This window comes from Diadema antillarum, unplaced genomic scaffold (assembly GCF_040938485.1).
Source record: "Diadema antillarum isolate AM-2024a unplaced genomic scaffold, OU_Dant_1.0 seq00001334_RagTag, whole genome shotgun sequence".
NCBI classification, from domain to species: Eukaryota; Metazoa; Echinodermata; class Echinoidea; order Diadematoida; family Diadematidae; genus Diadema; species Diadema antillarum.
The window spans coordinates 617,028-689,116 of NW_027272104.1; the positions used below are offsets into that span (position 1 = coordinate 617,028).

General features: G+C 38.9%; 2 protein-coding genes across 2 annotated transcripts in view; one reads left to right on the forward strand and one right to left on the reverse strand.

Annotated features, from left to right (window-relative positions):
• The first annotated feature begins 3,985 nt into the window (after positions 1 to 3,985).
• On the forward strand, positions 3,986 to 54,285 carry LOC139708426 (arylsulfatase A-like). The gene is made up of 5 exons (XM_071620376.1): positions 3,986 to 4,576; positions 26,993 to 27,210; positions 51,597 to 52,002; positions 52,369 to 52,618; positions 52,795 to 54,285. Exons 1-5 carry the CDS (start codon positions 4,341 to 4,343, stop codon positions 54,283 to 54,285), a joined length of 2,601 nt encoding a protein of 866 aa, XP_071476477.1. The 5' UTR covers positions 3,986 to 4,340.
• A 16,791-nt stretch (positions 54,286 to 71,076) lies between these two features.
• The window catches only part of LOC139708408 (arylsulfatase A-like), a 10,954-nt gene continuing 9,941 nt past the window's right edge, over positions 71,077 to 72,089 (reverse strand). The window contains exons 5-6 of the mRNA XM_071620360.1: positions 71,919 to 72,089; positions 71,077 to 71,336 (exon numbers count right to left, since the gene is read on the reverse strand). The exon at positions 71,919 to 72,089 is cut by the window's right edge and continues 93 nt beyond it. Coding sequence (XP_071476461.1) covers positions 71,106 to 71,336; positions 71,919 to 72,089 — 402 coding nt within the window. The 3' untranslated portion in view covers positions 71,077 to 71,105. The remainder of the gene's footprint in view (positions 71,337 to 71,918) is intronic.

The following is a 72,089-nucleotide window of genomic DNA, read 5'->3' on the forward strand; positions in this document are numbered from 1 at the left end:
CTCTCTCTCTCTCTCCCTCTCTCTCCGAGTTTATCTCTTTCTCTCTTTCTCTTTTCTTCATTCTTCAATCGATATAATCTTGGAATATCAATCATAAAGATAATGGTGATATAGATGTCATGATGATAAGAATAAGAATGAATATAAAATTGACATGATATACTTTTTTCTGTTTATCGTCTTCTTTTCCCCTCTTTTTCTCATTATCACAGTACAGTGACTGGTATAATAAGATCATTTATCAAGGTATCAACAGCATAAACACTGAAATGTTTGAGATTGACGAGGAAACAATTTTTTTTAAATCATTTATGCCGTAATGGTTCCATACTATTTTGATAACCGCCTTAAACACATCCGAAAAAGCAACAAACAAACAATCAAACAAACTCCAGACATTCACGATAACGAATTCCTACAAGATCTCCTACAACTCACTGAGAGTAGGTTCTACGTGGTACATCCTTGTCGTAACTGAAAAGAGTTGCATCTGTGCAACAGCCAACGTCCAAGAGCAGAAACGGCAGAGTAGAAATAGCGCCATCTAGCGTTTCAAAGCACTCTCTAGGACCTGTAGCTGTCTGTGTTCACCAAGTTCCTCACTCCAAGAACTAAAAAACTTTGCTTTGGAGAAATGAAAAATCTAAAGAAATTCAAAGTGTCGATATAGTTTTAGTAATATGGAAGCATTGTACAGGATGTATAATCATGTGGGGGGGGGGGGAAGGTGCAGCATTGTTTACGACGTAAGTGACCTTAAAAAGTAAGGTTGTTCCTTGTTAAATGTTACCTGCACTGCATGGAACTTTTTCCAGTAATTCTAATGGCAGCTCCTTGGAAGCTTTGACGGGATGTGGATCATGACGTCAAGTACCAATGTGCCACTTTTGTGCAGTCTTTTTTATGTACAATAAAAGGAATAGTCCTCGTACAAGTGAAACGTGCATAAGGTGGGACCCAGCATGATGTTGCCTCCTGCTGGTGAAGGCTAGTAAGTGTATTCTCTCTGAACGTATTTTGGGTTTGGAGGGAGTACCACAGGTCCAGGTAGATTATGTCAAATTTGAAATGATTCTCGCAATTATGTTGCAAAATTGCATAAGTCTACTGTTGCTTTGAAGGGCATTGCATACAGTCAAACATACCGTAGCTGCCACCTGTCTTTAGTGGCCACTAGCCGTTGACTGCCACTTTAAAATTAAAAGTTAAAGACCCTTTTTACAGCGGCCACATTTTTGTCTCCCTTAATTGGATGGCCGCTATAGACAGGTATCACTGTGTTCGGTAGCATCTGGCCATGCCTCCAGAAGTCAGTAAGTAGCTGGCATGATAGTAAACCCCGTGGAAAAGGCAGACAAGTTGTTGACGTATTCGATGGAAAAGGGATCATTGTGGGAGGAGTCGGCGAGTATGGAGGCTGTCCCATCCTATATGTCCAAGGGTTGAAACCAGGGTTGAGGAGGAGGTTGTTCTTCTAAAGTGACAGTTAACAAACTGGACCTCCGTCCGATCTTTGCACTTGTACAAGCAAGTTAGCAACTGTGATAGGATTATATGCGTCATTATCTTGTAGGCAATGCAGGTGAGGGAGATGAGCCGCTTGTTGGATGGGTAACCTTCTCACCTGACATGAGAACTGGTGAGGTGAGACAAAGGCCTGTTCCCAAAGTAATGATACTTTACTTGTGGTATAACTTTGATGGAACAAGAAAGAAAATGCAAGAGGTACTTTATAGGCTGTACATGTAATAATGAGCTCATTTCTCAACTCTTCTCCTATCAAAGTGTCAGATGCTTGATAGATAGAGACGTAGACTGGTCCTTCGATGGTTTATTGGTAAATTCTGCTTACTTTCTTGGATGAATCTGGTATGGAAGAAGTTCTTTTTACCACTTCGGTCACGTCTGTAGCTGCTGCAGAACACAGTTTGCAGCAGGGCTTATATAAAGGGAAGCAAGGTGTACTGAATCATTGAAGTAGGACCAGACAGCGTAGGACCAGCCGGCTGTGGGATTGTCTTTCAAATTTGCTACGATGACGCCGTTAATGTGTAGTCACCATGAGATTCATTGACAATCCTGGGCTACTTGATTTCGAAACTTTCTGAAGATTTCCCAAGTGATGTATGGGTTCGCATTGATGATAGTAAGAAATAAAATCCAGGCAATCCTCAAATTTCACAAATGCAGAAATAGTGTAAAATGTCGACTTTTCAAGAGGAAAAAAGTCAAAATTTTAGCTACAAAAAGATAGATGGATATACAGCGACAAAGGGCAGATTGAAGTGGATTTTGATACCCCTATAAAAAATCACACGAGACACCTCCAGATACACATAACTGTATGTGACACCTGTATGGTCTGTGCTGTGCGAAGTGACCCGAGCTGTCTTTACAGATCGGACTAGTCGCACACAAAGGAATATCCCAGGAGGTAGAGGTTTATCGACAAAAAAATGAGAGGATTACAATGGAGGTTTTTACTTAAATCAACTTTTATTCCCCCAGTCCTCGCCTCTGCAGGGACACCATTACTGTCCCGGGGAGACCGTAATAAGGATCTCGTCTGAACGATGTGCCGGTTAGTAGCGTTTTGGAAGATAGTTAACAGTTGAGAGGATTTGGCGGTTGATGGTGTGTAGACAACATCAAAAGAAAAAAGGACGGCGTTAAAACCATGATGTCCAGTGTACATGCTATCATGAAACAAGGAGAAACACACAATAACAGCGAGAGAAAATGAAATACTGATAAGAAAGCCAAAAGAGTGTTGATCTAAGAAAAGGTAAGATGGGAACCTAACGATGCGGAGAATATTGTGGGAAAAAGAATCTGTGGGATAAAATTGGAATGGAAGTGAAAGAATTGAAACATTGACAGCAAGAACGCAGAAACTCGTACCAGTGAAAGTATCTGCCCTTGTAACCAAAGAAACTCATTGAAAAAAAAACAATAAGCAGCCAGTTCCGAGAAGCTCTAAATTCATTGCAGACAGGAAACAAAGCAGACAGTTCATTCGAACAAATTAAATAGCAAAGTGAACGTTCAATAATGTTAATTGCAGGAACAGTTAATTAATATTACGTAAGTGCATAGTAAGAATAGCAGTTTTATGATGACCGTTTATGAATCACACCCAAGACAGTTTTTGAGACGATAACACTTTCACGCTTTGGGTGATTATTGATCTTACATTAAAACATAAGAATGTAAGTTGGCAGGAATCTTCAAGATTGAAGAAGGACTCAACCCTGGAGAAGCAAAAAAGAAGAAGATGATGATGATGATGACAATGATGATGATGATGAGGATGAGGATGAGGATGAAGAAAGAAAAATACGGGTTTCAGTAGTTTTTGCGTGGTCCATTAAAATGATAATTATTAGAAAGGGCTACAGAACGTTTCAATGGCAGTGGAGTGGGGTTAGGGTACATTTTGTGGGCGGGGGGGGGGGGGGTCAGGGGTCTTCTTCACCGCCCTCCTGATGGGGTCAAGTGTCACCGCTGGGTGCAGGGGGAGGGGAGGGAGAAGACTTGAAACTATTAAAAAAAAAAGTGGGGTTAGGGACTATGTAAGTTTTCTCCTGTTTTAAACGGATATTTTCCCTCTAATTTGTGACGGAAACGACGAAATTGTGACGATTTTTTAAAATCATTATTCTTTTTGTTGCAAAATTCCTCTTCCCATTTAAGAATAACAGCCAGGCAAAGAACTAACCACTGGGAAATTATCAAAAAGCGCGTTTCTGAGAAAGGGGCTAGGAACTGGTGCCAAGCGCTAGACTCTTGTTCTTACCACAATCTGTGGTTCTTACGCGTAGACACGCCCTCATCAGTGGTTCATTGGACAGGTTGGGAGGAAGAGGTTTATGGCTGTCCTCCATTGGTCTACTCACGGCTATCCTGTCATCCACTCATCCAGACAGCGGAGCGATGAATGCCCGGCGGGCGGGTACGGGTGAGCCACGGGGTACCTGAACACAGCACAACACCAAGCGGACGACGCCACGATCGACCTACCTTCTATTTACTCCGGTATTGTATTTACGCTCTATTGTACACCTTTATGTGCAAGGACCACTCACTCCTCTCCAGGCACAGGCACATGCATGATTGTTTACAGGTTGACGTCACAATCAGTGCACCTGCCCCGTCTAGTCTCTCTCGGGTGTTCCAGCGCGGCTCTGTCTCTCGGTCTCTCATGCAGTCCTTCACCTCTCGCCGCGCGGGAAGCTTGTCTCGAGCGGCCTACAGTAGGGTGTGAGTGAACCGGTTCCAAACAAAACAAAAGCAAAACTTTTTGGAAGACTTTTCTTTTGGAGGATCGAAAAGAAACAACGATGGAACTGCGGCTCATCGGCACTATATTGTTGTTCGGTGCTATGATTTGCTCAGCAGCAGCAAGACGGCAGCGACGTCCGAATATCATCGTTTTGTTTGCAGACGACTTGGGCTATGGGGATCTGCAAGTTTACGGACACCCGACTTCGTCCACGCCGAACCTCAACCGTCTGGCTGCAGGCGGGAAGGTGTTCACTCAGTTCTATGCAGCAGCCGCTATTTGCAGTCCTTCTAGGTGAGTTTGCTTGGCTGTACCAAGGAGTTATCATCCTTGGCTGTACATATCGCTTACTGAAGTCCTCATGTGTGAGTGGCCTTTCATGGTAGGGTCCCTTTGGCCCCTCCCCCGAAGAGAGAGACAGTTCTCTCAGTAACAACGGCATAACATAAGTTTATTATTGTATAATGCTCATCATAGCCATACAAAACTTGAGCAGGTAAACTAGATTCATTCCTTTTTTCTTTCTTATCCCATTAGGAATTTAGGTATAAAGCTTTCAGTAGTTTCAGCGAACAGAAGAGATTTAACAATAGTATCATGCCAGCATAATGTTTTGCATATTATTGATTAAAAATTGTTGCATTCAGATTCATGTTTATTTATGTTATGGTACATTCAAGTTTAGTCAGTAGACTTTCTCTACCCAGAGATGTTATAGGATGAAAGAGGGAAACAAAAATGATATATCTAATATATGTTTGCATTTAATTTGCAGTGAAATTAAATCGAGTGTCATGTCATATGAACTATGGCCAGATTTTGTTATGGGCATATTACTTATTATTAGTGTACTAGAAAGCTGTCAGGGGCAGTGGAAATAGTGCTTTAATACAATGACCCCAAGAAAGGGAGGAAAGAACACATGATTGGGAATCCGTAGGCAAGACCTTTCTTGAAGGGAATATAAAGGAGTTCATGCTGTGAGAGATCTCGTGGGACGGCCTATGAAGTTTGACCATTGGAGTGGAACAATAACATGAGAGTAGGAAGTGGTTAGGGGAAGAGGGGAAGGAACAAACAAAAAAGGCAACAGACACCATTGTGTGGAGGGCCTAAAGGAGGTAGATCCTCTTCACGGGTCAGTGAGGAGTCTTGGGGCAAGAAAGCAGCATCATGCATGGGCAGCTGAGAGCAGGCTTACAGCGACAAAAGGTCTTCTCAAAGTGACCTATAGTCTTAACTCAGATATCATCTCCCCCCCCCCCCCCCCCACACCACACACACACACACTTAGAAACAAGTAAACAAACAGGCAAGTGTGTCATTTAAAATGGGACATTTTAATAGTGGCATATTTGCATTTGAACTACGGGCAAATTAATGATGAGTGCACTGATGATTTTGTTCAGTATTAAGCTTTGGAACATAAAACTATTAAGGATTGCAAGTTTCCCATAATTATCTGTCACTGGCAAGGATGCTAGATTGGCATAGGCTGATAAAGGCTGGAAGAGTTTGCAGAGTGTGAAAATCATATCTGAATCTATAAATGTAATGAACCACATACCGATGTGTAGACTTGATTAATCAGAACATTTTAGACATACAATGTATTCATCAAATTTGGTTATGATTTTGGGTGAATGAATCTGTGTGCATATTTCCCCTATTGAAGATTTAATGACCAGCAGCAGTATGACAAGAGTGTAACATTGTATAGGTAGATAAATTGCATCTCAGTGAGTGTATTAGTTAACCTCCTCTGGTGTTTTAGAAACATCACAAGTGAGCTTTCATTTACTGGCTGATTGAAGAGTCATTGATAAATGGGAAGTTCTTTATGTTCAAACCTGATATATGTGGTCTTATGATGTTATCTTAGCCCATATAATCCTTGAAGAATTTTGTCATAAGAATTATCATCTTGACATTAAATCAATACCTCTGATCTGAGTTTTGTACTCTTTAGGCCTCTACATCTTATGTTAGGAAAAGATGGAACTCATTACTAAACCTGCACAAAGTCAGTGAGAGAAAATATGAGAGAGAAAGGAAACTTTAATCTTCAAAAAGGGGTAGAGCCGAGATGGAGGAGGGAGGGAGGGGAGGGGAGGGACAAAGGTATGTGATTCATGTGTGTGTGAGATGTTGTTTCTGCATCCTGAACACATGACTGCCTCATAAGTAAATAACATTGTTTCCTGTCCCTTCAGCCATCCTCAGGATAATAACCCCCATTTAGTCAAGGCGGTCTGAGAAGTTGTGCCCTGTTCCAGGAATAGCTTGGGCAGCAGGCCAACCTTCCTGAAAATCCTCTGGAAAATGTGGCATTGAATTATGCGGCTTCCAGATAACATTGGAGTATGAATCGACCCATACACTAACTGCTGGAGCACATAACACGGCTTTGCACATCGATTGTACACACACGTAGAGTAGACCAATACATTATTTTGTAAACTGTAAAAGGGTAAGGTAACAACGCTGTTCTGAAAGATCTGATATGGTCTTTGTCCAAGACTCAGACGGATATAGTTTTACCATTTCTGAAATGTAGACTCATGGGTATTTACCCTCTCTTGTGTTCAGATTTGAAGTTAGTTGTGTGTTTGTCTGAAGTTAGAACAATGCACTCATCAAATTTCTAATTACCTTGGTAACATATCAATGTGTTAAAAGTTTATCAGTTGTTGTAAGTGCCAAACATTGACAAAAAGAGTTCCTGTTGCTCTAATTACAAATTCCATCATCATCGAACATATTAGGGGAAAGACATCTGAGAGATAAATGATGGTCATATGCATGCTGTACCCATTACACTGTAGATCCTACTTTACATGTAGGCCTACGTTGTATGTGAATTTTTTTCCCATTTATCAATACCCAATTCAATCTTCATTCAGGCTTTCAATGACACATCTCATGTAATGATGAAACTACTGAAGGACATAAAGGATAATTAAAAGCCATACACCGGGAGAAAAGAAAATATTGTTAGATTTTATGTGCTGGATGTTTCCTCATGCATGTACCCAATTCAATCTTCATTCAGACTTTCAATGACACATCTCATGAAATTATGAAACTACTGAAGTTTATAGTGGATGATTACGCCATACGCAGGGAGGAAAGAAAAGCTTGTTAGATTTTATCAGCCATGCAGATGTTTTGTCATAGATCTATATAATTAGGTTTGATAGAAATATGACAAGGATATAAAGGAAGAATGATGAAAATGTTGGGCATTCATAAGGTGATGTGACAGCATTGTGATGCATTAGTGCTGAGAATGCTCCCACTAATGATATATCATATCTTGTAAATGTTATTATGACAGTAGTTGTGTTGTAGGCCTGTATGTGCTCCATTTTAGTTCAGTACATGATATGAAATTAATTTTCAATTTCCTCAAAATGGCATGATTTCCCACAATTTGGACCGAAAAGATTTTGTCATGCTGCTGAGAATTTACCAACAAAGAGAAGAGCAGGATAAGACTCTTCCATAATTTCTGTGCCAAAACAAACTTAAATGATGTCATACAACATGAATTAAGACATATTCCAGCCTTTTATGTGCTCAAGGGGGGAAAAATCTTACCCAAGAAAAATTCAGTCATGAAGCATATTTTTTTCTTATACATAATGCTCACAAATGGATGAATTCATCATTCCCACATCATGTTATAGTCAATGATTTTTTTTTTCTAATGAATGTTACTCTGAGAGCCCACTTATATTCATTTTGTATTTAAATCACTGCCTTGGCCTTGTTCAGAACATCTCCTTCACCACAGGCAGACATGATGGTAATTCTGGCCTAAGTTTGGAAGAGCCTGTACATACCTCCCCTTTCAGCCTCGGGCTTTTGGTCCCCTCTGACTGCTTTTAAGAGTAAACTCAGAGTGAACAGTCATCACATTTTACAAAAGGATTTCCTTCGTGTTTTTGTTCATCATTGATGTCCAACAAAGACTGGAAGGATCCTAACCTAACGGTGCAGTCATATATTGGGCTTGGTGTACAAATAGCCAGATTATTGTCATTGTACACATCCGCTGCCCTCACCTCCCCCCCCCCCCAAAAAAAAAAAGGGAGACCCAAAACAGCAACAAGGAAGGATCCCGCATCCCGCATAGTGTCGTAGTAGTCCAGAGGGCTCTGTCTTACTATGGGTGCATATTCACAAGAAACTAGCACAGCCTAACATACTTACTCCATAGTAATAGTGTTGATGTTGAAGACATTCTTTATTCACTGAGAATAAGGGTAGCAAAGTCTGAATGTCCAAATCAGATTTTAATCATCCCAACCTTCAGACTGTCTCCCAGGTGGGGTATCCGGATGTCCAAGAGTTCGATCAGTATTGTGCCCCTGTTCCTCCCAGTGAAAGTCAGAGGACCAATTTGTCAGAAATCTGCGGACGCGGGTCGGCACATCTCTGTTGGACCCAAAAGAAATAACAGACTAGGAATTAACTTTTGTTCAACATTCGGCCCAAATCTGCAAGCTACAAGGTTCCTTGAGTCCCCGCAGAAAGAATTTAGCGGGGAGGGGAGAAGGGATAGGGGGACGGCGGGAGTTCTGTATTTTCTTTTTGGATATAGATTGGAATAGTTGTACCCCTGAGCAACTGCTTTGCCATGAATGTCTGAGTGACGATGGTGGAGGACTTTATTTATGTTGGGAGTTTTTAGAGGAACCCTACACTGCCCAGCGCCTGAGAACATTTATTGTCAAGATGAAATCCTATCTGACTCCTCCTGAGCTGAACTAACTTACAATTTAATAACTCCCAGGGGGCCATTTGCATGTTTTTCCCCTCCTCCTCTCCTCCCTGTCCCCAGTGCCCCATGTGTGTGTGTGTGTGTGTGCTTTTTCACCTTTTCTCCAAACAAAATATTCTTGACTTGGAACGATGTTACTAAAGTAAAAGGTGAAAATTTATGAACACTTTGGTAGTCCGAGATGGAGAATTCGCCCCCCTCATCCTTTGTGCCTGTTTCCATTTCGTTCACACCAGCCCTAGTTTTCTCCCCATTGTCTTGTGAGGGAGGAGGACTAGGTGGCATCCTGGATACCACCAAGTTGGTCCCAGTCCCCTCTCCCTCCTCCCTTGCCCTCACTCCCAGTGCATGCGTGTGTGTGCCTCGTGCTGAAACGAGGTCACCCGCCATGGTGTGGGTGGAATGTGGGGTATTGTTGGGAGTGGATGACCCTTGGCTCTGGGCCGCCCCGAGGTCGCAGAGAGATTGAGCAGTTTTTTTGAATAAATAAGCATGGGAGGAGGAAATCGTGCCTGTGATAGATGGGGACAGTTGAAACTAAACATTTTGTCACATTAGGAATAGAACCTGTTACACCCCTTTAGATCCACACCCTTCACAGTTCTGAAATTTGCCTTTTTAAGAGCAGCTTTTACACTTTGGATAGACATGTTGTGACCTCCATCATCAACTACGTTATGCTATTTCTTCAATAAAAACATACATGTAGAAAAACCACATATTTGTGTTTCTGAACAGATGAGAAAATGTATGCAACAGTAATGAAATTGCCACAGAAAAAAAGCATTTTTAGATCAAACGAATCTGGACTACCTTCTTTCTTGTATTTTTGGAATTATAGTAGCAATGCAACATGATTAAAGATGGACATGAGGAAGAACAGTCGTGCAGGCTGAATCTTGTGCCGTGCTGAAATAAATAGAATCTAAATAGAATGAAATAAAATGCCTGTGTGATAATAGTTTGTACTAGTTAAGTTATATTTGATTTCACTGCCCATTATCTTTTTTTTTTAGTCAAAAAATGATGGCAAAACTTTCTTTCCATACTAGACAAAACTTGTGATATTAAGTTTTCCTGATGATGCTACAGTAGTTGAGCTTGAGAAATTGCCAGTAGTAGATGATCAAACTCATGTGGCAATTTCAAGGCAAATTGGTATGTGATATATTTGTGTACACAGAGATGTGGCTTAGTTGTATTCATATTGCTTGTGTGCACTTCAGCTCATTGAAATGTCTTTGTTTTAGATATGTGACTGCTATGGAAGCAACAAATGTCTGTAAGCAACCAACCATAGGACCAGGGGCTTTCAGTCCCCTCCAGAGGACGAAGAAATGAGAATAATGGGGTGTTCAGATGCAAACAATTTATACTAGAACAGTATAGCCATGCCAAAATGGTATAGCTATACAATGAATTTATACGTCTGAACACTGACTAACGAAATGACGTATAATGAAACAACGGTCAGAGCATCATTTCGAACTATAACAGAACTCAATAACGAATCAGCATTCCATCATGTCCATTGTGCGTCTGAACGTATGGCGACCATAGAACAGTACCGTATTACTGGGTGGGGCTAAATGGGAGCACGCATGAAAGGTGACCGTATACCTGTCACTCATGACCATAACAGCTTGTGTAGTGAGAAACTGCACATCTATACGACATTTTCCAGAATGGTCACAATTAGCGTCTGAACGGTCTGTCTGCTAAGTGGTAATTCTTTATACGTCTTTTCTTTATCAAGTTTTCGTATAGACTGGCTTGCATCTGAACAGAAGGTAAAATACCCTGAATAGGGGCACCTTCTCACAGCCAGAACTCTGAGCGAGGGACCTGACAATCTGTGGTCTATCAAATAATAGTCTTAGACATTTATTATTTTCATTTTCTTGTGAGCTTGCATTCAGATAAACTGAAAAAGTTCACTGCTCAACGAGTGATTATGCTGGCTGGAGCCAGTGCCCTAAGCAGGCCCCTCCCCTGCTTTTCATCCACGGCTTTAGCTGCATGTGATTGTGATGCGTGCATTAATGCATACTAAAGTTTATATACAGATTGAAAGCATTCATGTTCAGCATTCACTGAAGAACTAAACTGGTAATTTGCAACAACGAAGAAGAGGAAAAAAAAGATAAGATAACGCTAATTAGTGTTATTTGCGTTGTGATCCAAACCACACTAATATTGTAAAACATGGATATTTTTGCTGCATGAACTTTTAGCGAATCGGAGCCAACGTCCTTTATCGCGGCATGAAATTTTCGCGAGTTGCCTCTAACATTTAATGCATATAAATTATACATGTATACAAGAACTTTCACATGCATTCTAATTTCGTGAAATTTGCAAAATTGAAATGAACGCGAACATTTTTCTCGTTTTACATTGGTCATGCTTATTGGGTTCATGTGTATAAACACAGAAAAACATTAATGTTCAGACCCCAGTCCTAGTCTCAATCCTTGGCTTGCAAGTGAGCAGGCAGTAATTGACCTTCCAGGTGAAAGTTACCCCTGGGCACTATGGCTAGAAACATCTGTGAACTTAAAAACAGGCAAAGAAAGAAAGAAACCTGGGTTTCCCTTTTTAGTGTCCCCTTGATAGTAAGAAGTCATTTACAGTCATTCATGTTTACAGCAGCTGTATCATTTATACAGACTTCTTCATGAAACACTGGGGATGTTACATGTACCCCTCCAGCATTTCATAGCTTTACTTCAGGGCACTGTTTCATGAAAGTTGTCAGCCATGGCAAGTTGTCAGTCTCTGACAGTTACCATAGTAACAGTCAGTGCAATGACCAGAACTTTTCAACCAATCAAACCAAGGATTTTACAGAAATTGTCCCAAAATGACAACTTGTCAGGGCCGACAACTTTCATGAAGTGGTGCCCAGGTGTTGGATGCTCCCTCACCACTTTAAAGGGATGGTATACTGTAGCATTGGTTATGATGAAGATTCAGCTTTTGATTTTTTTGCAAGATACTTAGAGACCATGTATGAAATGTTAAAGAGCATACCATTCTAAGAGGAACTCAAAGTTTATTTGAGGAAAATTGATTTCAAAGGGTAGGTCCCACCTTTCTTAGGATTGCTTTGCTTTGGATATCTTAGCCATTTCAAAACCAATTTTCATCAAATAAACTTTGTATTCCTCTTAGAATTAGATATATTCTTTCAAGTTTCTTAATGGGTTTTTAGCTCACCCGAGCCAAGGGCTCAAGTGAGCTATTGCGATCACTCTTAGTCCGGCGTCCGTCGTACGTCGTGCGTCGTGCGTCGTCCGTTGTGCGTCGTCCGTCGTGCGTCGTCCGTCGTCCGTCGTGCGTAAACTTTTTACATTTTCATCTTCTTCTTGAGAACCCCATGACCGATTTTCACCAAACTTGGCAGGTAGCATCCCTAGGGGGATAGGATCTCAATTTGTTCAAATGGGCACCATGGCCCACCTGGGGGGCCCCAGGGGGGCCCAAACACCCTAAAATTAAGGAATCTTTAAAAATCTTCTTCTCTAGAACCAGAAGTGATAGGGCTTAAATGATACTATGAGTAAGTACATTGAAGACTGTAGTTTCAAGTTTGTTCATGGGGGAATCAGGGGTGCCCCCCTTGGGACCCAGGGGAGGGGGGTGGGGAGGGGTTCTAATGGGGCCTAAATTGTACATTTTCATCTTCACTTTGAGATCGCCATGTCTGATTTTCACCAAACTTGGTAGTTAGCATCCCTAGGGGGACAGGATCTCAATTTGTTCAAATGGGCACCATGGCCTACCTGGGGGGTCCCCAGGGGGCCCAAACCCCCTAAAATTAAGGAACCTTTAAAAATCTTCTCTAGAACCAGAAGTGATAGGGCTTGGATGATACTATGAGTTAGTACATTGATGACACACATAGTTTCAAGTTTGTTCATGGCGGAATCAGGGGTGCCCACCCCCCCCCCCCCCCCTTGGGGATCCAGGAGAGGGATGGGAAGAAGTCCTACAGTTGTAATGGACCCTGAATTGTACATGTTCATCTTCTTCTTGAAAACCTCATGATGAATTTTGACCAAACTTAGCAGGTAGCATCCCTATGGGGATAGAATCTCAATTCCTTCAAGTGGGCACCATGTCCCTCTTGGGGGGCCCCTAGGGGGCCCACCCCTCCCCCCACATTAAGGAATATTTAAAATCTTCTGCTCTAGAACCAGAAATGATAAAGCAAAGTTAATATCATGAGTTTGTACATTGATGACTTGAGTTCCAAGTTTGTTAATTGCAGATCCAGGGCTGCCCCCCCCCCCCCCCCCCCCCGAGTTGAGGGGGGGGGGGGATCCATATGCAGACCTAAAATGTCCAATATTCTCAGGTAAAAGTTTGCAAGAATGCATGGAAGGTGAAATTGCGATACTCGGGTGAGCGCGTGACCCGCGGGTCTCTTGTTCATTTATCTCACAAAAAAGTTGGAAACCTGGAGCCCCATCTCAACCAAAACTATACTTTCCCTTGAATGAGTATACAATTAACATTATTCTTTGGTAGAAATTTTTCATACCTGTATAGGGTGACAATATTATGTAATGCTGTACCTTAAAGTGACCTGTGGTCTGTTTTTAAGCCATTTATTATGTACTGGTCCATCTTTAGTCTAGTACGCAAGCAAGGGAAAATATTGTGCACTTCCTGGAATGAGGCTAGACGCCATACCATTACAGTGGATAGGTGTTAGTGTAATGATGTTTTCATAACATGTGCTAGTAAGTCTTGGTGCAACAGCCCAAGGCCATTTTATACTGCCATCTGTTTTCTCCTGACACCCAATAAAACAAACATGTCATAAATTGTGCTTCAGGCATCTCAGCCAGAATGACTCACATTCAAGCTCCATACCAAAAGGCATCTGTAATAAATGTTACTGTACATCTTTCTACCAAATATTCCCCTAAAAATGATGATAATATCATCGTCATTATCTTAACAAAAGCAGGTAAATTCTACCAACTCTCTTCATGCAAATTTGGAAATAAATACTTTTGACAGACATGAATTTAGCCATTTTTTCAAATATTGTTCATCATTTATTCAGAGTTTTATGTCCAATAGGTAATGAGAATCAATTTTGCACTTTGTCATACACTGAATCTATCAGTGTTGTCAAAACTCTTGAAAGTCTTTAATATTACAACATATAGCATCATAATAGTACTGGAACAACACAGATTATTTGTTTGCTTGTACTTGCAACTACACGTAGTCTGTTTATCCTATTAATTATTATCCAGTGACCACACAATATCAACTTTCAGATATACAAATCTTGGACCACTCATTCACAAAAGATGTTATTCAAGAAGCAGTCAAAAAATTGTCCTTTTCTACGAGCAACTTCTTTTCCAACCAACTTCTTATCTTTGGTATTCAGTGTAAACCTATACAGTATTAGTAGCCTGCCAGTTTCATGTTACTCTGAAATGCAATACTGAGTACTGGTATATATCCTAGTTTTACAATTACTCTGTATAGGGAGGATCCATAGAGAACCAAGCTATTTTTGAAGTGTAATTCTACTACATTAATTTTGGGAAAGTGATTGTAAACAAAAAGAAATGACTGTATTTCATTTGTAATATATATTTGATGCAGAATTTGAAATTTGCAATTTAATTGATAACTTAAATAATTTACCAAAATCATGATGTTTATCATGTTTTTTGCATACAAACCAGTTTCAGAGCAGTTAGGCAATGACATCATCATCATCAGTCTCATCTAATTTGCATAATTCTGTGAATGTGACCAATACCACTGATTGGTAGGACCTATATGTGTACGTAGAACTTGAAAATTCCATGACATTTTTTTGTGATGTCATGTCTGATTATGATGGAACAATGTATCATTATATCGCTATGGAATGTTTCTACTATATTTCTGAACAGTGTAACATTCTATCAATATATGGAATGTTTCTACTCTATTTCTGAGAGGACAGTCAACTTCAACATGAGTGCATGGATTCATGCTTCAAAGCTTTGATGTCTTCCGCCAACTTCACAGTCTGGTGGCAGCTGCACCAATTTGCTTTTATTCAATTGCCTTGAATCTCTGTTCTTACAAATTGTATGACAAACGTGTGCTGTGCCTATTCCTATTGAAGATGTTTGCCAAATATGACAATGACGAAACACCCACATATTTCCCCTCTATGAATGGGGTGAATATTTCCAATTCATTTGTGCTGTTCAATGTCAGGGTGAGTGGGTTTGTGATCAAAACTTTTATATTTCATTAGCATACAGGTAAAACTAGAAATGTCGTTATGGCGACTGATGCCTCCGCTATAATGCATGATTCTCCCAATAGGCGTATAGTACAATGTCTTCACAATGTGTGATCCATGACAGTTTCACATAACTGGCAAAATATTGAAATGACAGGTTTGTCAGAAATGTCTTGAACTGGGTTTGCTTTAATTTTCTAAGAGTGCAGGTACACATATTTGGGGAATTGAGAATTTTTACTTGAATTCTGACAGACCATTTTATAAGTTTATGCATTGAGTACTTTCCAAGGTATGAAGAAAGAGTGTAATGACGGTACAAAATGGATTTTTTTTTTTTTTGGGGGGGGGAGGGGGCATTGAAACCTGGCCTTTGACCCTTAACCTTTGACCTTTGACCTTCCAGCTGGAAATTTCCAAGAGAATCTCCATTAGGTAATGCATGTAATAAGTTTTGAAACTAATAATGCAAGCATTGCATATACTAGTATATGAGGGAAATAGTAAAATTTTGAGGAGTTGACCTTGACCTTTGACCCCTGACTATTGACCCATGACCCCTAAATTCCCTAGATAATCCCTGCCAGTCAGTACATGCGCATGTACCAAGTTCTACGAGGATACATTGAACCATTTGCGAGAAAAGTGATATTGCAACATTTTCGCCTAACCTTTGACCTTTTGACCTTTGACCTTATGACATGAAACTCTCTCTGGAGAATCTTTACGCAGTAGTTCATGTCCATACCAAGTTTCAAGAAAATACCTTTGGGCATTGCATAGATATGGGGGAAATTGCAACATTTATAGCATATGACCTTGACCTTTTGACCTTTGACCTCTTGCCAATGTCACTAAAATCATATCAACTAATTGTCCCATCATACATCATCCTTGGACCAAGTTTGGTGAAAGCTGCTTCATCCAGTTTTGAGTTATCACGTAAACAGATAAATTTTAGGATTTGACCTTGATCTTTGACCTTTGACCTCTGTCCGATTTCACTGAAAAACTAATCAAGTAATTGTCCCATCATACATCATCCTCCAACAAAGTTTGGTGAAATTTACTCCATCCAGTCTTGAGTTATCGCGTAAACGGATACAATTTCATGATTTGACCTTGACCTTTGACCTTTGACCTTTAGCCTATTTCACCCAAAATCTAATCAAATAATTGCCCCATCATACTTCATACTTGGACCAAGTTTGGTAAAATTCCAGTAAATATTACTCAAGTTATCGCGTAAACGAAAGCGGACAGACGGACGTACGGACGTACGGACGGACGTACGGACGGACGGACAACCCGAAAACATAATGCCTCCGGCACCACTTCGTGGCGGAGGCATAAAAAAAATGGTATGTGGCATAGCTTGACTGCAGTGCTGCCAAGTCTACTGTAAAACATAGGCCTATATATATTCGCAGCATGAATTTTTCACGAATTGGAGCCGACGGCCTTTTTAGCGGCATGAAATTTTCGCGAACTGCCACTGGCATTCAACGCATATAGTGTAGACACGAACTTTTTCGCGAATCTTTGCGCTTGCAAAATTTGCGAAACTAAAATGCATGCATGTAAACATAACTCGTTTTACAGTATCTCCTGGGCCTGCATGAGGATCTCTAGTCTATAATGTAGACGGAGGATGCAGTTTTGGTCTTTACTGTTACGCAAAATGTCTAATGCGGCAGGACTGTTGTCTTTGCTATTAAGCAATACACCTGATGCGGCGAGACTACTAACGCCCTAGTAACGGTGGATGCATGTGAAGCATCCTCCGCCTATATCCACTCGTCTTGCTTTTGTCGTTGTTTTCTTCTTGACGATAAATTGGTGGCAGTATTCATAGTCGATAATAAGAAAACAAGATGAGTGGATATAGGGGGATGCTTCAGCTGTTCGTAGTCTCACTGCATCATACGTATTGCTTAGCAGAGGCAATAGTCTCGCCGCATCAGATGTTTAGCATTCAGATGTTTAGCATTTAATGGCACAGAGAAATTCTGCATCTTCCGCTCTAGGATCCCTGAAAAACCAAAATTCCTCTTCATGTGCTGACAATGCAATACAAGTGATCCATAGTATGGGTATCATTTTCGCCCATTGAGGTGCATGTAATGCACTTTAATGTATCTTGTTGATTGCTCTTTGGAATGTCCCTCATTTTCATGTGCCGATGTGAGCAGCTTTGCCAGATTTTACTTGTATCAGATGCACTTGTATCATGTGAAGTAGTCCTAGATATATATCAAATATAGATTATTTAACAAATTGCTAATTATGCCAAATCACTCAATTGCTTCTCCAGTCTGCAGGTTGAGCTGTTGATTGAGAATAAGTTACTCCTATGAAATGGTCTGTAAAAGCCGTTATTTTCATGTATCAATGTTTTTGCGAATGAGGAGGTTACAGACATTTTCATGAGATTTTGTATTCGTGATTTGATGCCAAGATCTAGTAAGCGCACCGATGCTATCCATTCTTGATATTTTCATGTATTGTTGAATTTGTGGCCAAACAGCGATTCACGAAAGTTGCAAAAATGACAGCTTTTTCAATAATACCCTTTAACCTTGTACATAAAAACTGCATGCGATGCAGCTTCCAGGATGACTAGTACATACAAGTTTTTTGTGAACCGCAACTTGTTTTTATGATATGAGATCCTTGTAAGCTGATACAATTAGCCGAGCTGTTGAACTACACAGGTTAGCTCTCTGTGGGCTCATTGTAAGTTATTTAATCCTTCATATCTTTTATATGACATGTTTACATTACTCAAGACAGCCCCCAGTGTCAATAAATATTCCACAACAATATCTGGAATTTATGGCTGCAATTTCATGGCCACATCTTTGTCCCTATCCCATATTTATGACAGTGTTTTTTTAATATTTGATCAATGCTTTCTCGACATCACACCCCAGGGGTCAATTATATAGTCAGATGCCTCCTGTGGTTCAGCAAGTGTAAGAGTTAGAGTACATTATGAAGGCACACTAACAAGGACGTTGCAGGTCAAATGCGGTTGTAATCATATGATACTCTAATGTTTCCAGTTAGGTGCCAGATGTTTTGCAAGGTGTATGTATTAGGATACTCTGAAACAAATTACTCATCTTCTTTTTTTTTAAGGTTGCCAGAGAGCATGTTTGTAGGGTAATATTTTGACAAACAGGAAAACCACAATTTCAGCGGAGATTGTTATTTAAAGGTCCAGTTTACCTTTGGGAGCAGTGATTTACAAGATATTCAAGATATCACTTTTGATGCCTATGTGTAGGTCAGTTGTATCACAAATAATATAAAATTTTTGCAATAAAGCCTAAAATATAAGGAGATATCACTGTTTTTCTCATTAAACAATAACTGTAGACGGTTTAGTCTGGAAACATTTTAATTATAACTATTGTTCACACTTTGTACATTTAACAATACTTAACATTGATTATACTGGTTCAAATTTTTACATTGTTTGTTTCTATCCCTAACTCACATTTTAGAACTATTTGAAGCACTAATGCTGGGTTTTTGTTTCATCTGCAAATGGTAGATTATGCCTTTAAGGTCAAAGGACTGCAGGTAGCTTGCAGCTATATGCAGCCTCTAGGCCTTTTCTCATCAGACCAATGTTTCGAAATTGTACACTGTTGCTGATTTTAAAAAAAGAAAGAATTAACCCAATTACAAAATGGAGCGCTATTTGATAATGTGATTTTAAATTAGCCCGATAATGTGAATTCTGATTAGTGCGCTAATCTGAAAGATTTGATGGAAATAATTTCTTAAGTCAAACACGGGAAATTGCAGATATACTGTGTTTTTTTATAATGTGAATTTACTTCAAGATATTAGTATGATATATCCCATCATGCCTAGCATGTGTGACCTGCATTTGGCTGCATACACTGTACTGTGACCTAGGAATTATTTGGAAAATGTTTAGAAAGTGTGCTATACCAAAGTAGGAAATGAATTAGCTTGCTAATTTGTGATTGGAAAAAAAAATGGGCCTGAATTTTCATCTTGCTGATCATGTGAAAATGCCTTCTGAGTCTAGTTGGGTTGGAAAAAAAAAATTATTTGGATTTATTGCATCGGAGATATGATAGCAATTTCAAGATTTACCAGACCAATGAAATGGCAAAGAGAGGAATGTTTTGCAATAAAAGCACTGTTCAATATTTCCTTTTACTCAACCTGATGGCCATAGAACTTCTCATAAGATGATGTTATTGAAAAGAGTCTGTTGCAGATTGTCAAGTAGAGTTTGATAACCTCTTGGAGGGATCGATGATGAGAGAAGCCATTTTTTCACTCCTCCTGTAGGTAGATAGCAACTTTCTCAGCAGACATCCAGAGAAAAGCTTTGGAGGCCTAAAAAAGAGAAAGAATATATATAGGGGCCTATATATATATATATATATATAAAAACAGTATAGCTATACGATGACTTTGTGCGTGTGAATGCTGACTAATGAAACGATATTGTAATGAAATGATGGTCAGAGCATCGTTTCAAACTAGAACTCGATAATAAATCAGCATACCATCATGTCCATATGCATCTGAATGTATTGCGACCATAGAACAGTATAACTGGGCGGGGCTTAATGGGAGCACGCACGAAACGTAACCCTCTACCTGTCACTCGTGGCGACGTCATGACCATAACAACATGCACAGTGGGAAACTGCACATCGGTACAATGTTTTCCAGAACGTTCAAGATTAACACCTTAACAGTCTGTCTGCTATAATACGACGATTCTTTACACGTTATTTCTTTATCGAGTTTTGGTATAAACTGGTTTGCATCTGAACAGGGGTCTATTCCCACTTTGATGATGATTATGAGACTATCAAAAATCTCAAGTCTGCCAATAAATGAATCAAATGCGTGGATACACTGGAGCTGGGATGTTAGGCCCGTTCATATACATGCAAAATCTAACGTCTTCAAAAGACAACTATTGCAGAGCAATGCAAAAAGTGATAAATCTTGTTTGTGAACACAAGTCCATCTTGATTTTCTTGAAATCTATATGCAATAATTTGCCATGCGCAGTGTGTGTGGATGGTATGTGACAAATTAGTTTTTTCAAGCCCATAATGCAACTTGTCACATTATTGCTCGCTAGTCACAGAAGTCTGCACACAAGGGTGCCCTAAGTCACACTCCAGTCATTGTTTCGTATGTACAGTTCAAAGATTTAACCCATAGAGGACAAGCTGATTTTGCTATCACATACAATGTATTTCCCATTGACATCTGCCTGAGTATACTCGGGACTGGTCTTCAACAGGTTAAAGTGCTCTGCTTGCAGCTGAATGATCTTTGTCTTTTGCCATGTGAGAATATTTGCAAATAACATTTATTTTTGCAATGTGATCCATTTGACCGATAACTCTTCTGTGTGAATGGGTCTTGGGGGACAGCATCAATCTGGTGCACCACACAGTTACATGTACCTATAAACTTCCTTTTAATGTCACTTCATAGTTACTACTATTCTCTCTTTGTTTGCTCATCATGTTTGACAATATTTTTCACAAATCTAATGATGTATATTGTAATCTACGTTCTGTTCATCAGAACAGTGAACTCACATGCCTCCTTGAATCCTTGAAGATAGAAGAAACGAAACAGAGAATGGCAAGAGTGTGACCATCGACCCCAAGCTGTACGACCCCATATACTATTGACATCCACAAGACCAGATTTACCGCCCCGAAGTCAGCTCTTTGCCAGATATTTGGGGAGAAAACACACAGTTTTGTGTGTGCTGTTATCATAGTCAATATTTCCGCACTTTTGGTTCGTGATACAAATTAGCGCGAACCTTTCAAATAACCATCGTGTAACCTTGGAGAGGCTTTGAGACCAAAGAGGCGCAACAGGTGCACCCCGCTGTACCTGTTGACAATACTCCAGTCTGAAAGAGGAAACAGTGCTCTTCTTAAAACCATTTTTTCCGGTGACTTACACTTGACCATACTGCCATCAAAACATGGAGAGAAAGAGAGAAAAAAAAAGATGACTTAGTTTCGTGTATAAGTATCAAACAGTAACTGCTATATCCATCAAGAAATGGAGGGGAAAAAAACCAGTGACTTAATTATGTGTTAAGTATCAAACAGTAACTGCTATATGAAGAAGCACAACTGTTATAGTCTTCATTATTAGTATGGTCCAGTATTGCTTTTGTGTTTATTTTCTCTGTGCTCCTGTTTCACTTCGTTCATTAAAAAACTGTTGATGGTACACATTTTCCATTGTAAAAATTCCATGGATTGGAAGTACCTGGAAAATTATTTGCATAATCAGGGGGGGGGGGGGGGGGGGGGGGGGGAGTAAACCAGGTAAATACCAAGAAACCAGGTAAATACCAAGAAGAATCATGGCATTTACACAACTCCCAACTGCTCTTTAAACCGGCTGTTGGTAGTGCAAATACACAACATACAAGTGCACAACATATTTCAGTTATTTTATCTACTATTACTATTACAGAGAAGACCAGCACTTCTAGTAATTCATTTTTTAATTTGATTTTTGCTGTGCACTCATGGGTAGTGTAGATTCCTCCTAGACTGGTGATGAATAGGCCTACATTACTGATCCTTTTTTCTTGTCACGAAATAATCCAATTTTTGGCTGCAGACTACCATGTACATTTTTTTTTTTGGGGGCACTCCAGATCTTGTTGATAACATTGACAGATCGGGATATCCAGCAGACACAATAGACGAGTGAATACAGATTCAGTGAGTTGCAATGAATACGGAATTGTGCTGGAATGCATGATATTCTCGTGTCAGATCCGCCCATGCCCTTTTTTAGTGATTTTGGGGAAGTAATTTGGGGTTGTCAACAGCCAGGAGGTCAACAACTGGGTATTCCAAGAGCCATCCACATCCCTGAGGCTAATTTTGATCACAGCGGACGTCAAAATCCATGTGCCTTATCCCGAGGCTTGAGTATTTATGGGGACAGACAAATCAATTTTGATCCTCTCTGGAATTTTCCCCCTGCAAGTAGCTGTGATGGAAGGATGTATGATAATCTTATCTAGATCTGTATTTGATAATTTCTGTTTGTGGTATGGCAGGTGATAAGATAGATTTCAAGTGGGCCATTGTGTCAAAGAGATCAGCCACCGCATGGCCAAAAGTTGAAGCCGCAGTGGTTGTAAAATGTTGATGGATTTTGCGCCAGTATTCATACAGAAAACAGCATAGATGCTTATTATTGTGTTTACATTTATTACCTCCACCAAGGGAGGAGGTTATGTCTTCGTTACTATTGGTTTGTTTGTTTGTTAGTTAGTTAGTTTGTCCAAGTGCAAAATAACTCAAAAAGTTGTGCACGGATTTGGATGAAACTTGCAGGAAAGGTTGAGAATGACACAAGTAACAGATGATTAAATTTTCGTAGTGATCTGAGAACTTTTACGGATTTTATGAAGGATTTTCGGTATTTTGCCAGGTAGGGTCAATGAACATCTGAGGGTTTATGACGTAACAAAGGCTTCTATATTGGGATATTGGGCGATTCTTCAGTGGGTGGAAATCACTGATCTCTATGGAAGAGCAAGATCATGGTGGAAAGTAGCTGCTTGGCGGAGGTCTGTGCTCTCAGAGTGCTTTTCTAGTTATGGGATGTAATGTAAGAAAAAGGATATTTATGCAGGATGCTCAGGGAGATAACCCTCTTAAGCTCATTTTTTTTCTCTTTCTGGTTGAAAAAGATCAGCTGGAATATGTAAGAGTTTCTGCTGTGAGACAAAATTATCTTATTTCTACATCATGAACAGTATTTGAATTTTGTTTATATGCATGTAGTAATTTGTGACCCGCTGCAACAAAAGGATCCTAAAGTCGTTGACGGGTGAGCCGAGAAAATCGAGTTTGAAGTCAGATCACCAAAATCTGTCAAAACGTTTGGATTTCTGTTTTACATAATTTTGTAGTCTAATGTATCTTCTATCATCTGCCGAAATTTCGAAGCTAAATGATCAAAGGAAAGGCCTGAAAATAGCATTTTTCTTGGCCATGATTGGCTCGCCCGTCAGCGACTTTAGGATCCTTTTGTTGTAGCGGGTCACATTTAATATATTGCCAAATTCAAACAACGATCACCACAGTTGGAGATATATATTCGATAAGAGCACAATGCATTGTGTGGTTTATATCACTTGAGTAGTGTAGATAACCTATTGACTCAGAAAACACTTCACAGTGGTATCTTAATGTAGTTTACACATAAACCATAAACATAAGTGTTGATATGATATACATCCTATTATATCATATTCAAGTGTCATTTTGGTTTTTGTTTTTTCTGTAGGCCTACCATTTGGTAGCACATTAGGTTTGAAGACGAAAAGAAAAGAGACAAATAAGAAATGGATGACTAGTACAAATATACAGGATATCATATGAATGAAAATAACAAAAAAAAAAAGAGGAATTGGTTTGGCAGATTAAAAGATGGTTTAAAGATAATAACACTTACAAGTTACCCTCCACGAGAAAACACAGAAACTCGGGTGACATTATCAAAGTAGAGGCAGAATTACTGTAGCCTAGTGGAGGTTATTATGTCTGTCATGCATTCCGGAGCCTTAAAAGGTAAACAGCAGGTAATATATATATTCCATGTAATGTGTTGTTTGTTAGTTCAAAGCACTCCAACTTTCTCAAGGATGTCCATTTCCAGACACCGGAACGGCTGGCTAATGATGCACTTTCAAACCTTTCATGCGCAAACCACAGCCGAAGTGATTGGGGTCATATTCCTTCTAAAAGTACCAGAGAAGAGATGGAGTTTGTAAATAATATTCCGTGTCTTACAGGCATAGATATGTATTCTCGAGCCAGCCCAATTTCGACGATTTCAGAAGTGTGCGAGGATCAGCGAGTGATTGATAGGTATCGCCCAGGGGAGGATTTGATGCTCGTGTTCACGTCCCGATCACGGGTATTATTGTTGGAATTGAATGCCCTGTGTATAACACCATGATGAAAAGATTCCTGTAAGGAAATTTTGTGTTTGTAATTTGCTCGTCGAATAAGAGCTGGGAGCAATGAGTAGAGGGGAACCCTCATCAAAAAGAAAGAAAGAACGATGAGCATAAATGGATATGAGATTGAGAGACGATAAGAATTAGAACATTCTAATCTGTATTGGACACTCAGAGAGACATATGACAGTAATGTCCCTGTGTTGTTCTGCAGTTTAGCTATTAAGAAGGTAGGTGAATAGGATCCCAAGGGATCGTTATCATGAAATAGAAACTTTCCTCCTGTGCTGCATTAACTTTTTATGAGACGATGGAGCTAATGATCAAACTAAATGCTGATGTTGAGCGTAAATTTATGACGACTCACTAACAGTTTGTTGCTTGATGGATGCTGCCATCAGCTAATTAGGTCACTTGGTATGTGGAACAAGATATTGATGAAAATCTGTGTAGGAACTGGCAATAAGGTAAAGATACTTGTTGTGGGTCTGTGTGAGATTCTTCAAGGGTCATTGTTAAGTTTATGCTATAATATCTATACCACCTTGAGTAGACAATATTGAGCGCCACTGTCATTTAAATGTGAAATGCAAATGTAGTTTGTGATTGGTACTTGATACCACTCGAGACATTCTAAATCTTTGTTTCTGATCATTGGTTTGATGAAATAGCAATTGTCTGCTATTAGAGTCGGAATGTTTAAAACAAAAAACAAGTGCCCAGGCACTGAGCTTTAACATACTATGCGCTTTTTACATCGGCATTTAGACAATTCCTCCAAACTTGACCCAGTTGTAAGTAATTCAGCCTACTTTGGCATTAAAAGAAAGTGCCCTAATTTATAGTCCAACAGACAAGCTGTGGTGATGCAGTGGGGATTAAAGGGATTAGATAATCTCTATTGCATTCATCGGCAATTAGTTTCCAGACATCTATCAATTGGTGAAAAAATATTTTGTAGTTGTAATGCCAATCCGCGAACAAAGCACAGAAGGGGTTAATGGTTTTTGTTTTTTTTTTCTGATAAAATGGAATATAAAGAGGTTCTCCTTTCTTCATTTTTTTTTTTTTTTGGGGGGGGGGTTTGTTTGTTTGCAATGATCTGAAACCAATCCTATTATATACACCTGAGAGTATTTTACAGATATTTGTTCTTTGGTGAATATCTCTGTGAAGTAATCCTTGTGTTAATGCCTCGATGGTTCTAAAACTCAAGAGTTTCACTCCTTTGTTGCCCTGTGCAAACAGTATGATTGATAGACATAGAGCCGCAAACAGATATTGTGTCTCAGGCCAATGAATGGAGCAGAATATGAGCTCAAAAACAAATATTTAAACACTGACATTTATGTAGAAGGATTTGCCAGACACAGGCACTCGGCAATGCTTCTCCGTCAGTAGCAGCATTTGAATGAGACTCCATGACCCGAATTCACAAAGGTGGTTTAAACCTACGGGCACTAGCATTGGTATTCTATATTTTTTTCCCAACCGGTGTATCTCAAAATAATTACATGTATATTGTTATAGAATAGTATATCATTTACTCATTATTTATCTAGCGATCCACGTCCGACAAGCTTTGCTTTTTAGTGGATCACTATTTTCCATAATCGAATTTATTTTCCGCTCACCAACGAAGTATTTATACAGTGTTTTTCCTAAATATTGTACATGTTATATGTTGTTCTATAATTTGTCTCGTATATATATTACATGAATCTTTTGCAAACGTTTCAACAATATTATTTCATCACATGTATAGTATTACTGTATACTTTGTACTATGTTTTTTGATTTTCGATGATTGGAAATAAACTATGATTGAATTGAATTGAATTGAATTGAAACCTAGAACATGGTACAAATTTAGACCATGATCTAAAATCAGCGTGAAATAGGCGTACCTTTGACATGCATGTATCAACACACGTTTGTTTCTGGACGTACGCTGGCGTACACAATCTGTCAATCGTATTTATGCAGAAGAAATTTGCATAAACCATGGTTTAAATTTGTACCACCTTCGTGAAATTGGACCCATGGAACTAGCAGACTTCTGTGCAAAACTGGGGGCAATTTTCCTGTCAGTGATATGACTGAAATTAAAATTTAATACTATGGTACATCAAGTGATGTACCATTGTATTAAATTTAGTACAGTGATTCACTGTACATTTGATTGCAAACCTAATGTCTGCGAGAGTGATGTAGAATTAATTCAAATAACATCTTGACTCAGTTGTAACTTGTTTTTTTCTCTCTTTGTATGGGTAGTTATCGCAAAACAGACTGAAGAATTACATGACATTACTTGGTGCAGGTTATATGATTAGAAAATGATAACTAAGGGCTTAGTGACACGATCACAGACACAATTATACAACGCACTCATTATCTTTTTATGCTTCAGTACAAGAGCATGACAAAAATTGAATTTAATTTTCATCAATTTTATCAGATTTTCAAAAGTTCATTTGTTTTATTTTTTGACTTCAAGAATCTACATTTTAGTAGTGTGAAGAGGAACTGTTGTAGATGCAGTGAATGTTTAATATTTTCTTTCTCTCCAGTTGTCATTGGATGATAGAGTGATAGGAATTCTCTCTGTTCGTTCCCCAGAGCCGCTTTGCTGACAGGACGCTACCACATGCGGTCTGGCATCTACCCAGGTGTGTTCAACGTCACCTCCTCCGGCGGCCTGCCCCACCGTGAGATCACCATCGCCGAGATGCTGAAACAGCGGGGCTACTACACCTCCATGGTGGGCAAGTGGCACCTCGGGGTGGGGCGAGGCGGCGAGTACCTCCCGCCCTCGCAAGGATTTGACGAATTCCTAGGTAAGCTGCCCCCCATACGTGTGATCACCTGGTTACTGAGGCTGTTTTGACATGAGCATAACCCCTGTCAAAAAGCTGCCTACCGGAACACAAAAGCTCTACTATTATATATTTTTGAGCATCCGTGCTGTACTATGTATAGTTGCTCTTCAATCATTGTTTTGAGTGATAAGTAATGCAGTATAGTAAATCCCTGCATAGAATGTGATGTGGCTGACTAGCCACAGACATACATCTTAAAGTCAGTAGAAGCTGCTGAAAGGCAGTATCAAGTAAAACTCTTAGATGCCTATGCAGGTATAGGGACATGTTAGACCCTGATTTGTTTTTCAAGACATTGGCATATTTCTAGTGTCTTATCCTAAAACTTTGGATCACAGGCATTATGAACGGAAACCTTACCCTCACTAGGGATTTTTTTTTTTTTTTTGATGCCTTTAAAATGAGCAGAAAACATCAAAGGTTTCCCAGTGGAAATTAAGCATGAGTTATTAGGTAGGGTAAAGATAAAGGGTTCTTCGGATGGCATTTTTTTGTGTGATGTAATGGGCTCATTATTGTTAGGCTGCCTGGCTTGTACTTTTACATTTAATAATAATGATTGATAGTAAAATGCATCCACTCTGTCTTCATAGATATACTCCCTTGAGAAGTTGTTAATCATGTTATTAAGAGGAGATCATCTTTCATCAAGTTTTAGCTCCTTTAAAGATTACTGGTAATTTGTTGGTTTAGCATTCCAAAGTGTCGCGTCAGGCTTTAGAGATCTCACACTTTTTACCCCCTCAAAGAGATTTGCTTGAGATTTCTATATGATATGAAAAGGGGGGAGGGGGAGAAAGCTCAGTGGCATTACCATGGTAACAACCAGTCTAGACCGACTGGCTTACTTCTCAAAGCAAAAGTGGTTACCAAGAGACCATAATCCAACTTTGTAGGGTCCTTGGGGAAGCCTTAAAGTCAGTCTGCAATTTCAAGAAATCACCAGACAAAATGTGCCCAAAGTTACTCTTTCGCTCAGTAACTAACTGTATGTATCCCACACAGAGAATATTTGTAAATGAGAGTAAGGTTTGGTCCAAGACATAAGGTATACAGGTTGCATGATATTGATATTGAAATAACATTGTACCTGACATAAAGGTTTTGTTTTTAACAAGGGAAGGGTGATCATGTTTAATCGTGATCTTCGGGTAGTTAGTTCAACTGACACAGGCAGTCCAGAATCTATCTCTGAGAATCCCTATCACCAAGCATTTAGAAGAAACATTCATACTATTTCTTGGACATTCAGTTTTCTATTACTAATACTATTTGCAATTCTCAGGATCCAGCTCTCTTTTACAAACTTTCTCCTTGCTTGCATTTATGATCATACATCGAATTAAGGTCAAGGTCTTTAAATTTGCTGTTGGGCTTGCAAATTCCTCAACAGATCGTATTAATTTGCCTTTGTATGCTTCATGGTCTGTGTGCAATGAAAATGAAAATGTAAATTGATTCGGGTATGATATTCTGCCCATAATTCAAAGAATTGTTTCAAGCATCCAGTCAGTCAATATTTGTTCATGTGATGAATGGCCCTCATCATGTGATAAAAAGGCTCTTGTCATGTGACAAAAAAGCTCTTATCATGTGACAAAAGGCTTCTGTCATGTGATGAATGGCACCTGTCATTTGACAAATGAGTCTTCTCTTCTGACGGTTGGCTTCTGACATGTGACAGAAAGCTCTTTCATATCAATAAATGCTTCTGGTGTGTGAAAAAGAGTAGTTGGCATATTGCTCCTCTATATTATATGCAAACTATGTCTAGAACTGCTGTGTACATGAAGGAATGTGCACTGGTGTGGCTTGTTTGCTCTGGTTTCAATGTACCAAATTTCTAGCTTGTGCTGTCAAGAAGAGATTTGAAATGAAACAAAAGCAAATGTCCCAAAAGGGCAAAGTTTATGGATATTGAAAATAACACATATTCACAAAACAAAATAGAAATCTGAAAATGCTGTGGTATGGTGTAACAGTTCCATAGACTTGAAATGGCCTCTCCGACACATTGGAGACCAACCTGCCTTGTGTGAAAATTGCCCCCGTCACTGGTCACAGAAATCACCTCATGATATACTGTAAAAGCATAACAATTTTTTGCGGAAGTAATTTTTTACACTCGGCTTGGTAAGATGAATTTCAACTGTTTGTAACTTTGCTGAATGAAATAAATGTGCATACAAAGTAGTATTACGTTTTACAAGCAATGTTTCTGGCACTTTTCTTTTCACATTAGTTTCATATCACGCAAAGTGTGCTAAAATAATCACTTATACAGTATTGAAAAGAGCACAGGAAATTCACTTTCTTACAAAATATGTGGAGTGGGGGTTTGATGGACAGTGCAGTCAGTTTTGTAGATATCAAAGTTCACTATTCCAAAGGAGTAGATAGTCCCATTTCTCTAAAACTGCTGAAATGCCTGTGGCTTGTGGACCTCAATTTAATTTTTGAGAGAAAAAGTTGAGGGAAGTTGTACTGGTTGATCAATATGTTCTTCTCTATGGTTTCATCAACTGATCAATTGTATGATTGATCTTTAAAGTTTTGAGTAAGTTTGTCCTGAGCAACTGGGCAAATGCTATCAAATGTTAATTACCCCGAATGGACTATGTTCTGTACGAGATAACGTGAAACCAATACTGTGAGGACTTTCTTTTTATTACAATTATGATGTGTAACTTATGATGTTTCTATATTTATTAGTCAACTTTTTTTTTTGCTCAAACCATTAGCTTTTAGTTAATGTTTACATGCATATATATATATATATATATATATTTCACATTTCCTACATTCATTTTGTTCACAATCATGCACTACATTGCATCCACTTCCCCAGTAGAAATGTGATGTAGAATTTTAAAGGAAATCCTAAAGTCTTTCACAGTACTGGACTCTCACAAGAAAGATAGGACTTGTAAATACTACATACTCCTGTCTGGCATGTTGCACGGTACTTGTCTCCTGAAACACATGAGATGGTATGAGTTGCAAGTCTTCATTTTTAAATCAAATCTGTTTCCCTCCAGATATAAAGCACCTGCACGGTTTGATTGTTGATATCACTCAACTAACAGAGGTGGAGAACTGTGAAATATGGCTCTCCGCTGCGATTGAGTATCAAAAAAGGGCCTTTGCTGGATGCAATTTGGGCGATTTCTGGCAAGAGTGCAGTGGCCGGACAGAATTGTTCCAATACCAGCGGTAACTGTGAGATATTGAATATCAGAGACAATGTAGTGCTTGAAATGGCATTTCTACAATATCTGGAGCAGACAGGCACACATCTACTGTAATGACAAGAATTTAGTGGTGCAGGATTCACAGATTTATGATTTACTTGCCAATTGTGCAGATGACTATAATACAAATGCATGCCTCATAACGTAAGTTGATGTTAAAAAAGTGTACATGCACTGATAAAACTAGCCATATTTTTGGTATCAAAAGAAGCTTAAAGGGTGTGTACAGTTCTGGTTGAGGTGAGGATTTAGCTTTTAACATTTTGCGAGATATTCAGAAACCACTCTATGAGATGTCAAAGAGCATGCAATTCTGAGGGGTATCAAAATTTTATTTGATGAAAATCGGTTTTGAAATGGCTGAGATATCAAAAGACAAGGTGAAATAAAGAGATCCTAATAAAAGGCGTAGCCTGTCGCCTTTTATTATTATCACTTTTTTTTTTATATCTCAGCCATTTGAAAACCAATTTTCATGAAATAAACTTTGAATCCTTCTTAAAATTACATGCTCTTTCATATTTCATAGGAGGTTTCTCATTATCTCACGTAGGAATGTTCAAAACATAAATCCCCACCTCAACCAGTACTGTACAGTCCCTTTAATGGGAACAACAGGACAGAGTGTCTTGGAAAGAACAAAACTTTAATAATAAGTTTTAACCTAAATTCAGGATCATGTATTCAAGAACGATGAAGTGAGAAACAAACTCGTCTGTTTCATGTGGGAACATTTCATTAGGAAGAGTTGCATATTCACATGCACAGACTTGCAATGTTTTTTCCACAAACTTTATTTTGCATACATTGAAAGCTTGCTAGCTAGCAATGACTGACAGTGGCAAGGAATCCCATCCAGACCCATGTTGATGGGTACTATGTCTGTATTTGAGAGTCTAGCTACCTGCATCTTTCGTCTGAGTGCTTTATCAGAGGGGAGTCGATAGGCTACACTTTCTTCCACATCACATTCCCCCTCTCATGTTGAGTTATGTTTGAACCCATGATAGATATAGCAAAGTACATTTGGCGCAGATGTGGTAGGCCCTATTGTCCTCAAACTTGAAGTGGTGAGCAGGGAAAAAAAAAAAATTGACGAACTTAAAATACCCAGTCATCTTTCTTGACTATTTTTACTCCTTTAGGAGGAACATAACCATTAAGTTCACAGTCACTTTGTGTATTCACATAGCTGTACTTTCTTACAGTTCACTTTTTTTCTTTTTTCTTTTTTTTGAGAGGGGGGGGGGGTGTCATAGTTTGCAGTTGGTCCTCTTTTTTAGTTCAGTTTGGTTTGGGTTAAAGGGATGGTACTAGTATAGTTTTGGTTGAGATGGGGCTTCAGGCTTCCAATTGTTTGTGTGAAATAATGAGAAACCTCTTATGAAGTATTAGAGAGGATGTAATTCTAAGAGGGATTCAAAGTTTATTTGATGAAAATTGATTTTGAAATGGCTGAGATAGGCCTATATCCAAACACAAAGTGGTCCTTATAAAAGGTGGTACACACCTTTTAAATGACCCCTTTGTTTAACCTTGTTTTTGGATGTCTCAGCAATTTCAAAATCAATTTTTATCAAATACATTTTTATATGCTTTTAGAATCATTTTCTGTTCTTTAATATTTCATTCGCAAAAACCGACAAGTCCATTTTTGAAGATTTTGAAGTACGGTCTCTGTCATAAAGTACAAAATAATACCTTTTAAATGATATATTGATCACTACATATAAAGACACATTTTTGAAGTTATGGTCACAAGAAGCAAACATTTTCTTATTATTCTCTTTATTTTTCTTGACCTTTAATCGCAAATATCTCCATTTGGCAAATATGGTTTTTGCGAATGAACTCTTCAAATGTTTTCTGATTATCTCACAAAATGTTAAGACCTGAATCCCCATCTCAGCCAGAATTACACCATCCCTTTAATATTGTTAGAACTGAATGCAAGGGAAGCATATAAAGGCCTGGTATTGGTGAACAGCAAACAGCTCCCTTCCGGTAAGAATGAACCCTGGTTCAGAACCTTTGAATGTCTCTCCGTCTGTGAGTGCACAAGTATTCATGTTTGTACTCCACAAAGGCAGAATTATGTTGGTCAACATTGCTAGCTCGGGGGAGTACATATTATGATCCTAATCATATTCATATGGATAAACAGTTGCAGACAAGGGACAGCTCATGTTTGTCTGCCTGTATAAATCACGTGATATTAAAACTGATATAGTCTATATAGATAGAGGTATTTTTGGTATGATCAAGCACATATGCATAGGGGGCCTATTATATATTTACATATATTCTAGGTAAGATATAATGCTGTTGGTGAGAGATTCTTGCCTTGAATTCTTAAAATGAATTCAGAACATACAAAAGTAAATGCATTACTCTTGTGAAAGTGGATGTACAGATTGTGTTGCAGTGCCTGTACACATAGGCGATGGCAAAACATTCATTAAATGATTAGACCTGTTCCCTCGTCACTTAAATGTCAATATTTCATGAGGGAAAGGAAATGCCAAGTATTTTTTCCTTTCATAGTGCAATGCCCATTAGGGGTTGTGACACATATTAAAGAGAGGTCTATAGAGCTCCAGAGAAAACAGGCTTAGAGTGAACTTTTAAGGATACTAGTAGCATGAAAATGGAACCTGCAAGTGGAAAAACAGGAAACACTAATTATTTTTCGTAATCTGCAGTAAGGGAGAAGCAGAGTTTGTTTTGAAAAACAGCATTGATATTTCTGAACACCGCCATTCTATTTTTCAAGTGTGAATAGGGTCGAAATGGAGGAATAGCTACAATCGTGATATGAGGAGATGCATCGAAGTTGGACTGAAGTGAAGAGGAGGGGGATGTCACAGTCATTATTCTCCATATTGGCCCTGCGATGCGTACCTGGTGGTTTGGTGGTGGCGGTGGAGGTTTAGGGCATAATGTCATGTGTGACGTGTATAGGGCTGATGCAGAAATTTTTTCATCCATCACGTCTGTGTGGGATGGGTTCGATAGACAAGGAAATGGTTGGTGGGATCGCCTGGGAAGGATCTGGTGGTGGTGTTGGTAGTTGGGGAGGGACTAGAAGAAACCTTCATCTTTCGTTGCTCGCCGTGATGCGCTTGTTACGGAGATTTGCCACCAGTCTCCCACGGAGTTTTTCCACCGGCTTCCCAGCAGGTCGCATCCACCCCAACTTCATCTTCCCGCTAATTGGTGTCAGCCGTCAGAAGTTCCTCCTGGATGCTTTGCGCTTCTCCGTCTGCATGGGATACCGGTGTCTCTCTGGGATGCTGATTTTCTGTCCAACAATAACCATCACTTCCTGCATTGTGGCAAATTCCATTACAACCGCACCAAACCACTCCAATAATTAGCCACGTCAGTTTGAATAAATGAGATTCATAACACGAAAATTCAATGAATTCTGCATAGCTTGGAAGATTTTTTTTTTCCAGGAAGTGAAGGAAAGAATAACTGTGCGTTCAAAGATTTTTTTTTTTCTGTGCCAAAGAGAAGTCATGTTTGCGGCAACACGCCTGTTGCTTTTGGGCTGTAATCACTAAATGGATATAGACCTCAATGAGAATGTCACAATATGGATAAAGACAGCTAGCCTACCAAAAGAAATACCAAACAAAAAAAGTGAAAGGTTTTGGAGAGCTGGAATATTGCAGGGATTGCAGTCTGTGCCAAGAATTTGATAAAAGTTGATGACAATGGAAAGAAGAACCTTGGGATGAGTTGGTTTCTAAGAATAGACTTCAAATGAAAGAGATTTTGAGATCCAAGATGACCAGAATCATTTCTAGGAAAAACTTGGCAAGCTTGCCCATTTTTATTTTTAGCCGTCTTCACCTGTTTTTTTATTTCCAGTGATTTTCAACTCTATAAGTTGACAAAAGGGGAGATGTTTTGAAGAAGAGTTGATGATTAATTAAGTACATCTTTCAAATTCATGAAATTCTTCCGTCGAGATGTTTTCATTGCCGCTGATTGACATTGTCAATTAGTTGCAAGTACATCTTTGTTCTTGTACAATGTATACATCAGCAAAGAAAGTGATCAAGTCAGGTGAAATGGTACTGGCCCAACGTGACCAACACGACAATTGCAGTGGTGCTCATTCTCTGTGTAACTAGGGTCTTTGCTGTGAAGACTAGGGCTGTCTTTCATAGGTTTAGTTCAATGTGATGGAATGAGTTTAAAATTCATGGTCATCTCTGTTCCAGGCATGTTCTTTTTCTCTCTATCTCTCCTGTCTGGCTGTGCTAGGCCTTGAAGTTTCATCATGGTGGCGCAGCTGGGCGAAGACGAAACAAATTTTGGGGGACCTGCATGCATGCCTGTTAGCCTTTTGTCAATGCCCTCTCACTGTATAATGGCTACCACAGGCGAGCGAAGCCAGCTCAGCTGAGCACGACAGGGCGGGGGCTTTTGAGATCTGCTTCACACAGTAGTTACGTTCAGACAACAAGCCTTAACCTCGAGGTTAAGGCTTTTCATCTGAATGTAACTATCATTATTCATGACACGTGCGAACCCTACTAAATAGTCGTGTTCCCGTCAACCAATTGGAATGCTGTGCTCCCCACATCCTCTGTCTTGGCGTTGTGCGACCTGTTCGCATGCATCACTAACCACCTGGGTTTGGGCAGACAGACACGCAGCTTCATCAACTTTTGCTCCCGAAATCTTTTGGGAGCAAAAGTCAGTGATTCAAAGGACTGACAAAAGGATGCGAAGCAGATCTCAAAAGCTCCTCGCGCAACCCCACTCGGCTGGGCTCTCTTCACCATACAGCGATAGGGCCTTGACAAAAGGCTAGCATGCGTGTGAGCTCAGAGTGTGGTAATGTTTGTCTCTTTCCCAGAGTTAAACACAGAAGTACTGCCTGGAGGAAAATACCTACAAGCAGGCGAGTGAGGAGCTATAATTTCATAATACTGCGCCCATTTCCAGGCTCGTCTCTAGGGGAATGTTTCAACGCTTGTCTCTAGGGGTAGGGGTAATGAAGGTTGAAAGGAAGCGATCATGACTTGGCTCTTGATCAACTCGTAAAACGCTAATTGAGCATACAGCATTAATCAGCTTAATGAGACATTTCGTGCCAGCAGAACAGTTTTTCTCTGTCTGTTTTTCCTGACAGATCGACTGCTAATTGCTGCGACCCCATAGCAATCAAGCAGCAAGTTTGCTCTTTCCAGAGCCTGGGAGCAGTCCCTTGTGTGGTCATCACTCACACGTACAGAAAATATGTGGAAAAGCAGAAAAGCTGTCATGTTTGCAACTCATACAATTACCCCTGAGCAAACGGTAACCACCAATTTAAGTTTTCGAGAAGTATTTAGCAGGTAAACATTCTCGCAGTGGTTGCCTGGTAGCATGGAAAGAGAACAAGATATGACCCATTTATCTCTCACGTTCTTCTTCCGGACACATCTCCTTCAAGTGCTTCATGCTTTGTGCTGTCGGATTGTCTTCTCTGTTTGTTTTGCCATGCATTGTTTCTTGTAGCCTTGACAACTTGGGCATGACAGTACTGAGGTGTTATGAAATCAAATGTTGAATTAGAATGAGAAGAATGTATTTCATGACAATTAATGCAGTCATCATAAAACTAGCAAGGTTTTTAAGGTCATCGCATTTGTGGTTGCAGATTATGGTAAAAAGCCATGATTTTGAATTGAACGAGCGTTGGACGAAATCTCACCAAACTTATGACGAATGTGAAAAATCAAACAACAGTTAGGTGCTTTCCACAGCATGCTGTATTTCAGGATAATAAGTCAAAACTGTCAATCAAAGGTCCAAATTGGAAATTTGTGCAAGTCGATGTCCCAAACTTAGAGAAGTATTCAATTGAATCCAATCACAGTTGAAAATTAGGACACTTACCAATTTATTTGTAGGAGGATGAAGGAGAAGCAAGTGTAAGTTTGAGTTGTCAATACCTGACATCAGATTCCACATTTTGACTCAAAATGCATTTACCTTCAGAGGTATCACACTTTAGTTTGTGCAACTTAGTATATATGGAAGAAGTAAGAGTTTCCTTCAAAACAATTGGCTTATCGAATATTTGGCATAGCATTGTGATGGGACTCAATAGCATGCTGGCATAAATATTGATGGTCTAAATTCAGCATGGTGCATAGGGGCAGCATTTCCTTGTTACATGGAAATGTTGTGATGTTTTGAACTCATTCCAGCAGGTTGACAGTTATTGAACTTTCACAGTTGTACTCTTTTGTGTGCCCCATATAAAGCTGTTCACTGGAGATAAGGAATTGTGTCATATATGTGTCAATTAACACAGCAAAGAACTTGGCCAGTATAACCCACTGTACTATTCGATCAAAGGCCTCGTAGTCTTGTCTGAGGCCTTTTGAGCAGTCCTTGATCAGTAATTCTGTCTGATTGCAAGGCAGCCAACCCCTGGATGTCTGTGGAGTGTCATTTGAAATTAAAAGTGATATGTCTGTCCATTTGTCTAATCCCTTGTGGTCTAATTCACACTTTGTCAAGAAGCTAAAAGCAGGATTTGGGGAGGTTAGGGTGATAATTAGGGATCAGGAGAGATGAGGATTATAGTAGGAGGTTGTTTCAATGGTTTTTGATTTGCACTGTGTTTTAAGGATTTTTGAGGGATATAGTGGTACAGACAGGAACAAAGCAGTGCAAAGTGGCTCTGTTAGAGTTCATTAATGATATTGCATGGATGCTGCAATATGTTTTGCTGTTACTGTGAGAGAAAAAATCTATTCAAATCTGTTGCTCGACTGAGAATACACAGGGAGACATGAGCGATTATTTTTTGTTTTTGGTTGTTCTATCTTTTATATGTGTGTCCATCCAAGCTGAGAAGCATATGATCGTTTTTATCTCAATTTTATGCTGGTCTCGGTTGTCAAAAGCTCTCAAGTGTTGACATTTCTTCTCAGCAGGAAGACCCTGCATGTTGTTACTTCATTGGACGATGTTTTAAATAGGGAGCTGCATCGCTGCACTCCTGCTGCCGTAAAGGGGGGTCCAACTTTGGTCTCTTTTTTTTCCCGATACCAGATAGGTTTTTGACCCTGTGGTGGAAATGTTTGCAGCCCCGTCCGCCCAGTGGATGCCCACTTTCTAAGCTGAACTTGGGATGACCTTGCCTCGACGTCGGCTCTCGTGCCCTCAGTCTGGCTTTCAGAGGGCGGCTTGAGGGCGGCTTTACCATGGGAGATGAGGTCATGTAGTGGTGCTGAGAATTTTGTGTCTGATGGCTCAGAATACCCCCCTTTTTTTTTGCGTTGCATCTGTCTGTGGAGCCTGGTCTACCACTAATCTTATTTGCTGCTACCCTGTGATACATGAAAAGGTCTCATGACATGCATTCTCCAGGCCTCGTATGGTAGCTGTGAAGCTCACAGTGTGGGTTCACCACACTTCTTGTTGTACAGCTTTACTTTGATGTTTGATCATCTTTCCTTCTGTGAGACATATTGTTGGAATAAAAAAAATGGTGAAACATGTGAAATATGCATCAATGAACTGAGCATGTTTCTTGTATTGTTTTTTTAATATCATGGTAGGCAATGTTGAGTGACAAGCATCAACAAGTTTGTGCTGCGACTGTGAAAAACAAAAGAAGGTATATACGCTGTAGCAGAATTTTGGCAGGCAAATGAATATCACTCTGTAATGAAAAATTGTGCGTGCAATGATCCCTGCTTCATGCATTTTGGGTGTTTGTGAGAAATTCTGAAGTAGGAAGCAGAAATTTGCAGGTATTGCCAGTGGAAATTACTGCCTTTCGTGGCATATATACCAAAAAACACAGAACCATATACCATAATGTAAGATTCTCTATAGGCTATAGGGAAGAGTGTATGAACAATTTGAGGTGTTCATTTACCAGAAGTAGGCCTACTGAACGATTTTTCAGCATCCACAGGGTCAAGAATGTTGATATTTGCACTCACATAGGCCCCGGGTAACACTGTTCCCTCTCATCGTTTGACAACCCACTACTGTAGAGCTTCAAGGAGGCGATACCTCCTTGGGAGCATCAGCGATTACTCAAAGTCAGCCGAAGACAAGAGTATGTGTTCACATAAGTCCCGCAATCTCTAACTGAACTTGACAACTCCGCTATCAGTAAAGTTGTTACAAACTTCAGGCCATGTGGTTCAGTGTGTGCCAACTATTCCAGTTGTGAACTTGTACCTTTTTGACATTCTGACTTTGTGTGCAGTTTGCTGTGACTATTTGCAACGAGAACCAGTCTGCAAGAATCTTCAGTCTATTGAAGGAGGCAGACTTAATCAGAAGAAGAAGAAGAAGAAGAACACTCAGCACAGAAAAATTTGATATGTGCAATGGCAATGCGATTTTCATTCATTGTGGATCCCTGTCCATCAGCCCATGTGAAACAGCAACATTTTAACCTTAGTTTTCAGGCAGCACACCCCTAATAAAGCTCATCACTGTCAACCTGAATTCTTAGGATTCTTAGGATTCTGTTGCTTAAATGACCTTGTAAGTGTTCAATTCAGTCTAAACGGAAAGGTGAAATATATCTCATTTCTTTTCACATTGCTTATTTCCCACTTTGAGTGAGAATTGGCAGGTCTATACATTGTACATCGCTTATGAGGATAGAATGTTTCAACAGAGCATATCATGTCCACTTTGTCGGGTGCAATATACAATGGACCGAGTGACCTGTGACAGCACACAGTCAGGAGCCATCCCTGGGCATCAATAGATGTCAGATTAACCAGGACAATAGTCGAGGAATTAAAGACATTTGAAAAGAGCTTCTGCAGTTCGTCCAGACTCTGTCTCTACAAGGACATGATACCCCCTGTCTTAGCCCTCCTAATCACTCTTCTTCACAGGTATCAGTGGTGGCCAGTGAGATTTCACCTCAATTTCACCCCTTAACACCAGCATTATACCTGTCAAAATATGTTTCCTTTAAAACATAAAAAACATATAAAACAAAACAAAAGAAAACATATCTTTGAGGATGTTTCTGGTTTGTAACCAGTAGGCCTAATACATCTCTCCACACCTGCTTTTCAGGACAAAAAGTTAATCAGTGAAGACCCTGTAAATGTAGGACCTACATGCTTCCGATGATGATGATGATGATGATGATGACGATGATGATGACGATGATGATGATGATGATGATGATGATGATGACGATGATGATGACGATGATGATGATGATGATGATGATGATGAGAGGTAAACTACCAAGAGTTACCCAAAGAGTGGATCCTACACTCTGCAGAGAGTCAGTAACTCTCCCTTGCACTTTCATCAGTGCTTTGTTTCTGTGACAATGTGAGTGCATCAAAGGGGTATTTCAGACCAAGATATTATAGTCATGCACTGCAACAGGTCCAGACTGCCAAGTCTGAAAGGGGTATCAACTATCAGCTTCATACTATGGTATCAGTATTAAGGTAATCTAGAAGGCCAACAGCTTTAAAGTCTGAGCCCTAGGGTGACATCCAGCAGGTGTTCTTGTATCTGTAATAATACCACGTAGGGTGACACACCCTTGCCATAGAGTCTCACAGATGCTCACAAATTCAAAAGGCAGATTAACCTTATTTCTATGTGTATCATACTGGATGTAGGTAATGAAACCAAATGAAGCAGTTTGCTTGGGAGGTAAAAACTTTTTTAAAAACTTGTGATTGTTTAACCGTCATCCAGAAGACTCTTGTCTGACAGTTCTCACGAGTGATGTCTTTTCTATCTTCTCTCCTTTCTGTGTTCAGAAACAATTTTCAATATATTAATGGTTCATAAAACTAAAAGAACTTGCCCGTCATAGCATATGATCAAGAGTACAGTGTAACAACCTACATCCGTACAAAGAACTCTGAGTGACTGACACCGGAAGTAAGACTAAATATAACAGGACTCCATATGATTCATCAAAAGGCATTGTCATGTTGCCAGGTAGTAGAATGGCAGCATTCCAAGGGCAAAGAAACTTTAAACTTGTGTTTTGTTGGTTGTTGTTGTTTGGGTTTTTTGTTTTTTTGGACAGTGAACATCTTATCCACTCGGCATACATGGGGCATCTGTCCGATACCTTCAGAGTCTCTATATATTTTAATGAGCAATGGGGGGGGGGGGGGGAGGGGTACCATTCAAATATTCAGAATGGAAAACTTATTAAAACTTGTCAAAATTCAATATATGTATTGTGTTGTGTTAACATGCTTTATATATATTTAGGACCTACCCCATACTTTGTAAAATCATTTGCAATTCAGCCTCGGGCTGCAAAGAATGATTTTTGTCAAATGAATAAAGATACCTTTAATGATAGTATTGACAATAATGAAAATTTGATTTTATTTCATTTGATTTGATTAATAATCATCATCATCATCATCATCATGTTTGCCCACTGAGATCATAAAACATGCAAGGATCTCACTTACTGCTCCATGGAAGCTCCTTGAATTTGATGCCTGAATATTGGCAACCATGATAACAGTTTAAATCCTCGAGTAGGAAGAGGTCAGTCAACTTCTGACCTTTAATAACTATTTCAGGATTAAGTCTCATGAAGTCTAACTTCAGCAAGGGATGTTCACAAATGGAACACTATGAAGGTCATACCGTAATCAGATTATAAGATGTCAATAGTATGCCGTAACATAGAAGCTTTGGCGCATCATGTTCTTTAACTTGCTATGTAAGGCTTGACAATGGGAAGGCATCTAATACTGTAATTAGATGACTATGACCATTTATGTGGTCAAGGTTACAGTGACTTTAAATTGCATCGCATACAACAGAGTATGGAAGATGCATCAGTTGGTTTTGAGATGTGGAATTTTCCTCTTTCGTTGTTTGCACAGTAGCAATTGGGGATCTTAGTTATCATCATTGAAAATAGGGATGAACAGTTTGATGTTCAGTTTGTTTTTTTGGCTGCACTTCCTAAGTACTTCTTAAGTATCACAGACACAGCTTGAATGTAGTTTTTGTCAGAGTGAAAAATTATATGTTGCAACCAACAAAATTGCTTGTGCTAGAAAAATAACTAAATATGTACACTCAGCAAAAAAAAGAAAGTAAACACTTTTTCGAGTTCATAATTTTCATAAAAGATTTTCATCAAATTCCATGTATTATATACCATATTAAAGGTAATCTAACTGGCTATCAACCTAGTAGGTCAATATTAAGCAAAACTTTATGCATGAGTGAACACATTCGTTTTTGTTCTCCAAGGCACAAAAGTAGAAATTGCAAAAATTGACATATTGTCTTTCATTTGCAAATGCCCTTTAAAACAATGAAGATAACAAAAGACCAATTTAACACAATGAGAGACATGAATGAAATAGCAAAAATAAGTTTTCGTTCTCTTTATCTCTCTACAACCTCAAACAAAATCAAAGTGGGGAATTTGAGGGGGGAAATAAGAATTTTCTATCAACTCAAACTTCAAATGACATAGGGAGTAAGGGCAAAAACATGATGAAATAAACCGATTTAATCTTTATTTAATTCATTCAATTTAGTAATTTAAGAATCTATGAGACAAATCAAGAACCAAATATTATTTACAATTTTCCTAATTTGAGAAATCAATTCAAAATCCTACCATTTTCGTTAATATTGCTTCTTCTCTCATTTCACTTGAATTTGGATTTGACAGAAAATTTTTAATTTTCCTTTAATTATTTCTACCCTTTATTGATCTTTTGGGCTTCACAGATATTATAAACATTATAGATATAATTTGCAACTGAATTCATGTTTCTTATTGTGTTAATTTTTTTTTTTGTTCTTACTGTTACATGGAAGAGCATTTACACATGAATGAAAACTTGTTCATTTTTACTTTTGTGCCTTGGAAGAGAAAAACAGAGGTGTTCACTCATGCGTAAAGTTTCAATCTTTGCTGACTTACCAAGCTGATAGCCAGTTAAATAACCTTTCATATGGTATATAATACATTAACATCTAGCAAAAAATTCTATGAGAAATATAAACTTGAAAAAGTGTTTACTTTCTTTTTTTGCTGAGTGTATTATGTTACATTCATAAATTAATGCATATGCTTACACTCAAGTGAAATAACATGTTCCTTTGTCTTATGCACCTTGATTTTACAACTTGTTGGTAGATTAAGAGCAAGAAGGACATACCTCACACATATTTTAATGTTGATTTCTGTTGTCATGGCAGCAAACAAAATGCTTGCTTTCACTTTTCTAAGCCAAGGAATGTGTAAAGGATGACTTTTTTAGTATCTGCGGAGATCAGAACCAGAATGGCCTCAGTTCCTCGCTCATCTGAGACTTATGTTCTGTCTCATTGGTTCCAGTTTTAAAGTTACCAATTGTTATACTTTTTGTGGGGGTTAAACTATTCTGATAATCTGCAAAAATTTTGATTGGGTGGAGTAGGAAGCCAGAGTTGGCGTATGAGTAATAGATACCAAGTCAACCAAACCGAGAGCGTGGGTGTACTCTCCAGCCAGACATGCTTCTAGCAGAGTTTTTTTTTTTAAACTAAAAAAAGCATATTTATATATGTTTGTCTAGGATCATGGAGCCATATCTCGTCAAACCCAGACACCTACTGTAGCATGCTGGCTTACTCTTAAAGGCTGAGCTCAGTTATTTGAAACGCCATAAAAATGTATGAAATTGTGTGTATCATAGTTCGATGCTATGATAGCATTATAAGAAAGAATGAACCAAATTACATCTTTAATAGTATGCTGTGTTTTAAACTCCCATCCCCCCCTTAATAAAACAAAAAAGAAGAGAAAAATGCATTGAGCCAAGCACTTTTGAACTTTTAAGATAGAGATTTAAAATTTCTTGAGAGAAATAGTGGCTCTTGTAATATCAAGTCCTTTGAGAAACATATTTGTGTCCATGGATAAATGCCCATGACTCTACCGAAAATGGATTGATTGTGTTGTTGTTGTTGTTGTTTTTTCCTCTCTCTCTCTTTTTTGAGGGGGGGGGGGTATAGGGGTTTGTTTTGCTTTTTATTTGTTTCGCTAAAATTCCTGTATTGGCATTTGGGATTCAAAATATATCTGTATTACAGTGTACATGCAAATGGCATCGTTATCATGTTTTGTAAAGTATGATTATAATGTCCCGAAGATGTACATTATGACAAAAGGTTTTGTCATAATGTATTCTCCCTATTATATTTTGATGTGAAACCAGTAAAGATAAACTCTTCAGTTGCATTTCAGGATTTGCGAGTAAGTGAGAGTGTAACTATTGTTTGCTCTTACACAGTGTTTAATAAGTCTTATGAATAATTTTATGCATTACAAAGTTTAGATTTGCATAGTGTTATAATCTAGTATTGGTAGGATATTTCAGGAAAATCAGGCAGTATGTGAATTGAGCAGAGCTCATGTTATGACAGCTGAAGACTACTGCAGTGTATGATGTATTCATTCCCGCTGATGTATTCATTCTTGACCTGTGGATTTCTTATAACCACTATCGTAATTTGAAGTGTAGGAAAGAAGTGATGATTACAGAGGAAATTAGCTAGTATCATGTTCAATTGTGGAGCTAAGCTGTAATCCGTTGAGAAAACATGTAAGCCCCCTGTCAGGCTGAAGGCTGTTTTCCTGCAGCTGCTCACTTGCACTGGAAATTAACTTTTTTTAATCCGTTTTTTGCAACATGATTCAAAAACTGTTAATTCTTGTGTTTTGACACATGCACATCCACACACACACACACACACACACAGACACACACACTCACTCACACCACACACACAAATGATTAAATTGCAATATGCATCGTGATGCATAAAATCAGTCCAGCTTGATTTTTGTTTAAAGTGATAGTTTCCTCTGTACAATGTGTGAACAGCATGCATGCAGAGAAACCATCTATTCTTAAAATCGTGCATTGCAACTCAATCGCCACAGTAGGCCTGCACATTCAGATGCATGGGGTCACGTCCCAGTCGAGACTGTTCCTGTAGAGACTTTTTGAATGAGTGGAAGAGGAGCCGTTCTCTTTCTCCTGCTTTGCCAAATGGTTGCAGTCCACTCATTACAACCACACGGTTACAACCTGTTTCAATTTTTAAGTAAAAATGTTTATGTGGTGACCTCATGGCTCCACCCCCTGGCTGGCCTGAAAGTTTAAACCCAATTATGTAATCTATCCTAGTATCGAGGAGACCGTCATATTCTTCATACACACGTTCTTGAATCTGGCACTTTACTGTATGTGCCAGAGAAAGGAAAGTTTGCACAATTTCTTCAAATGACGTCATCATGTTGCAGTCCACATTCTGGACATGAAATCAAAAAGCCCTTGTTTTGGACATGGAAGCAGTCTAGAAATTTAAAGTTTCCTCATGTGAAGCCAAATGATGTTTTTCTTTTTCATTCCAGCTTTTTTTTTTCTTTCTTTTTTAAAAACTGCGCGATGATTTACCCTGCATGCCGTGTGTGAATGGAGGCAAGTAAAGTCAAGTTGTGTATTGCAATGGAAAAACCAAAAGCTCCTGGGTGTAAATGCAGATTCCATACTGCTTTCTCATATCAAGGAGAACAAGGTTTTCAAGTTTTTTCATCATATCCTGTGAGAGGAATCTGCCCTGCAAATTACAGACACACACATACACACACATAGACATAGAGCATCGAATATGGGTCATGTTTGTAATGTAATACGGTGAGCATGCCAAGTTCTTCCCCCATTGTCTAATCCCTACCAGTTGGAGTCCTCAATGAACTTTATATCCTAGCCCTCAAAAGAACCCTCCTCGGTTTTGGTGATATTGTGGGCCGAGTTTCGGATGGCCGCCTCCCGATAAACAAGTGGTAAGAGTCACACGTATCACATTCTTTCTCTCTCTCTTTTCGAGTGGCTGGTAATGAGAACTAATAAGAATATTCATGCCATGGGGGTCATTATCTCTAACAAAGCATCGTCACAGGAAATTCGCAAACAGGGTAATGTCACATTTGGCCGAGCATGAAGTATTTGTTACAATAAAAAAAAACGAAATGCAAGAAAACTGAGGCATTGTCTCCATGCATGGTTTGCCATTTATGAATAAGGAGCCTCATCCGTGTATCACTACTCTCTTTCTGGTGCCAGCATCGCCTTGGAGAATGCGTTGGAGAGGAAACAAATAACAATAGTTTCCTGTTATTGTTTGCTTTTGAGAGTCACTTGCACCGTTACCTTCAGAAACAAAATATTGTACATAATGAACACAAAAACACATTTATTACAAAGTGTGGAGCCAGTTGCTACCTATAAAGGGCTAAACAACTGAGCAGTATAAATATCAGGGATGCCAGTTTTCCGGCAATAGCCGGAATTCCGGCTTTTTCATATTTTGGTGTCCAATTTCCGGCTTCGTGATATTTCCGTCTGTGTGGGAAAGCCGGAAAACACGAGAAAGAAACAAAGAAAGAAAGAAAGAAAAACGAAAACATATAATCATCTAAACTTACGGGACATTCACTTTCACGATTTCCGTAGTATGTTTCGCATATACTTGGGCATGAGAATATCACAAAACGACTGTCATGCAAAACTAGCGCGATGTTGCTGCTGCTAGCTGGGACCACCGAACTAAAACATAGTGGAATGCGTGTTCACCCAGGAAATACGCAGCCACCAAAACTTGCTACCACCGCCATTTTGATAGGTCAATTTTTCCTTATATGGAGTGCACGATACGTGGATCCAACCACTCTCTCATTTTCGATTGTTCATGCACGCGTCATATCGCGCACCCCACCCCCACTTCCTCATCAATCGCGCACACACTGGTAACACGGGAGGTATATGGTATGATCAAGGAGGTATGTTCAATTCGGTGTAATACTGAGTAATGGCATAGATAAAAATGGCAGTGGTAAAAATGGCAGAGGTAAAAATGTCAGAGGTAATAATGGCAGAGGTAAATAATTAAGACAGTGGTACAAATGTCAGAGGTAAAGTTGTCAGTGGTCGAAATGTCAGTGGTCAAAATGCCAGAGATAAAAATGTCATTGATAAAAATTTAGTCGTAGAAATGCAAGATGACGAGGTAAAAGTGACAGAGATTTTATTTTCCTTCATGTTTCTGACACCTTTCTAGCAATACGCGCTTTTCGTGCCTTCTCCTGAAATAATTAAAGCACGGGGGAGACCGGGGAGAAATGGGACACGGGGGGAAATATAAACTCATGTATATAAGTTGAAAAATGGTCGGCAAGTCAACAATCCAATTATATTAGTATGAGCCTCGGTACACTTGAAAAAGGACATATTGACTACCATACAGCTCTACAGGTATCTTGTCAGTAAAATATCAAACTTAAATCTCGTAGGTCCTATACTATGTTAATAGGTATTTTAATAAGTGTGCAAACTTCTGAAAATAAAATTGCTTGATAACAAAAATGCAGGTATGAAAAATTGGCAGGGTTCTTTTACTGTTTTTGTTATCACTGGGAGAAATTTAATAGGGCATAGTATTACATTTCTCCCCGCAGCACATGTAAATCCTACTTTGGTCATGATGGTTATCCAATTTCTCTCCAGGTTGTCTCATTTCTCAGCGCTTGATGTCCCATTTCCCCCAAAATTAGGGGTTAAACAAATCATTAATTACACGAAAATGTTATATATATATATATATATATATATATATATATATATAGGGGTATCACAAAATGCTCTACTAATGTTCCTACACTCCTGTGCTACATACTCTCTCTAAAAAAATCGAGTGAAAATATTCACTCTTAAAGGAGTGAATACAAAAAAAGAGTGAATTTAGAGTGAAATTGGAGTGAATTTTGAGTGAAAATGTTCATTTTCACTCATTTTGGAGTGACCTCAGGGATCACTCCTAAATCTTTGAACAATGTAATAAAATATTTTGCAAGAGCCTACTGATGTCTGCCGATACATCTAGCTGTAGTTTGTTTTTTGCGTTTTGTATTTTTACTTCTCTATACATTATGTCGTGATCAGGCCTTGTGAGAAAGACATAGGCTCCTACGAAACCTGAATGTGAGAAAATAACATAGAACAGGTGAAAAATTAGCGGTTCGCTTCGACAATGTCTCCTTCACTTCTTTACACTATACAGATCAAAAAATGAGAAATAATGACAATATACTAGCCTGGAAGTGAGCGGAATTCGTTTGTGTAAGAGTGTGTATGTGAGAGTAAATGTTGTATATCTGCGTATAGAAGTATATGTTTATACCAAAAGTGGGTTCGTGCGTGTGTGTGTGTTTGTGTGTGTGTGTGTGTTTGTGTGTGTGATAACTTCATTGGGCGAAACAACGTATAGGATTATACTGTTTAAGAGCTATGCAGCATTGTTGAAACCCCCTTTAGTAATAATAATAATGATAATAATAATGATAATTTCCCATAGGCCTATACTAGGCTCTTTTTTAGTTGGTTTATTATTCCTCTGAACAGACAGATTACGCCACTGCACTTGAATCAAAATCAGAATAATGAGAGTGCTGTCATCTTTTTAAAACATAATTCAATAAATATTCTTCAAATCTGCAATTTGGATTTGATAATTTGATAAATACAGTTTGCTCTGGCTATAGGTCATTATTCAAAACCTCTTCATACGTTTACCTCTGACGAAATCGCTCTCATTACATCTGACATTTTACCTCTGCCATTTTTACTTCTGCCATTTTTACCTCTGCCATTTTTGCCTCTGCCATTTTTACCTCTGCCATTTCTACCTCTGCCATTTTACTATGACATTTTTACCTCTGTCATTTTTACCTCTGCCATTTTTACCTCTGCCATTTTTACCTGGCACCAATCTGGTTCCATAGCTAGATAGAGCTATAAGGGCCTACGACAGTGACACTGACAGTGTGTAAATTTGTGATGATGATCGATGGTGATGATGTTGATGATGCCATGATTAAGATCAAATCCCCAAATGAATGTTAGTTTTGCCAAATTTTGGTGCGTTTCAAATTCCATGAAACCGTGGTCCCGAAACCGTAATGTTTGTATTTATTTAAATTTTAAATGACAAATTTATATCAATAATTTTCCTTGAGTCTATTTTGATGGCAATTTTTCACACACACACACACACACACACACACAAATCAGCTCGCTCTCTCACATATCATTGAGTATCATGCATTGACCCTCTCCCCCAGCTCACAATTAATCATGTATTTGTAGCCTGTTTGAAAAATTCCAGGATATTCTTGTAAATTCCAGGAGTTTTTACTGTTGATTTCAGGACTGACCTTGAAAAGTGGAAGCACTGATGATATGAAGCAATAAGACAGACGCAGGATCTTGCCTGCTTTTGATGAGCAACTGAAACTCTGGGCCTAACTTCTTTTAGTGGCGAGCATTATGCCTAAATTAAAGTGCTTATTAATGAAGAAACTTGATTTATTTACGGTGCATATGTAATTCTAGGTTTAATAAAGCAATCTAGAAATTCAACAGCAAGAAAAAAAAAAACGCCGCAAACATGTTAAAAGAACTAATGTGAGTCCTCCGCATAGCCGCCATACAGCCTACACACAGCGCCCGTGCACACATGATTTCGTCGAGCTCTGGACCCTTTTTATCGACTTTGTCAGACTCAAAGATCGAGAAGTTTAACTCGGAAGTTTTGCCAGTGTGACCGCAAACTTTCCACGTAACTTTCCGCCAAACTTCTCGATCTGTTTGCGGGCTATGTATCCGAAGCGCAAGGCCATTGTCATGTACAAACGTGCACTTATACGTCATAATCACTAGCCACTGGACGGCGTACTCTTGCTTGCGCGCGTACCAGTGGCCCAGTCTGACCGCGCCTAAGCGTGCACTCCATATAAGGAAAAATTGACCTAACAAGATGGCGACGCAACACGGTAAATTTGGCTGCACGGTCTCGTGTATGTTGGGAATAGGGACACGCATTCCACTATGTTTTAGTTCGGTGGCTGGGACATGCAACACGTGCGATGATAGCGATCGAACAGTGTGTGGTGTTTCTATGCGATGTACTATTATGTGCGATCGCGGTGCATGAATCATACTGCACTCTCGCTATAGGGCTGAGACGGTGTGGTGAGTCGATTGAGTCAGCTGAACGAAGCAAAACTACGGATTTTACGGCACTAGGACTTCTTTATTTTTGCTACAAATTCCTTTTTTTTTCTAGAATACGACCACATTATTGTCTGGAAAGCGTTATACCAGCACGTGCGATCGCGCTCAAACAACGTGTGGTGTTTCTAGGCGATGTACTATTATGTGCGGTGCATGGATCATACTGCGCTCTCGCTAGAGCTACAGCGCTGTACAGCGCTGAGAGAGTATGGTGAGTCGATCGAGTCAGCTGAACGAAGCAAAACTACGGAGTTTATACGGCACTAGGACTTCTGTATTTTTGCTACAAATTCATTTCTCTGGATTAGATTTGAGGGAAGAAGAGCCCTCAGAAATGCTCAGATTGCACCAGAGAGCATCTAAGAACCCCAGAGTTTCCAGGGCCCTTGAGCGGGCCCTGGACCCCGGCCGAAAGGAACTTCGCGCTTCGCGCTCGTGATGTGCGCTTCGCGCACATCAATTTCGTTCACAAAAAAAATTTCCGGCCCAAGAGCAATTTGCCACTGGCATCCCTGAAATATATATTCACTTTTTTTGTGGGGGACATAGTCATTAACGTTATCACGAATGTTTAATTTCTGAAAATAACAAAGATATGTGTGCAACATATCACCCATTATTGTTAGTTTAGGTCTCAAAAAGAGTGCTGGTGTTGCTTCTGTGTTCAGTGTGCCTGTCTCAGCTGAAGGTTAGCTAGCCATGGTGGTCTTTCATGTGTTGGATTTGACCATTTCGCTCACTGAGCTGTGCTTCCGGTGTTGATTACTTCTGGCTTCACTGCATTCTTTTAACTGTATGTGTAGCCCATTATCACTCCAGATCACACCATATTCCTGTGGAAATGAAAACTACTAAAGGGGATACTCATAAGTCCAGTGCTTGCCACCTTTGTTGTGACAGATTTAATGCATCACTTCTCATAGGAAGTCAAATATTCTTTTGAAGAAAAAAAAAGAAGAAAAGTGTGACAGCTGTAATAGTAAGTTTCATAGATTTACACAACAATAATCAGTTCACCTGTAATGAAACATGGTATAGACAGAGACTCCAACCCCAATCACCTTCTGATCTGGAGATTCTCTCGCCCGAAACCCCTAGCAAACGGGAGACTCCAAGTTGATGTGTGCGAAACGCAAAGTTCCTAGGGTTCTAGATGTTCTCTGGTGCTATCTAAGGCTTATTTTTTCAACATACGATAGCAATAAGTAAGAAATCCTTTCCAACGGGAGACACAGAGCCAGGGTGGGAGAAATCAAATCTCAAGCGGGAGAGCGGGAGATTTTGCAAAAATGGACTTCGGCGGGAGATCTCCCATCGAAAACGGGAGAGTTGGGGTCTCTGTATAGATTTTGTAACAGTAATTTTTTTCCAAACATTAATCTAAATGGTGTTGTAGGTCTTACATGATTAAAAACTAGCAAAATAAGAAGATCAAGTCAGGACTCTGATAAGGTAGTATAGTGTTGTGTCATGTTATTTTCAAGGAGCAGAAGGCTGTTTTGTATCTCACTCATGATATCTCAGTCCTTCTTTTGAAAGCGAGATGCTCTCTTCTCTGCAAGCCAGTTTCAGAGGTTTTTAGTTCTTCTGGACATGTGTTACATGCTTTCTCAAAGAAAAGGAAAATATGAGAGTGCGTATGTAGTGCCTCATTTCATCTTTGCCCTGGTAATGTACCCTGTGGGAACCAGAAACACAAACATTGTATGTTTTCTGAGGATATGTTTGCTTGTAGCGACCTGCCATCTGTTACTCTGAGAAATAAGAAGGTCATTCACTCCATATGTCTCCGCTAAAATGGCTTCCACCTGTTGTTTGTGCTATGAAAGGAAAGTAAGTTTGCTGAGAGGAGAGGTCACGGTTTTCCCTGATCAGTGTCAAAACTCCTCAAAACAGACCCAATCTTATGGAAAGTTTTCTGCAGTGTTTCTGTTGTGTATGTCTTTCCTGGCAACAGGTCTGCCTGCCTCTCACAGCCACTGTCCCTGCAGCATCTGCTTCGCCCCAAACCAGACGTGCCTGTTCAGCTGCAAGCAGAACTACAGTCCCTGCCCACTTTACAACGGCACCACCATCATCGAGCAGCCCATCGACCTCCTGACCCTCGACGAAAAGTATGCCGCCCAGGCCAGGCGAGCCATCCGACGCAGCGTGGAGGCTGGCCGCCGCTTCTTCCTCTACTACTCCTTCCAGCACACCCACGACCCGCCCTACGCCGACTTCCGGCACACTGGTAGCACGGCACGTGGGGACTACGGGGACGCATTGGCGGCTATGGATTGGGAGATAGGACAGGTGATGGAGGAGCTTGAGTTAAATGGCATCATGGATCAGACTTTCATCTTCTTCACAGCTGACAATGGGTGAGCATATTTCATGATGTGTTGTAATTTACTGATTTCAAGGATGTTGTTAGCGGGCTCCATGTGTCTTAATCTTCTTGCACAGAAATAGCAAACTTAATGTTTATAAAGAAATCCACTGTCTGCATTTGCTCCCCACTGGGACTCTGGGCTCAGGAAATTCGTTGTGTTCTCTTCAGCAGCTCCTCTTCCGTTACCACTTGATCTATCCCCGCCCGAGCCACGGTCGTCCCCCCTACCATTTTTCTTTTTTCATCGTATTTGCTCAGCAAGTGCAATGTATGTCTACAATGTACATTAAATTTAAAGTGGCTGTTTGTCATCAAGGTTTATTCTCATCTCCCATATGTGTTTCTTATTCTCTAGACCAAGTCTTTCAAAGCCCTGGGGCGGCAGTGTGGGACTCCTCAAGTGTGGGAAGGCGACCACCTACGAGGGCGGAGTTCGGGTACCTGCCATCGCACATTGGCCAGGTCGCATCAAGCCTGGCTACACCCTGGAGCTGTCCAGCACTCTGGACCTGCTGCCAACTATTGCAAACATTGCAGGAGCTCGGCTTCCTCCTGTCACCCTTGACGGTGTGGACATGGCACCATTCTTATTCAGGGGAGAAAAGGTGAGTATTGACTTTGTACTTTTCTCATACTAATGCAGACGTAGTGTAGCTATGTTGTGAGTGTAGTTGTTGAGGTTCCAGGGGAGTTGGTAGAGAACTTAGAGTAAGATAATACCCTGATGCAGAGGACTTAAGATTATCCTGTCTTCTCCATTTTGTTGTTTCCATGTTCCCAGAGCTCAAGAGAAACCTTCTTCTACTACTCACCAGCTGCCAGTGAGAGGCACAGTTCATTTGCCGTCCGCTACCGCCAGTACAAGGCTCACTTCTACACCAAGGGCTCCACCCTGTCTGGCAAGGGTCACCCGGATCCGGATTGCCGAAAGACTGCCAAACGCACCAAGCACGACCCTCCCCTCCTCTTCGATCTCCACCGGGACCCGGCGGAGCAGTACAACATTGCCCATGAGCCAGAGTTCCAGGAGGTCATCAGCTTGATCACCCGCATCAGAGAAGACTTTGACAGCAGGATGGAGTGGGGTGAGTCCGAGCTGAAGAAGCCATCCTTCGAAGAGTACATGCCATGCTGCAATCCCGGGTGTCGACCACGCCCTTACTGCTGCCACTGCACAACAACGGGCACTGTGGCCTACAACCCTTGGGAGCTGTACACAGACATATGGCAGGAGAGGGACCACAGGTTTGGGACTGGTGGCCGGAGGGACAGAATCACCCCCAGGAAGGAGAGACCCAGGGACAAATCGGATTACTACAACACTGGCCGGGACGGCAGTCGCCGAGTTAAGGGCTCATTCTTTAATGAGCCTGTGGTAAACAGGGACCCCCAGAGAGATGTCTTCGATGGTGATGTTGTGGAGAGAGGTCGCGTGAATCGACGGGATAGACCACGGGACAGCAGCAGGGATAGGGATAGAGCCAATGACGGGAGCAGGGGTCAAGTTCAAGATGTGTTTGACGACTCCTTACTGCCCACAGGCAGAGAAATGAGCAGGGAAAGACCTAATAAAGAAAGAGGCAATGGGAGGGAGAATGGGAGAAATGGTAACAACAATGGATTCCAGGCAAATGGTAGGGGGGACGACCGTGGTTCGGGCGGGGATAGATCAAGTGGTAACGGAAGAGGAGCTGCTGAAGAGAACACAATGAATTTCCTGGCCCAGAGTCCCAGTGGGGAGCAAATGCAGACAGTGCACATTGGAAGTCACTACATTGACTTAACCTTGTTAGACAATACACGACAGGAGTCGGCAGATGATTTCGTCCAAGAGGGGATCAAAGATGAGACAGAGGATGACCCGGTAAATCCGTTTCTTGATTTCACCGAAGACCAAGACCGGGACACAAGTCCAGCTGATCAGACGGAGAGTGTCTGGTTGGTGGGCACCACCACTCCCTATGCCCCAGAGGCGAACATCCGCAAGTACTTTGACGACTTCTCCGCCTGGCAGAGTGACGTGGACAATTCCCTGGAGAGCTCCTTTGACGACGCCACCACAGACGCGACGGCGGAGTCCGACCTGAGCGGAGACAACTCCAGGAGAGAAAAGAACATCAGCAAGCGCATACAGCGGCAGCAGAAGAAGGAGCAGAGGCAGCTGAAGAAGCAAGTGAGGCAGACCAAGAAACAGGAGAGGCAGACCAGGAAAGAGAGACGGAGGGTCAGATTCGGTGTGGATCTTGATCGTCCAGGTCCAGGTTTTTTATAGCACGTACCTGCAGGAGAAGAAATTTGCCCGAAAATGTTAGAATCCACTGAATGCCAGGGTTTTTTTAGTGTAATTTGGATGTAAAATTGTAGGGAATTGAACATCTACTCAGAGAATGAGTACCGGTAAGCTTGCTTGCTTGTGCGTAGTTTACTACATGAATACACACAGGTGGACTGTGCTCAAGAGAGCCTTGAATGAAATTTTGCTTTGCTTATGTGCATACCTGGTAGATAGCATGAAAAGTCAATCAAAAACAGGAGAGCAAAACTGTAAAGAGAGATCAGTATTGAGAGAGAACAAACTAAAAGAAGATGAACTGATGAAGCGAATGTGTAATATGATAGAAGATCGCACATGCTGATGGTCAAAGGTGTGTGTAGGGAAGAGTAAGTCATAGTTATAACAATGCCTTGTTTAGTCTCCTTTAGGTTGCAATTAGGCTCCAGGCTCCATGTGTTACTATGGTCCTTTTCTTGTGTCAGGGTATAACTGTAAGAGCACTGAATTCAGAGTTTCGTACAAAAACTCCATCCATATCTTTTCAGAGTTGATGCGACATGCCACATTTTTTTTTTCAGATCATATGCTATTTATCTCTCAGAACAGGAGTGTTGTTAATATCACATCTGTTTATGCCACGTGTATGAGTTTGCTTTGAGTGAGGAGGGTAATTTAGAGGAAGAATACACTCCCCTCCCCCAAGGATTAATCATCATGATGCGTGCTTGAGTTGTTGTGATTGCACTTACCATAGATTTGATTTCAAGTGTTTTGTGCTGTATTCTAAATTTGATACTCTTCTGCTGGCAGTTGTTCTAAGTCATCCATTCATTTGATGGCATACGAGTGTCCTGTCATTGAAACAAGAGCCAGATGAAAAACAGATGTGAAAAATGCTCTCAAGGCCTGAAATAGTCAGGGTTGCATGTGCTGGTATTATTATTATTATCATTATTATTATTACTATTATTATTATCATCATCGTCATCTTCATCATTGTTGTCTTCATTGTTAATATTAGTTTTATTGTTATTATCATTATTACTATTTGATTTCAACAAGCTAATCATTATTCTATCATTTGTTATTATTACCTTTTTGAAGTAATGTTATCAGCATCATGATTTTGAGGAAAAGTCAAGTGTGTTGTATTACTACGATGAAATACTCTTTCCCTGCCATTTCATTATGTCATACATACATGATGTTAGGTGCTACCATCTCAAGAGGTAAATTTATTTATTCTTGGATAACTTTTTCCATGTCAGCAAAAATGTGTATTGAATGGGCACTTCCTTGAAAGAAAACTGATTGAGTTTGTACCCAGGTGCATCGCCATAACACAACTTCTGACATGATAACTGCCAGGATTAAAGGGATGGTTCAGTTTTGGCTTAGATGGGGCTGCAGGTTTCCAATTTTCTCTTGTCTGTATGTTTGTGAGATAATGAGAAACCTTGTATGAGATATGAAAGAACATGTAATTCTTAGAGGAATTCAAAGTTTATTTGATGAAAATTGGTCTTGAAATGGTTGAGGCATCCAAGCAAAACAATCCCAATAAAACACAACAGGCCATAACTGTTGTTAGCATCACTTTGTTTTACCTTGTTTTCGCATATCCGAGTCATTTCTGAATATCTCACATAAGATTAAAAGCTGAATCCTCACCTCAACCAATACTATACCATCCCTTTAAGAAACCGTAGTTTCTGTTGAATATTGTGTAAGTAATCCTTTTTCTACAAGTCCAGCAAAGCAGGAAAAGCAGCGTCCATCAATGAACTTGCTGTGGTTGAATAATCATGCTGATGGAATATTTCATGGATTAGACAACTGAATGGCAAATATTTAGTCTCAAATATTTGTGTATTGGAAATGAAATTAAGCAGTAATAATAAATGTCATGCTTTAATTTGATTGTGAAAGTGTGTGTGATATTTTCCGTATTTTATTTCTTTTTATGCTAGTACTCACCACCAGCTGTCTGTACTGCTAATATTGCCAATATTGAAATAGCTTATACATTTATGAATTTAGTAGTTGGTAATTCAATACCAACACTGAAATTTTTGGAGTGTTGCATAACAATGACCTTATGCTTATTTTGTGAAAATACTTTCTAGTGTTACATTGTTACTGTGACAAAATGCATCTGTGTTTATGAAGATGTAAGACTTAAAATGTGTGTAAAAAAATTACCTTGTTGTGAGAAACATTTAATGTTTTGTGTTGTGGTTTTGATTATGTCCTGGGTCAAACAAAATGTGCGTTGGACAATTCATGTGTAATCTTTTGTAATCTATTTAAGTTGGTACTGATCAAAAGTTAACACTCATAATTCATGAATTGAACAGTTACATAGCAAAATATATAAATGAAGAACAATTACTTTGAAAAAATGTTTGTATTTTAGTTTGCTTCAATCTATAGTCATGAATAATCTCCACCCACCTCTAATATTTCTATGTGCATGAACTGCACTGGCTGAGTGGTCAGATGCTCTGCCAACAGCTGAGCAACTCATCAACTTGTATGTCGATCCGCAAGGGCAGTCAGCCATGGTGTTACATGAAATGTGTCACTCTGCCACACAAAGGCTGGCCTGTTTCATTTGGCGATGAGTCTATTTTAATCCTCAATTGACTGCTGTAAAGACATTACAAAAAATTCCATTAGAGGAGTGAAATGATGTTCGACAACTGTTCATTTTTTCGATTATAAAAACATCTTAGAATTTTACCAAAATACTGACTAATTCATGGTGTAAATCCCTTTGAATAAGGACAAGGGAATACTTGTCTGGGTATAAATTGTTTGTTATTTACGTCAGCTTCGCACATTATCAATCCCCTATTAATGCAAAACGGGTAGAAACCAGTTCCTCAGGCTCGAAATGTTATTTTAGAAATCAAAAGAACAGATGTAGGCTAAAAGAAAATTTAAAATGAAGTAAATTGTTAAAAAAGGAGAAAAATCTCCATTTTATAACTGCTCATGCAAACTTATTTGCTGGTTTGTTTGTGTTTTTTTTAAAAGAATGTCATATCTTATGCTATTATACAATGCAAGTGTGAAAATTCAAAATGGCCATTGACCTGTCTTTAGTGGCCACCTATATATAGTGGCCACTTATGTTCTTTCCCTTGGATGGCCGCTATAGACAGGTTTGACTGTACTATATATATGCATATGTTCTTATCACTTAATTTGTTAGGTTTGGCTGGGCAGAAATAAGGTGACTGCAAAGAGATTAAATATTTTGATGAACCTATTCAGTCTTTGCTACTATCAGCTGTATTGAGTGCTTAAAGTACTAGAAATATGCCAAGGTGGTTTCATGCATTTCCGGTTTACAGGTCTAGAGTCCATACAGTTTGTCAGGTTTGATTGAGGCATTTCTTGTTTTTTTAATAATGTTTGGATGCTGGTAAAGGCTTTGTAGACCTTGCATTCCCATGTCAGTGGTCTTACACAGCTACACAGGGGCAACTGCCTTCTTTGAAAATGAGACAAATCAGTAAATGCAAAGAAACATTGTTAGTGTCTACACTACACTGTGGTTCTTTCACATGATTTAAAACTTCCTTGTTACGTTGAAACAGCTCATTGAGGCATCATTATCTTCATAATATATTCATGTTTATTCTTTACCTTTGTCCCAAGTTTGAAAATTTGGTGTGAAAATTCTAGTGCAATCTGATGCTTTGTATTTAAGCATTTGTTTCATGTTAAGAAGTGGCTGCAAATGTATTGTTAAAAGTGATATGTTTTTAGGCATTTGTATAAGGAAGAGGTCAGTAATGCTCTTAACAGTAACGTGTACACCTATGCAACTTTTGTATAAAGTTATTTGAATGTATTTTGTACGTGACTGGAAGTGGTAAGCCGATTAGAACACTTCTTATTTTACTGATAGTGTGGAATAATAGGTGGTCCTTCTTGGGACAATTTTAACCCAAATTCCAAAGCACAATACTTGGAATATGTTTATGAATGAGATTTGTGAATTTACAGTGGTTTACTAACTATTAAACTAAAATCTAACTTGTTTGACTATAAAATACTGGCTCCAAGACTGAAGGACTGACAATTTATCAAACCACTGAGATTGAAATAGAATTTAATGAATTATCATTATTATGTAAATGCGATGCTTTATGTTTAGATTCTAATGTTGTTATGCCAACCATTTGGAAAATGTGTCAAAGATGTTTTCTACCTTGATTTTACTGTATTGTAGTAATTTAAACACAAAAAATATAGTTTTTAGACTCGCTGTGGTAATGAATAAAGCTTTAAGATATCTTGAATGCTCTGTTCTCTGCCATGACCACTTTGTTGACTCTGTTTTGATTTGTTACAGGGGCGGATCCAGGAATTCGGTAAAAGGGGGGGGGGGGGGGGAGGCGCAAAAAAAATTCTAGTGCCACTTCCAGGTTTCATGGCTGACAAGCAAAAGAAAAAACAAAAATAAAAACACTTCAGCGCAATTTTCTGGTGCCAAAAATTAAAGGGGGGGGGGAGGCCTTTCTTTTTTTTTCCTTTCTATTTCTTTTGTTTTTTCAACAACAAAAAAAATTAATAAACGGGGACATGCCCCCCCCCCCCCCCCCATCCACCACTGTGTTACTGTTCATGGAGTGAGACATACCATAGATGAGTTATAGGAGTTATCATACAATCAGATTAGGACCTACAGACATTTCACATTTTGTGGGCATTATGCTTCCTGTATGCTGGTAGTATCTGAACACACCCGTCTCCTCCCAGAATGCACATGGATTGAAAATGCACATTGTATTCTGACATTAAACTTCTGTATGTAAAACTTTTCTTAATGCTTTAGATATGGAAAAATACTGCCAAGATGATTGGGAAGGTATCGTACAGTGTATAGTGTAGTTAATCCGAGAAATTGTTTACAGTATTTTACATTAGAATTGCACATTTGTCACCAGGAAAATTCAAGATTAGATTTTGGGTTGAAACATAAAGGGGAATCCTGGACTGTAGTTAAAAGTTAATCTAAAACAAAAGAGGAGTAACATTTAAGAAGCATAACAGTGAAAATTTGATTAAAATTGGATCAAAATAATTAAGTTAATGTCATTTTGAATTCACTAATTTTTGCAAAACAGTTCCCAAACAGTTGATATGAATATGCAAATGAGTGAGCCGATGATATCAATTTTCAGTTAATCGTGTACAATAAAAAAAGAAAATTCAATTAAAGTTAACTTGAACACTAACAAACTTCATTTCATTTTTGTAATTAGGCCTTATGTACTTTCAGAATAACAATCTGTTACTGCTTTTATTGTGGTATTGCCAAATTCTGTAAAAGTGTAAGAATAACTTGATGTTATTCCTGGCTGAATTATATAAGTTCAAGATATTGATCTTTCAGATATAGAGCCTATTGCAATTTTGATACATGTACCAGGGTATAATTGCATTTGAACAGAACAGAAATTTCAGTATTTGAACAAAAATAGAAATTTAAAGATTTTGTATTTAAACTCTAGATTGCAAGGTAAAACCATCATCACCTTAATTGCTTTTTGCATTTTCATACTGACTTTTGAAGAACTGTTTTTCATAAAAATTAACAGAATTTCAGAATACATAATGTATCATAATTTCCCTGTTTTCCCAATTCTAATCATGTTTTCTCTGTTGAGCTTGTAAAATTTTACTCTCTCTTTTCAGACTAACTTTAAACTGGTCCAGCATTTCTTTTCAGAAGGAATTTCATGCCCCCCCCCCCGTATGATATAATATATATATATATATATATATATATATATATATATATATATATATATACTGTAGGACCCTATATATATACATATAGTGAAAACTTTGAGCAAAGAAAATGGGTTTTCATCGGGATTTTCTTTGCTCAAAGTTTTCACTATTTATTATATGTTTCTGGTCAGTTTTCCCTCTCTTTGTTTCAATATATATAGTATATATATATATATATATATATATATATATATATATATATATATACTAAGTATATGAAGAGCTTGCTTCCAAAAGGTACTAAATCCGTCATATGTATATGATTATAATTTTAAAACATCATGCATTTTCCATAGTACCGTACAAATGATTGGTTGTGTGAAAGTAATGAATTGTAATGTATGTAATGACGTTGTACAAACATGACAGGGATGAAAGATCATGTCATCCATGTGGCGATGTGAGTACACCCCCTCTCCTCTCCTTCCTCCCCTCTTCCACCTACCCCACCCCCCCCCCCCCCCTCTAATTTCGTACCTGACAATCCACTTCAAGTGAAGAAAGAAGCCTCAGTGCGACCCTTTACATCAATCGACAAGCAATCCGTACATGATCGGGAAATTCAATTAACCTCCTCGGCACTAGGAATTTCGCCCAGAAGTTTCTCGGAATGTGCCGCATTCCATGAGGATTGACCTTATGTCCAGATTTACACTCCGGGGTTTTGTCTGTTGTGGGTTCTAACAGAGGTGATTTGTGGTGTGCAGAACGTCAATTTTAAACTTGCGCCCAAAAGAGAAAAAAAAAATGCAGAAATTAGTGTCTGGATCGTAAGCTGGGGTTGTTTACATAACTACAATCTCTTCATAAAAATATGTTATTGTAATTACCGGGAGAAGGGATACATTGTATTGACAAGCGCACAATAATTCAGGCTTGCTTGCACCAGGGAGGTGTTAAAAAGTGTAAAAATGATATGATTCTTTTCCATATTTAGTCAACTCGTGCAACGTCATGAGCGAGATTCACTCCTGGGTATATTTATCTCCAAGTTCGGTCCACTTCGTCTTTCCTCTGTTTTCACTTTAGGAGCGAAAGAATTCCAATTTCTTATATTTTTGTCTATTTGACTGTTTACTTCTGATTATGTTATCTATTTCTTAGGCACCCATGTTAAATTTGTAATAGTTAAATACTTGAAGATATTAGACTATTGCGTCCTACATTATCCTACTATGTACATTCATGTCCATGTTCTTTGTTTCGTGTTGACCTCGTGTTTGATGTTGTGTTCATTTAGGTTGGCTGGCTTTGCTGAATTTCAGCCACGGACTAGCTGAACAATAACAATTTGTTGAAACCAGTATCCTATAGGTTGGTAAGCAAAAATAGATGAAACGAAAATATCTGTCTTCCCTCTTTCATCAATTATGATATTGCATTTTTAAGTAAATGTCTACTTTTTCCTCCTCCTACTCCTCTTCCTTCTTATTTTTCCTTCTTATTTTTTCATTACCGTCAAAAATATTGCTATTATGACAAGTGTATACAGTTAGCGTACAGAACTATTTCCACTAACATAGAGTACCAATCTAACAAAATTACACTTGCAATCATTACAATGTTTGCTAGATGCCTAGATGAAACGGCTTTGGCATTTCCTAACCAAGATATTACAACAGAGAGTGTGTGAAATACTACACTGTATTGTCTTATTTGATAGATTTTCAAAGAATATATGCACTCCATGTTTTCATTTACACTAGGAGATTAAAGAAGACAAACACACATAACAAGTAAAATATTATTCCACACCTTGTCCAAATTGCTGTGCTGAAATCAAAATTTGATATACAATTTATATAGAGAGATAGAAACTTTCACATGTTGGTCTTACAAAACAATGGTACTGGTGGCAAGCACTTATACAAATTAAATGAGTTTATGATGACATAGCTCAACCGATACGTTTTCATCAGGTGATGCCGGTTTGTTGTGCTAAGTTCGTTATTCCGAAGCACACAAATTCCATATACCTATGATGTTCGTCACTCCGAAAATGGAATAGAGTTCGTTAATCCTAACATAATTTTGTGGCGTTACTCTGGAGGTTCGTTGGTCCGAAAGTGGAGTAAGATTCGCTATTCCGACTGTTCGCTTTAATCCGAATATAGAATAGGCCTAGAGTTCGTTAGACCGGAGGTTCGTTAGTCCAGAACTGAAGTATAAGGTTCGTTAATTGAAAAATGAAAATGAAGAAGAAAAAAATACAGGTGCGTATTATGGAACTTTCCGTACGAACGAACCTTGTTTTTCGGATTAACGAACCTTTGAACTAACGAACCTCGTTTCATTTTCGTAATTAGGCCTCCGTACTTTCGGAATAACAATCTGTAACCGCTTTAATCGTGGTATTACCAAATTAGATTTGATCTCTTTCATTTTTTTTTTTTTTACTTTATGAAATATAAAAAAAAACATACAATTCTAAGAGGAATTCAAAGTTAATTCGATGAAAATTGGTTTTGAAATGGCTGAAATATCCAAAAACAAAGTAAAACAAAGCGATCCTAATAAAAGGTGCGTGGATCACACCTTTTAAGATCGCTTTGTTTTGGATATCTCAGCCATCTCACAACCGGTTTTCATCAAATAAACTTTGAATTCCTCGAAGAATTATATGCTCTTTCACTTTTTATAAGAGCTTTCTCATCATCTCAAAAAATAATAGCAAAAAAAAAAAAACAGTTGGAAACCTCAAGCCTCATATCAACCGAAACACGCACTGTGTGCCATCCCTTTGATAGACACGCACAATTCATGCAGGTCCACTGCATGTTCTCCTACTCTCCCTTTTCAACCACAGTGCTGCAAGAATCTGTCACTACATTCAAATGCTTTGCAATCATTACATATGTGATTAAACATTATGTGGCTCCCCTCCTCCCCCCCCCCCCCTCCACCCCCGAACGACAAGTGATGGGGAGATGGAACGATCTTTCTTTCCTTAAAAAATCTCCTCGTCTTACGGGAGATCTGCTTTCGTGGGAATGGTGACATAATGATGTTTTTCGCCCTAAAAGTCCCCCTATATTATAGGACGGTGATGGATGATAACCCGTGGGTAAGTTTTGCATTTTGGGAAAGGCTGCCGATGTTGAGGAGTGATGTGGTGAGGTCGATGTGGTCCAGGGGAACCACGATGACATGACCTCAAAACTTGAGTCAAGGTCTGCTTGTTTTCCTTATGATGAATTTGCAGTCGAATGGATTAACAGAGGAGTCCTAGCCTTGTTTGCAGACACCGTCATTAAATTTTAGTCATCGTTTCTCTCGATCAAAACCGATCGCGGCCCACCTTCGTAGTCTTTGTAATACTAAGTATGTGTGATTGTCATACGCAAAAAGGAAAATTCCTAATCACATTAGTTGACGTTGGATTACTAGTTGTCTTAGTCCTCATAGGAATTTCTTCATGCGATGAACTCATTTGAAATGTACTGACTAAAATGTTCTAAAGTCCTTGATCATGTGACCTTTAATCAAGGGATAAAGATTTAGTTATACATAAACATTCAAAGTTCTTAATTCTTGTCACGACTGTGATCTCGGGCATCCTGTGTTCGGAACGGGGGTATAGGGGGAGGGCATTTTCATGAAACATTGATTTTTGTCAGATATTTCTTTCTGCTATACTGTTATAAGCTTGTGAAATCCTTGCATCTGATTGACCGAGAGCAAATTTGTTCGACAAATTTGTCGAAAAAAAAGCACCCAAAACAAAACAACAACATTAAAAAAAAACACTTCATGAAAATTGAATGCGCCCTCTGAACGTTCAACGCGACTCACCAAATGAGGGCGCTAGATATTATTTAGGAACATAACGTTTCATGAGCTCGTCCGTGGAAGTAAAAAACACTTTTGGACGCATAATTTTATTGACTGTAAAATAAAAGTGAAAGTAATTCAGTATATATTGGTTTCGTGATATATAATTAAAAGATTCCTTTATTCAGAATCCCGGTGATAAAAGATTATCAAAAAGTGTTTCAGAAAAGTTTAGAGCACATTTTTGGTGTTTTGACGATAGAATATTTATGCCATGACAATACTCATTATTGCCACTTTTTTTTTTTTTTTTTTGGTACGACAGTGTATACCCTACTACTATTAAAATTATCATCATCATTATCATCTTTATTTTTCAGTAGTGGTCATAGAGAATAAGTAGTATTCAAGAACTGTATTTTATTCTTTTTTTGTCACGAGTTGCTTTACAATAATACAGGTAGCCTTATCAATCAGGCAAATTAGTTTTGAGAGCATATGAACATTATTATGACGAGTTTAAATGTAAAAAAAAACATATACATTCTAATCAATTTGAGACATTTGAGATTGAACCTCTTTAAAAAAAGAAAAATATGTGATAATTTCAATATTATCTTCAAAGATACTTCTTGTTGTGTATTGAGCATGGTATCATTGAAACGTTATTCTGCTCTATTTGATGATGACCTTTAAAAACTTGAAAGTTGTGTATATCGGGCTTTTTTTTTTTTTTCATTCAAAGTCTTCATTTGATACTGTGTGAGTGACTAGCAAACTGACACTGAAAAGGCAGTGAAACATGGGAAAAACAGGTCAACACATTTAAAGGACATCGTGTATCCTGTTTTGCAAACGTCACAAAGTTTGGCCTGATTAAAAAATAATGTTTCCCAATATTGTGCATGAAATCTTACAGTAGTACACCTATAGAAATGAAAACCTAATCCTATGACACTCAGGATTATGCTCACCTACTTTAATGAGAATAATGGTTGAAATTTGTTCAGGGTCCGCATAAATTCACTCGAGATGTATAATACTGTTATCCCCTCCACCATAAAGAAGTTTCCAGTTTTATCATTCTGTGTAAAGGTCAGAATTATACCTACCTACCTTTTACAGAGTACCAGCTTGTAAGAGGAAGGTAATTTCCAGGGTTGCAAAAGGAAACCACAAGCTTTAAATGGGTCAGCATCATAGAATATTTTATGGTCTGGCATAACAGCTTCTACCTCATAGAATGGCCAAAAGAGTGTCTGCTATCCTGACGTAGAGTTTATGTTCGACTGTATAGCGGAGCTCTGATGTTTATATAAAAGTTAGTGAATATCATCTTCAACTACACTTAGGGTGGGAGGGGGGAGAGATAAGAAGTATTTTACTTGAACAGAGTGATTGTTTAAAGTCACTTCATGTTTAAAGAGTTCATACTCTTCACACAGTTGCAAAGATTGTATATTTGGTGAGATTTTGGTATAACTGACTACATGTACTTCATTACTGCTTGTAGTGATGAGTATTTATGAACTTTCTGGAAATTAGGTCGTGCATTCATTTTCCTCTACCCTTTGTAAAGTGCACAATGAGTGTAGATGACTCTTGATAACATGATTTATAGCTTGCATTGAATGACAAATGAACACAAGTACATTCCTCTCATCATTAACAGCTGTTACTGAGGCAAATAATTTGATTCTACATCAGTAATAGCATTTTAGCCTTACATCAAATGAAAGAAAAATCTGACATTCTAAAGATGATATAAAGTTTTGGTACCTCAAAAGTTTCCCTGAGTTTCCTTGTCTTAGTTTGTGTTTCAGGTTAAAGTACCTGTCATATAACTAACACTGTGAGACTTACTCGCCCCAAAGTGCTCTCATGTCTTAAGCTGGTATCTCACTGAGCGGCGAACGTTTGCGAACGTAGCGAATTTGAGATTCGCCAACTTTTCTGACGAATGTTTGCGAAAAAATCAAAGTTCGCTTCTGCCATTAGCGACAGTTAGCGACTTTTAGCGATGTTTAGCGACAATTAGCAACACTTTAGCGAATGTTTGCGAAAGTGTTTGCGAACACAGGTGGCGACTATTAGCGAATGTTAGCAAATGTTAGCGACAATTTTGCAAATGTTAGCGACAGTTTTGCAAATATTAGCAACTGTTTGCGAATCATTTGCGACAATTTTGCGAATGTTCTTGGACCTAGAAAAGTACTAGGCGATTGTGTATAGTAAGACCAATAAAACGACATAAAACCTTCCACTGAATTCAGATCTCTTGTGACAACCGTTCAAGATGGATTTCCAGGATATGGAAATAAATTTCTGCCAAGAAGAGGCTCAAGGTGTTGCTATCCTTGAAGAGCTGCTTTGTCAGGCTGCTGCTACAGCTATTCTCTCTAAAAAAGAAAGAGTGAAAATGTTCACTCTTGAAGAAGTGAATAACAGAAAAGAGTGAGTTTCAAGTGAAATTAGAGTTATTTTGGAGTGAAAATGTTCATTTTCACTCATTTTTGAGTGACCTCAGGGATCACTCCAAGATTTTCGAGTGATCCCTGAGGTCACTCCAAAATGAGTGAAAATAGATATTTTCACTCAAAATTCACTCCAATTTCACTCAAAACTCACTCTTTTCTGTAATTCACTCCTTCAAGAGTGAACATTTTCACTCTTTCTTTTTAGAGAGTTGTGCAGTATAAGAGAAATAAAATAAAGAAAAACAAGAAAGGAAGAAGAAAAGAAAGAGATTCAGAGAGTGCTTGATGCAGAGGACAGACTTTAGTCAATATGAAAAGCTTTTGAAGCAATTACAATCATGATGGAGATGCAGAGACTCCAACTCTCCCGTTTTCGACGGGAGATCTCCCGCCGAAAACCCATTTTTGCAAAATCTCCCGTTCTCCCATTTGAGATTTAATTTCTCCCGCCCTGGCTCTTTGTCTCCCGTTGGAAAGGATTTCTTACATATTTCTATCGTATGTTGACAAAATAAGCCTTAGATAGCACCGTTGCAGAGAGCATCTAGAACCCTGGGAATTTCGCGCTTCGCACACATCAACATTACGTCTCCCGTTTGCTAGGGGTTTCAGGCGGGAGAATCTCCAGATCAGAAGGTACTTTGGGTTGGAGTCTCTGGAGATGTCAAGAGCCTCAAGAACTTTCTAGAGTGGAACCTTGTCTGTTTCTGAAGCTTTTATAGGAACCATGTGGTTACTTGTTCGCAAGCAGTGGCGAATCATATAAAAATGTTAGCGACACCGTATTACGACCGTTTGCGAATTCTTACGAGTGTTTTGCGAATGTTTGCGAATGTTTGCGAATGTTTGCAACTGTTAGCGAAAATACAAATTCGCAAAGGTTCGCAAAGAAATTTTGAACATGTTCAAAATTTCTTTGCGACAAGAAAAACTGTTTGCGACACTAAAAACCGTTTGCGAACTTTCTTGCGAATGTTAACGAACCTTTTGCAACCGTTTACGAACCATGGCGAATTCCCAAATTCGCTACGTTCGCAAACGTTCGCCGCTCAGTGAGATACCCCCTTACGTAATCATGCAATAATGGTTTCATACCAGAGCAGAGCGGGCTCTGAAAAATTCAAACGAGCCGTTAGTTAGACTCGACGCAGTACCACGATAATCAATGTACACGTATTGTACAAAACCATTATTGCATGATTACTATTAAAGACATGAGAGCACTTTGGGGCGAGTAAGTCTCACAGTGTTAGTTATATGAAAGGTACTTTAACCTGAAACAAGGACAAGGAACAATATTAACCTGAAACAAGACAAGGAAACTCAGGGAAACTTTTGAGGTACCAAAACTTTATATTATCTTTAAGTACTAATTGAGTACACTACATCATAACATTCCATTCATGATTTAAAAATACAACACATTGAATACTTGTAACAATTGCTTACTGTGTGTTTTGTACTAATTTATTGACATATGTAAAAAAATATAAACAAGTTTATTAGTTCCAAGAACATAGCATATTGTCATATTACAATACAATACAGTACAATACAATACAATATAATACAATACAATACATAATATTTCTCAACTCAGTAGGCCTATACAACACATTGTATGCATAAATATTACAGTTAATGAAAAGGCATGAAAAATTATGTGGATGTACTTCAGCATTATGATCCGTCATTAGTGAGTAAATACACAAATCAAATAAAAAGATATATCAACATTATACATCTATATGAAGAAAAAAGTTTACCTTCCTTCTTTTTTCTGTAACCAGTTATCAACATTGCACATGAAAGTATGCAAACCTTGGTAACATAATGACTGAACAAATCATACTCTTTGGCAGTCAGATACAAAAAAGTACTCAATATGAATAATGGGAACTGACATGCAAATAAGTGTATTGATTGAGCTGTATCAAAGGACAAATGAGAACACAAAAAATAAAAAAGAAATCTGATTCATCTCTTCTTTAAAAGGCAACATCCTCCCAACATAAGTGCTTATTTTAAAGGTGCATAGTCCCGGTAGTGTAGAGGGCGTTGTTGATGATACTGCCGATCATCGGCTCTTGCAGTTGGAAACTGACAGTAAATTTTTTCATTGTTCCCCTGAGTTTTGCACAGACCATATGAACACCCATTTGTCCTACTAAGTGCGGACAAGCAAACGTATAGCACGCGTACATACGTGACCGCGAATCACAAAATGAACAAAAAGTCGCATCCCTTGATTTTACCTGAGGATTCAAAAAAGGTGAAACGGGTCAACCAAGTCAATATTAAGTTTTTAATATTTTCTGGAAGAGCTACCCTTCTTCTACATTATTCTTAAGTTTGGGTTCATAAAATGAATGAGAAAGTGGATTTTTAGCAGTTTTTGTAGAACTATTTTTTTTGTAGAGTAGTGAGATCAGGTGTGTCTTAGAAACCCCTTTTCATTTCTTGATTAAACTCTTTGCACACTCTTCACTTTCAAGTCTGGTAACTATAGAAGGGATAGCGCTACTGCTTTGAAACTTGGCATTAATCATGGACAGAATGTGCTAAAAAAGCATGCTCAATTTCATTTTAATATGATAATCCCTTCATTGTTGTTACTCCAGTGGTTTACATACTGTTTTTTGTCCCATTCATCACACAGCCAGCACGGTTTGGTAAAGATTAAATGCTTGAATAGACAGATAGAACCTCTACTTCAGAGCCTCTTTTCTCGGTTCACATTTTTCCAGAGTGTGTGCTTTCTTTCCAATATTTAGATAGGTTAGGAGAGTCCATTTCAATTGAGCTATATATCATTTTAAAGTTTAGAGTCTGCTCGTTCAGAATCTGCCCTTAGCTAAAAATCCATGTCTGGCGACTTTTTGTTTGTTTTGTGATGCAGGGTCACATATCATCAAAGACTGACATTACCATCATCAGTAGGAAGCTCGTTTAACTGAAACTACATTTCTATAATTCAATTGGTGTGGCATCATTCTATCACATCTTAAGAGGTTGAAAAAAATTATTTTACACGTGAGCTTTAATTTTGTCATATATCATTGTTAATTTTAGTGGCAGCACTATCTTAATTGCTAAAGTCACAACTGATCCTAGAATTGGCAACACATTGGATAAAAGTTAATGTTTCTGTCTCAAAGTGACACCTTCTTGTACATGTATTTTCTATTTTTTTAGATAAGATGATATCGTGCAGATTGGATGCACTAAACCAGTTCTGGCTAATCTGTCCATAGTAAAGGATGCACAATAAGATTATAGAGTTGCCAATCTTATGAGAAAAAAAAAAAGATAATTTCAGCCAAAAAAATCATTCCAGGGACTGATGAGTTGACATATCATTCACACTAGAGACACCATGAATGCTCAATGTATTGTCCATGACAAGGCAAGAATTGTATTGTTCAATACTTCAACTACGATGATCAAATCCCTCCATGCCACAGCATTTTTGGCAGAGCGTTTAAGTTTGAACCATGCATTACATTTAACCATGGTAAAACTGGGGGGGGGGGGGGAAGCCCACACAAATCTACTGGAATGTGTCTGCTTCTCCTGTAATTGCTTTATGTGCCATAAATACATGCATGATGCATTAAAACGAAAATTAAAAAAACACAAGCACTTTGGCTTATAATTTTACATATCTCTACTGATCTCATCCCATGCTTTCTTATGAATTCATATTGGCTTGCATGAAAAATGCCCCAGACCAAGTGTATTTTTTGATTGTTCATCTTTAACAGCTATATAGTCAGAATGCAATTTTGCTCAATAGATCTCTTAACTGTCAAGATAACTGCAATTCACTGTCCGTACGGAGGGAAAATTCTACTTCAGGAGATCTGTCTTTGTTTGTTTTTTTTCAAAGTACTATTAGTGTATACATTGTACAAGTCAATATCAGAGTATAACCACTGTTATTTGTGGGTTGAGTGAATGCAGCAACAATAGTAGAACACATCAGTGAGAGTTTGAGGAAAATCGGACATAATCTGTTCGAAAGTTATGAATTTTTGAAGTTTCTGCTCAGTCACGGCTGGATGAGAAGACTACTATACATTGTAATGTCATGTGTACACAACGATACAAAGAAAGAATAGAGAAAATGCAACATATTTTCACTTTTCTCACATAACAAGAGAATATTCAACTTCTCTCTTTCAGAAGGCAGGGGGAATAATATTACCCTTAACATACGTCAGTAACACGTCGAAGAAATGTGCACTTTATTAAAAAAGTAAAGTTTTGTGAAATTCTCTTTTTATTTTCCTTATACCGTTGTATGCATGTGACATCATACACTGTAGTAGTCTTCTCATCCAGCAGTGACTGTGCAGATATTTGAAGAATTCATAACTTTTGAATGGATTGTTCGATTTTCCCCAAACTTTCACTGACGTGTTCCACTAATATTGTTGCATTCACTCAATCCACATGTATACGAAGGTGAACTTGTTCTTTAACCCGTTGAGGATGAGTCCCGAATATACTCAGGCAAGTGTCTATGGGAAATGCGTGTTGTAGCAAAATCAAACTGTCCTCAATGGGTTAACATAAAAGTAATTAAACATCCAAATTCAATGGAAGTTTGAACTCGTTGAAAACGAGTCCCGAGTATACTCAGGCAGGTGTCCGCGGGAAATGCATGCTATAGCAAAATCAGTCTGTCCTCAATGGGTTAAATCAATATACTCTAATGTTTGTGCATGTAGTCCTAGGAAGCCATAGGTGTGCAAATCATCTGTGATCTACTCCATCACTTTCTGGTATCCAGTGAAGATGCTCATCGTGGGTGTGACCATGTAGGGTGTGGTCACCTTGTGCTTGGTCCCGGTGTGACGAGGAGCAGTGGCAGCACTGGGGGAAGGGGGTGCAGCCAGGGTTACAGCAGGGCTCAAGGTTCTCATCCTCAGGTTTCCGAGTCTGGGACTGGGCCCACACCATACCAGCATCCAGCTCCGCCTTCAGCTGTTGGATTTCAACAGAGTTTAGTAGCATATCATTGAGGTTACTCATTTCAACAAGCCTTCATCAAAAGTAGATGGACAAAACAGACTTAAGTTTTGGACGTGTAACCTTATTTCAAAGGCTCCATAAGCACGCACCAAATTGTGTTGAGAGATTGAATTAGGCATTACAGTAGTGTACATCAATACTCATGCCAAATTCTTGCTCTTAGAAGGCCTCTAGGGTCTCGTCAATCAAGAAAGTATGATTACTGATTTCATGCTGGAATGTACAGGTATCACATGTTGTCATCTAGTAATAGGTATGGCTTCTTACAGGTAACTCTCTTGAGTTTTCTTCATAAAATGTCAGCATGTCACTCTCTTGTTAATGTTCGAGATATATCTTGGACACCACGCTCTTAAAACTTTTCTCTCAAATGTCTTCATGCTAAAGAAAAATCATGAAAAAGTATAGTTTTGTTGATTAGCACACATAGGTCATTAGACAATGCTCTACAAAAAAAAACATTTCTATAGGCCTGAGACCTTGATAGGGAATTAATCTGAAGGAGAAAGAGAGATAGAGAGAGATGAAGCAAACCTTGGTGATCTCAGCGATGACGCCTGGATAGATGGTGCTGTTCACCAGATTGTACTGCTCTGAAGCATCCTGGTGCAGGTCGTAGAGGAGAGGGGGTACGTGTTGGGTCCGCTTGGCTGTCGCGACGCAGTCCCTGTCTGACACTCGGCTCTTGCCCCACCCCTGAGTGTA

Coding starts and splice junctions, on each gene's coding strand:
- LOC139708426 (XM_071620376.1), top strand. CDS start 4,341: ATGGAACTGCGGCTCATCGGCACTATATTGTTGTTCGGTGCTATGATT. Junction 27,211..51,596: donor AGGATTTGACGAATTCCTAG/GTAAGCTGCCCC, acceptor TCCTGGCAACAG/GTCTGCCTGCCTCTCACAGC. Junction 52,003..52,368: donor TTCTTCACAGCTGACAATGG/GTGAGCATATTT, acceptor CTTATTCTCTAG/ACCAAGTCTTTCAAAGCCCT.